Source organism: Vombatus ursinus, unplaced genomic scaffold (assembly GCF_900497805.2).
Source record: "Vombatus ursinus unplaced genomic scaffold, bare-nosed wombat genome assembly UNPS02014932.1, whole genome shotgun sequence".
Lineage (NCBI taxonomy): Eukaryota > Metazoa > Chordata > Mammalia > Diprotodontia > Vombatidae > Vombatus > Vombatus ursinus.
In genome coordinates this window covers 14,993,570-15,059,557 of record NW_020954710.1, presented here as the reverse complement: position 1 = coordinate 15,059,557, position 65,988 = coordinate 14,993,570, and the positions used below count along the sequence as shown (strand labels likewise).

The 65,988-nt window shown below is 40.3% G+C and overlaps 1 protein-coding gene across 1 annotated transcript; it reads left to right on the top strand.

Annotated features, from left to right (window-relative positions):
• Positions 1–11,764: 11,764 nt before the first annotated feature.
• LOC114029466 (coiled-coil domain-containing protein 27-like) lies at positions 11,765–55,963 on the top strand. The gene is made up of 13 exons (XM_027843912.1): positions 11,765–11,944; positions 31,956–32,163; positions 34,553–34,675; positions 39,052–39,191; positions 40,756–40,929; positions 41,105–41,173; positions 43,715–43,954; positions 46,349–46,592; positions 48,193–48,323; positions 48,520–48,597; positions 49,231–49,443; positions 54,199–54,303; positions 55,841–55,963. Exons 1-13 carry the CDS (start codon positions 11,765–11,767, stop codon positions 55,961–55,963), a joined length of 2,028 nt encoding a protein of 675 aa, XP_027699713.1.
• The last annotated feature ends 10,025 nt before the right edge of the window (positions 55,964–65,988 follow it).

Below are 65,988 nucleotides of genomic sequence, written 5' to 3'. Positions count from 1 at the left end.
CTGCATTCTGGTCCCCTCCCTTTCCCACTCTTTTGCGCTGGCTCTCCTTCACTCATTCCTGCTCCCCTCCAGTCAGATCAGTTCCCAGTAGCAACTGCAAAGCACACCTTCCTCTATTCAGCTAACACAGCTGTTCTTATCAGCTTCTTTCTTCTGTTACCTTGTTATCTTTTGCTCCCCCTGCTCAGACCAATAGCTCCTTGTGTGAAATGACATCTGTCTTTGAGTGTCTTGGCACACAAGTGCTTAATAAATATCGGTTGAGTGAGAAGACAGTTCAAATGTCTATCAGACAACACAAGTGAACCATAGACAGTTCTCTCCTAGTCATCAGAAAGCCATAGTTATCAGGGTTCCCAGCTCTCCACTTCAATATGTTTCTAATGGTCATATAGAAAACAGTGCCGATAGGTCATATAAAAAACATCATAGGTGCCTAATCAATGTTTATTGATATTGATTTATTGATGTGGAAATTAGCCAGATACCTCCACCATCTTAGCTTTCAGGAAGCATTTTCCCATCTGGGGAGCTGTTTTTACTCAGGTCCCTCAGGACTTTTATCTGAGAGGCTATTTTCTCTCACATCTCCCAGTCTCTTTGTGTTTCTACCCCTCTTCTACAAACAGAAGTTTCCAAATCCAAAAGGGGCAACATCTTAACCTTTATATGCATCATTTACTTGATGACCTTCTGTTAAGTCAATAGCTCCTTGGCTAATCTGAAACGGTCATGTAATATATAATGTGACTGGGTGACCTGTCTTATTGATGGGGTGATGAGACCTGGACTCCTAAAAGGAAAAGACCATGTCTTTGAAAGCAACACAGTCCCTGAATTTTCCCATGCATTTCAGCAGCCCAGATCACTGACCTCTGCCCAAGGCAACTGGCCCACCCCAGTTTACCTAGACCACCTAATTAGTCTACTTGATATTTCTTTCACTGTAGGAGCTTGTCCAACTCAAACTACTTACTACTCCTTAATCCCATCCAGATCCTTTCACTGTCCTTTTTGTACATAAACATCAGTCTCACTTCCCCCCACCCATGTTGAGTTGCTGGTTCACTAGAAACCCCACTCACTACTATACAATAAACCTCATCATTTGACTGGAAGAAGGTTTGAGTACTGTGAATTCATTCCAGGCAGACACTGCCCTGTCCTGACATTTACCCAAACCACATCATTATTAAAATTAAAAAATTATTATTCAAAATTAACAAGCCAATACATTTGCAAAAGAAATTTAAAACAAATTCTCCCCTGTACCAAGAATCTGAGAACACAGCCTCTGAGGTATAGAATTAAGAGACAGATTTGCTTATTCCCTCCAACAAAGGAGATCACAGCCCACCCATGCTTTCCTATCCTGTGCATCTAGGGTCCAGGTCCTCCCATAAGCACACTGTAAAGCAAACCTTCCAACCCCTATGTGTGGGGTCTGAACCTTACATTTTACCGGTGATGTATAAAAAGTTTGAGAGACATAGTTTTGGGGGTAATTAATCATTTTATTAATCATGCTAACAATAGTTAATAAAAAGGACCAATAATATTCTGGAATGCCAAAGACACCTCATGAAATGCACTCAATGCTTATATGCCCTTGGAAGAGTGGGTGTTCCTGAGGGTGGCAATGAGAAGAATGAATATTATAATGAGAGGTGGACCTATTCTAATGAAGGGCTGGGGATGTGACTTTGATCACTCAGTGCTGGACAAAGAGATTTATCTCTTATCCAAACTAACCCCTCCTAGGGCAATCAAGACAAAAGGGGTCCACCTCTGCTCAGACCTGGCTGAGTGGAACACAGTGGGCCAGAATTCACCTTAGATTAAAATCTTAGGTTCCGTAGTTGGGTGGGACAACTCCCGCTCACAATGAAAAGGGATTTGAGCAATCTCAACCATCAAAAATATCTTCAGATACTGGCTTGGCCTGGTAGAGAATGAGGATCTAGGAAGGGAAAAATTCTAGGTCTCCCCAATATTAACAATTAATTTTAAAAAAAGAGGGGGGGAGGGCAGCTAGGTGGCAGAGTAGAAAGAGCACCGGCCCTAGAGTCAGGAAGACCTGAGTTCAAATCTGGTCTCAGACCAGACACTTGACACTTACTAGCTGTGTGACTTAACCTTGCCAAAAACAAAACAAAACAAAACAAAACAATTCATTATCATTTCTCTCTTATAATTGTAGAGAATTCCCAGTGAGGACACTACTTTTGCCAGAGCAGATACAAAATCATTATGCAAATTCTAGTCTTATGGAGTTGCCTAGGTTTCCTCCTTTCTAGAATGAAGGATTCTTATCTTCTGAGAATCCTTCTAGAACTATGATCCTATGAAATGAGGTCTGTGCAGCACAGAGGTATTTGTGTCATTTTAATTAGTTAATCAACCAGAGTTTGTTTTTTTCTTTTTTTTTAAGATTCATTAATTTATTTATTTTTAGTTTTCAACATTCACTTCCACAAGATTTTGAGTTCCAAATTTTCTCCCCATCTTGTCCCTCCCCCAACCCCAAACCTCAAGACAGCATGCATTCTGAATACCCTTTTCCTTAATCTTCCCTCCCTTCTATCTCCCCCCCTTCTCTTATCTCCTTCCTCTTCTATTTTCCTGAAGGGCAGGATAGATTTCTATACCCCATTGCCTGTATATCTTATTTGAAAACAATTTTTTAACATTTGTTTTTAAAACTTTGGGTTCCAAATTTTCTCCCTTCCTCCCTCCCCACCCACCCTCATCGAGAAGGCAAGGAACTCGACACAGGTTATACTTGTATAGTCATGCAAAACACTTCCAAGGGCATCTAGGTGACACAGTGGATAGAGCACTGGCCCTGGAATCAGGAGGACCTGAGTTCACATCTGGTCTCAGACCAAATACTTGACACTTACTAGCTGTGTGACCCTGGGCAAGTCACTTAACCCCAATTGCCTCACAAAAAACAAAACACTTCCATAGTAGTCATACTGTGGAAAACTAACTATATTTCCCTTCATCCTATCCTGCCCCCCAATATTCTATTCTCTCTTTTGACCCTGTCCCTCCTCAGAAGTGTTTGCTTCTGACTACCCCCTCCCCCAATCTGCCCTCCCCTCTATCATCCCCCTGCTGTCTTATCCCCTTCCTCTGTATTTTCCTGTAGGGTAAGATATCTTTCCATACCCAACTGAATGTGTATGTTACTCTCTTCTTAAGCCAAATCCAATGAGAATAAGATTCACTCATTCCCTCTCACCTTCCCCCGTTTCCCCTCCACTGTAAAAGCCTTTTCTTGTCTATTTTATGTGAGATAATTTACCCCATTCTACCTCTCCCTTTCTCCTTCTCCCACTATAATCCTCTCTCACCCCTTAATTTTATTCTCCAGATATCACCCATTCATCTTCAACTCACCCTGTGCCCTCTATCTATCAATCTATCTATACATATATATACATATATATATATGTATATATATATACTTTTTTCCCTCCAACTACCCTAATACTGACAAAAGTCTCATGAGTTGCAAATATAATCTTTACATGTAGGAATGTAATCAGTTCAACCTTAGTAAGTCCCTAATGATTTCTCTTTCCTGTTTACCTCTTCATGCTTCTCTTGAGTCTTGTATTTGAAAGTCAAATTTTCTATTCAGCTCTGCTCTTTTCATCAAGAATGCTTGAAAGTCCTCTGTTTCACTGAATGTTTATTTTTTCCCCTGAAGGATTATACTCAATATTGCTGGGTAGGTGATTCTTGGCTGTAATCCTATCTCCTTTGCCCTCTTGAATATTATATTCTAAGCCCTCCAGTTCCTTAATGTAGAAGCTGATAAATCTTGTGTCATCTTGATTGTGTTTCCACAATACTTGAATTGTTTCTTTCGGGCTGCTTGCAATATTTTCTCCTTGACCTGGGAACTCTGGAATTTGGCTACAATATTCCTAGGAGTTTTCCTTTGGGGATCTCTTTCAGGAGGTGATTGGTGGATTCTTTCCATTTCTATTTTGCCCTCTGGTTCTAAAATATCAGGACAATTTTCCTTGATAATTTTTTGAAAGATGATTTCTCGGCTCTTTTTTTGATCATGGCTTTCAGAGAGTCCAATAATTTTTAAGTTCTCTCTCCTGGGATATATTTTCCAGGTCAGTTGCTTTTCCAATGAGATATTTCACATTGTTTTCTATTTTTCATTCTTTTGATTTTGTTTTACAATGTCTTGAGTTCTCATAAAGTCACTAGCTTCCAATTGCTCAATTCTAATTTTTAAGGAATTATTTTCTTCAGTGAGTTTTTGGACTTCCTTTTCCATTTGGCCAATTTTGCTTTTTAGGGCATTCTTCTCCTCATTGGCTTGTTGCACCTCTTTTGCCATTTAGGATAGGCTATTTTTTAAGGTGTTATTTTCTTCAGTATTTTTTTGGGTCTCCTTTAGCAAGCTGTTGACTAGTTTTTCATGATTTTCTTGCATCACTCTCATTTCTCTTCCCAGTTTTTCCTCTACTTCTCTTACTTGCTTCTCAAAATCTTTTTTGAGTTCTTTCAAGGCCTGGGACTGATTCTTATTCTTCTTGGAGGCTTTGGATGTAGGAGCTTTGACTTTGTTGTCTTCTTCTGGTTGTATGTTTTGATCTTCTTTGTCACCAAAGAAAGATTCCATGGCCTGACATTTTTTGCCCAGTTTGCTCATGATCCCAGCCAATTACTTGAGTTATAAACTCTTTGTTAAAGTAGGGGTCTGCTTCCAGTGTGGAGAAAGTACTGTCCCAAGCTTTGGGGGTTTTGTGTAGCTTTTTTCAGAGATACTTCTAGGGACCTGTAAGTTTTCAGTTCTTCCAAGGTAGTATGATCAAAGGTGAGGTGTTCACTCCCTTCCTGGCCTGTGCTCTGGTCTATGAGTGACCACAAGCACTCTTTTCTGCCTTGGAACTGTGAGGAGGATTCCCTCTCCACTGCCACTACAAGTTCCACCACACCAGCACTCCTCCTGGCCCCAGGACTGCCACCCAGAACTGTGACCCAGACCCAAGCATGAGTAAAGCAAGAGATTCCTGCCTCAGCACTGGAAAAGAGATCCCTACAATTCCCCTCTGATCAGCCACTCAATTCCCCCTCAGTCTGTGGGCCAGAAGCTCTGGAAGCAGCTGCCATCCTGGGACTGCAGCCAGGACTGGGGCTGGGACCTAGCTTCTCTCTCACTGTGGTCACAGACTTTTCCTACTGACCTTCTAAGTTGTCTTTGGTGTTTGTGGGTTGAAAAGTCTGGGAACTGCCACAACTGCCCATGATTCAGTCCTGTGATGCCTGCTCCAGGTTCACTGAGGCCTGGTCTTTGCCTGAGCGCCCACGCTGAACTGCGTTTCTCTCCCAGTACAGTGCGATAGACCTTTCTAATCAACCATCCAGGTTGTCTTGGGCTGGAAATTTTGTTTCATTCTCTCTTTTTGTGGGTTCTGCTGCTCTAGAATTTGTTTAGAGCCATTTTTATAGGGATTTGGAGGGATTTGGGGGAGAGCTCAAGCAAGTCACTGCTTTTTCTCCACCATCTTGGCTCCACCCTGGTCAACCAGAGTTTATTAAGCCTTTACTATGTACCAGGCACTATGCTCAACACTGGGGAGGATACAAAGAAAGACAAAAAAAAAAAAAAATCATGCCTGCCCTCAGGGAGCTTATATTCCTATTGAGGAGACAACATGTAAATAAATAGGTACTGTTTAACAGGGGACTGGCCAATGAGGGCCTGGTCCTTCAAGTGAACACAATAGGCTCTGCCTGGTGCCAACCCATATGGATGTTTGGGGAGTTGCCTTTGTATGTGCATGAGGACTTGAGATAGAGGGACTTTGCCTTCCACACTAGAGTATATCCATGTTCTGTGACTGTTTTCTGGCTGTGTAGTGTATGATGATAAAAAACCTTGTAATTGACTACCGAGCTAGAACTGAGTGTGCATATAAAAGGCACAAACTGGCCAAATTCAGCTTTTTTCCCCTTGCATAGTGGGAATAGAAAGGCAGACAAGCTGTGGAGAGAGTATTTTTAGACCCTTGTAGAGATTAAAATTGTCCAACCTGCAGTAAAAGAGACTGAGGCAGAACTCTGAGCCTATGGTACTTTATTAAAGGGTCTATGGTCCTCTCTATTGAAGCGGACCCCAGATCTTCCTCATGATCTGAGATGCCCCCTTCTTCTGGGACCTTGTATTTATAGAGTTTGATACCCAAATATGCAAAAGGGGCATGGTAAAATACAGAATCCCATTGGCTGACGTATCCCACAAGATAAATAAGCAAAAATTTTATGTCAGCAGGGCCACGAGTTGGGTGAAGCAAGGAATATCTTTACTGACTAGGTGGTCATGATGGATGGTCATGATCTCCTTAGGGTAGATGGGAGGAGATGGTACAAGCTATACATATGCTTCAAGAACATTTTGGGGGGGACTTTCCATACATTGACACCACCCATGCTTGGTTTGGTCATGGAATTTGAGCAAAACAAGATGGAGATACCTTTGTCAGCATTCTTATAGTTGCCCAAGTGAGCTCCATAGCTGGTAAATAACTAATGAACATTATATTAACATTTGAGGCCCATTATAGGGCCCTTCTATTAGAATCTATGTTCCTATGTAACTTATACAAAGTATGGATTAATACATTGCTTATTCATATACCTATTACTAGGTGATTGACTAGATATGTATTACTAGATGAATATATTAAAATAATTACTAACAATAATTATCCCTTATAAAATCATAATGAACTGATTAATACTGGTTAGAGTTTGAGCAGTGGTCCTCAATGAATCATTTCTCTCACCCTTATCTTCCCACATTGGCTTCCGTGTGATCTTGAACACATGGCACTGTTGGTTTTTTATATCTATAGTGTTTCCTGCTCCTAGGAGATAGACTGTCCTAGGCTATGGCCCTGTGAGCTCCAAAGGGTTGGAAGAACCGCCAGAGGCCCAGGAACTGGGATCCATACCAGAGTTAGGCACCAGCCAAGTCAAATTAACTAGTACAGCCCTGTTTGACCCACCTGGCAGTAGATTGACTTGAAAGATGCTATCCTATGTAAGAAAAGAAGTTATTCCATCCATCAGCTAGACTACATTCTGAAGTAACCTTGCTGGGGCAAATACTTTGTAGCATCTGCTTTGAATTTGAGCCTACTCCTTCCAGGAACCAAAGTGGTACTGAGGATAGTGCATCCTTGTACAGAAAGATGGGTTTAGAATTCTTTTCTTGCTATATCTTCTTAGTCACTATCCCTACATAAAAGCTAAATGATGTTAATTGCTTATTTATGATATCCAGGAGCTATCAACTGGTTAAATGGTACTGGAGAGATACTTATGGGCACTAGCAAATGATGTTGGGGATAGTCATTAATAGCAATTGATATTATGGAGAATACACAAGAATGGGGGCCCAACTAGTAGCATCTGAAGAACCCCACTGCCCATCAGAAGTATTCCTAAAAACTTGAGAAGGAGATGTAGCCAGACCAGTTCTGGGACTCAACCCAGTTGTGCGCATGTGGATTGGGAGACTAAATCCAGAATCTTGCCACCCATGCAAGTTAGGGAGGACCCTAACACCAACTGAAGCTTTGGTTCTGAGTCAGACTTATCCTAATATTTTCTCCAAAGTCATTGTCACTGTCTACATCATGTCCTCCCTGGTACAGAGCACATTCAACATCCTAGACTTGTACTATTGCTTTGCCAAATAACACTATACTAATGTGTATTTTTTCCCCACAAAAGTTTTCCTCTATTGCCTTGTCCTGACACTATCATCACAGTGTTTGTTTTTATCACTGTTTGTCAATGCTTGCACATTTAACTGCTATTTATCAGTTGTCAAAAGAAACAAAAGCCACGTATATTAACCTTAACAAGGTAACAACAAAGTTGTTCTGTGTATTCAATAAACATTTTATTCTGTTTAATGTTATCTCTGCCAATTTTGCTGTTGTCAGTGCATCTACAGAATTTTTTAAAATTGGTTTTGCCTTATTGACTTTTCATTCATTCCATACTTTTTGAATTCTTCATATTCATCCTTTCTTATAGCACAATAATATTCCATTATACTCATACATTCAACCATCCTTCAATTGCTGGGCACACAGGTTGTTTCCAGGGTTAACTGGAACAAACAGTGCTTCTAAGACTATTTTTGTCCAGCAAAGTCTTTTTTCCCCTTGTCAATAATTTCCCTCAGGCACAAACAAAGGTGTAGGATCTTTGGCTTAAAGGGCATAAGGATTTTTTTTTTCTAGGAGAGTTTTTTTATTTTTATTTTAAAATAATTAATTTATTTTTAGTTTTCAACATTCACTTCTGTAAGATTTTGAGTCTTAAATTTTCTCCCTCTTCCTTTCCTCCTCCCTCCCCAAGATGGCATGCAATCTGATATAGGCTCTACTTATACATTCATATTAAGCATATTTTCCCATTAGTCAAGATATAAAAAAGAATTAGAACTGATGGGAGGAACCACAAGAATGAAGAAATAAAACAAGGATTTTTTTTTTAATAAATCATATTTTATACTTCCATATTGCTTTCCAAAAAGAGTGAATCAACTTACAGCTCTGACAACACTATGTATTAGTGTACCTCTTTTGCCATAGTCATTTCAGCATTGAATTTCATCTCTTATTATCTTTTAAGTTGTTGTTGAGTTGTTTTAGTCATGTCTGATTTTTCATGATCCCATTTGGAGTTTTCTAATGGCAAAGACATTGGAGAAGTTTGCTATTTTCTTCTTCAGCTCATTTCGCAAATGAGGAACTGAGGCAAACAGGGTGAAGTGACTTGCCCAGGGTCACACAGTTAGTAAGTGTCTGAGGCCGGATTTGAACTCAGGAATATGAGTCTTCCTGAGTCCAGGTCTGGCACTCTATTCACTGCAACACCTAGCTGCCCCTTATCATCTTTGCTTGTCCTCAAAGAAATCATGACTGAAAAAGATGAGCTGGCCATGTAGAGAGAGTGCGGGATAATTGATGGTCAGTCAGTCTATGTGTTCCATTCATATTACTTATAATGTCCAGAGAACCTTAGCACACTGGGTGAACCATCTATGGTAAAGTTGTAGCAAGGTATTGTTGAGAGTCAATGGGATAGGCTAGGATAGATGGGCTATGGCCCACCTCATTGAGGGGAATACCTACACTGATATGTATCATCACAGATCCATTGGAATATTAGAGATATACCCAGCTTTGCCAATTTTATGGATATAAGATATCTTAGAGCTGATTTAATTTACATTGCTCTAATTAGTAGTGATTTTGAACACTTTCAACTGATTGCTGATAGTTTATGTTTCTTCCTAAAAGATCACAGGACTAGGAATCAGGAGAACCTGGATTCTATCTTGCCTTTAATAGCTATCTATTTATTCCCTCATCTATAAAATGGGCATCAAATTGGGGATCAAACAAGATGGTGTACATAAAATGGTTTGCAAACCTAAAAGTACAATAAAAATTTCAGCTATTACTATCATTAAAAACTGTCTTTTTATATCTCCATATTAGAGAATGGCATGTTTAATAATTGGAAATAAATTGTATGCCCAACAAGTGGAGAATAGCTAAACAAATAAATGTGATGACATGTAACTCAATCATGAAGAAAAATCAATATGAAGAATTCAAAGAAATATAGGGAAAAATTTGAAGTGATTCAGGAAGAACAATGTAGGACCAGAGGAATAGACACAACCCACTACATGTATACAGACAATTTGAAATGGTTACACAGCTCACATCAAAAACACCAAGAACAGGCAGCTATTCTGTGAATGTTTCTGGGCTACATTCGAACAGTGGATCCACAGAAAGTGGCTGACTACTGTCTCCCTCAGTGTTTTAGAGGTTTGTATGGGGTTGGTGGTATTCTGTTACTGTTGTACACAAGCACTGCCCCCTTTTTTGTGTTCCCCTTTGATTACTAGCTAGCCAGAGATAATTAGATTTGAGAAAGGATTATTTAAAAACATCACCCCAAATATTTAGGGCATGCAATCCCGTAAGTACATACAGACTCCAAGGAAAGTGGGTTCAAGCTTAGAAAATAAAGACCTTTTTGCCTTTTGGTGAAATCCCTTTTTGGCATGTGTCCTAAAGGTTGGTATCCTTGCAGAGTCCTGAAACTACATCTCTCACCCTCCCAAAGCTTTTGTCCTAGGTCAGCTCAAAGCTGGGTTCATAGTTTATCATTGTTATCTCTGATATTGTCAATGATAGGGAGGAGAAATGGGATACTCTTTTTCCCTCCCTCTATTCCTTGCTGATCTCTAGTTATAGGTGTAGGGGTCTGCTTTCTCAAAGTACTCCCAAAGCTTAAGTAAATGCTAGAATGTTCCTGCTGGGACCTTCTCTGGTATATGAAAGCCCAGAGGTGTGTCCGGTTCTTTCAACCACTCACTCCAATCTTACCTCTGATTTCATCCACTTCACTCTTTCCCAATTTGACTAATTAAGTTGTTTGAATCTAATTTATGCATTTGATTGACTCCATAACTTAATCAAAGAGGTTGTCTTACTTGATAAAGGTATTCAACATGAAATGTGTCCTTGGTTATGTTAATTTGGGTTGTGAGTTGTCTAAACACCTCTCCTAATCTTATCATATTTGCAGATGACAGGCCTACTAATACATTGAAAGACAGGATCAGGATCAAAAAAGGTCCCAAAGGGCCCTAATCATGGTATCAAACTCAAATAGAAACAGGCAGCTGAATTTCTACATAAGGATCCCTGTGGGTTGCTGCATAATATCTTAGAAAATCACATGTTAACATTATCTGTGTTTTATTGTATTTTTATTTATTTTGTTAAATATTTCCCAATTATATTTTAATCTGGTTAGGGCCAATCTCAGAGTGTTGTGGGTATAAACCCATAAACCTCATGTTTGACACCTCTGGGCCAGAACATTAAAGACAAATCTAATTAGGGTGATATAGCAAGGTTTATCAACCTCCTTACCCAGGCATGGGTTAGAGACACAAACCTGTCCTAGTGAAACTTAACAGGAATGAATGTAAAGTTTTCTATTTGGACTCAAAAAATCATTTATGCGAGTACAAAACAGGGGAAACAGGGATAGATAGCTGTTCATGTGAAAAATATATAGTGGCTGGCAAGTTTTTTTTTCCCCTACCACCAAAATTAATCTGCTTTCTCAAATACTTGAAGGGCAGCTATCACTCATTACAGAATTACAAAACCACAGAATGTGGAAGGGGGCCTTAGAAATAATCTCATCCAAATTGATTTTACAGAGGAAAATGAGGCTTAAGGTAACTTGCCCAAGGTCATGCAGCTAGTAAATAGCCATGGAGACGAAACAGGCTCTTTTAGGCCCTGTGCCTTTCAATGAATTGTAATTTTTATCCTACAATGCATAAACTCTTCATAATGGTGAGGTTGGCCATGCCCGGGGTTGCTATGGAAACAACTGTGATGACATCTGTCTAGGTCTTCACAAGGTCCAGCAAAAGAGGCTGTCTCCTTGCTTCTAGAGGCTGGCTTCGTAACTTAGGAAGATTTAAAAACAAGCAAACCACAGAACCCAGAACTATGCCAGGCCCCACATGAACATTTAAATCTTGAAACACTAAGTACTTTTTCTTTCCTGAGAAAGTCCTGTTGAGAAATAGAAGAGGCCAAATATTTTCTATCCCCTACGAAAGAGGGTCTCTCAGTGACAATCTTCAGGCTTTTCCTCTGGGTTTCTGATGATCCCTGGAAAGGTGAAAGACGGGCCAAGGAGACTGTGCAGGAACTCCAATGCTGTTACGAAAGGCTTCCACAACCTCTGGGACGTTGCCATCCGGAATGCAAAGACCTCATCCAGCATACCAAATCCATGCCTGCTCCCCAAACCCAGTCCTAGCTCCAGCTATTGCAAGAACAAGGTATTGGGATAAAACAGAATTTTCATAGGTGGAATCTCTAGCCACATATCCACTGCACAACTCATTTACTCATTCATTCATTCACTCAGCCACTCATTCATTCATTCATTCATTCAACAAGTGTTACAGTCTGAGAGATTTAGACCCCTCAAGAACTGTAATATAAGATGGGGTCGTCTGGAATGAATTCCAGACTCAAACATTCGTTGAGTCAAGGTGGCAAAGATTTATTGTTACGCTATACAACGGGCAGAGGTCCTTAAAGAATTCTGCCATGGTGGGCAGAGCTCCTTAGAGAACTTGCAACCTAACAGGAATGATGCTAAAGCTTCTGTAGGAAAAGTAGTGAATTATGTACCAAGTATGCTAATTAGGTGATAACATACAACTACATCATTCATTACTGGAAACAGGGTTGGGGGGAGATGGGATGGGAAAGGAGACAGTTCCTAAAGGGTATATTTTGGCCTATTGTGTCTGTAACAAGATAGTTTCAGGAGATGACATCTATAGCTTGACCTCTGGATTGTATACAGTAACTGTGGGCATAGTACATGATAGTTCTGCTGGTACAAGATAGTCCTGTTCATACAAGGGAAATGCTACAGAGGTCAGCTTGTTCTTATAACAGGGAGAGACAGTAAGCTAGTTTACCTCACTGGGCCCACTCATGAGTTATTGCCAGAGATAGGGTCTTTGGGCTGTAGGGAAACTGCCAGGGATAGTGTGTCTGAGGCCAGGGAGAAATTGGGGTCCAAACACAAGTACCCACGCACCCCATCACAAGCATGTGTCACATGCCTACTGTATGCCAGACTTATTACAAGTTGGGAATGCAAAGGGAAAAAAATGAAAAGAAACAACCCCTTCCCCCAAACCTCAAACTGTTCCTGCTCTCAAAAAGACTACATTGTGGGTGGCGGGGCAGAGAAAAACATGTGCCCAGATAAATAAATACAAAGTGTAAGCAAAGCAAGTACAAAATAATTTCCAAGGGGGAAAGCCTTTAACAACTTGCAGGATCGGGAAAGATGGGGGTGGGGGAGGGTGGGACACATTAGGCAGTAATTCTAGAAGCTGAAGATAAGGAGGAAGTGTGAAATAATCTTAAAAGGTAGCATCTCACCAGGGCCTTGTCCAAATATCACAAGGCCTTGAGGGAGCACTTGAATAAATATATGAATGTCAGAGGTTTTTCTTTTTTTCATCCCATCAGTGGTGGAAAATGTCCCATTACCCATCCCTCCTCCCCTTCTCCAGTTGTATTATTATGGAGACATGTATCTAAATTCAATGAAACCAGATCGTTGATTTAGAGTTAATTTAGTTCAATCTCTCTATTTTATAGCTGAGCCAACCTAGACCCAGAGATGTTATGTGATTTGTCCAAGACGACAAAGCTAATAAGTGGCAAAACCAGGGTTTCGATACCAATGTCCTGACTCCAAGTCTATCTATTGAACCAATAGAGACTCTCTACAGTATAAAGAAGTTTTTCCACTCATTTAAATGAGCTCTCTGCCCTTCTAACATCTTTCTGAACCAGCTCCGTTGCAAGTCCCTAGCACTCTCCATGATCCTATTTGGGGTTTGTTTGGCAGAGATACTGGAGTGGTTTGCCATTTCCTTCTCCAGCTCATTTTACAGATGAGGAAACTGAGGCAGACAGTGATGGGACTTACCCAGAGTCACACAGTTAGTGTCTAAGGCCAGATTTGACTAACGAAGATGAGTCTTCCTGATTCCAAGCCCAGTGCTCTATCTACTGTGCCACCTAGCTGCCCCAAAAGATCTCAAGATTGTGCCAAATGAAGATCTGTTGAAAGAAGTAGGAACACATAGCCTTGAGAAGATTTGGTATTGGGGGATGGTGGTGAGATGGCTGTGTTCAAGTATTTGAAGGGCTGACATGTGGAAGAAGGGATTAGTTTTATTCTGCTTGGCCCCAGATGGCAGAACTGGGAACAGCGGAGGGAAATTGCCATGAAGTTAACTTTGAATTGATGCCAGGAAAAACTTTATAATAATTTGAGAGAGTTGTCCACAAGTCAAATGGACTGCCTTGGGAAAGTAATGGGTTCCCCTTCCCTAGAGGTCTTAGAATAGAGTCTAGACACCCACTTTAGGGGTATGTTGTAGAGGGGATTTCCATTCCATCATGGATCCATCTAAAAAGTTCTCTCTGGCTCTGAGATTCAGTGATTCTAAAAAGTCACTCTAATTTTAAAGATGCACTATCATGATGGTATTACTGCAGAGACTCAAGAAAATTGTTGTATTGATGTCATTTTTGGTGTTTTGTTCCCCCTCAATTTTCCTCACACACACACACACACACACACACACACACACTCACTCACTCACTCACACACACACACTTGGACTCCTTCCTTGAAACATAGAAAAAGAACTAAGCCGAACTAACTGACACACTCACCTAGTTTGAAAGCATTCGCACCATTCTGCACCCATAGTTCTCGTCCTTTATAGAAAGAGAAAGGAATTTTGTGTTTCATTGTCCAGGACCAAGTTAGGTCTGTTCAGACCTTGGTTGCCTTTTACCATAGTTCTTGTTTACATGACTGTCTTGTATTTGTTGTCTTCCTGACTCTGTTTCCATCACTGTGCATCCATTCCTACAAGTCTTCCTCTATTTCCTTGAATTCCTCATATTTGTCATGAAAGAAATGATTCTTTTTCTATTATTCATAATCAACTATTAAACTAGGACTGAGGTTTTTTTTTTCCCTTTATTGCCTCATCCAGGAACCTGCCTTTTTAGGTCAGCCAGTCTCTTAAGGGCTGGTGATGAGATTGGCCAAAACCTTCAGGAATATTCTCCTCAATCTTGGAAGAGCTTATTTCTGATTAAAGTATAAAAAAAGCAAATCTAGGTGAATTCTGGCCCTAAAAAGCATTAGGCTTGTGCCCTTGAAACCCACTCTCCCCATTGTTCAATGTAAGTAGTCTGGGTGGCAATGGATTCTTTTGTTCAGATTGCTGGAGGCAGCTGAGTCTCATGATCAAGCCATGTTCTCAGCCTGAGAAGCTGAAGGCTTTCAGCCCACCTTCTCGTCTACCCCTCATTGATTGCTCACTGATCAGTGGTGATCTCTGCCTGTCAGGGGCATCCAGTTTTCCAAAGGTTTTTAAGCATTCAGTGATCTCCATGGTTTGTCTTTGGTTACCTAGAGAGACCACTGACCATCAATTTATTGATTATTTGCTAGCCTAATTAAAAAATTGATTATTAATTACCCAGAAACTCTGTCTCTCATTCATCACAGTCATTTTATTTTCTATAGGGGATAGAGACCTAGACTTGCTAGCTAGGCAGGAAGAGACTTAGGTCAAGTCCTACCAGTGTGTGCAATGGGCTTTAAATCAGGAAGACTCATCTTCCTGAGTTCAAATCTGGCCTCAGACACTTACTAGCTGGATGACCCTGGGCAAGTCCTTTTACTCTATTTGCCTCAGTTTCTTCATCTGTAAAATAAACTGGAGAAGGAAATGGCAAACCACTTCAGTATCTTTGCCAAGAAAACCCCAAATGGGGTCATGAAGAGTCAGACACAACTAAAATGACTGAACAACACTACAGGCAAGTCATTTGACCTCTCATTATTCTAGGGAATTCTCTAAGACTTTAAGTTTATCTGTATTAGTAGAGGGAGTTTCCTCACCCAGGAATGGGATATCAATGGGATCCCAGGTCCAGTCTCAGTCCCCGTTCCTAGCTTTGTGTTCACGTAGCACAGTTTATTCAGTCATTCCCCCACCAATGTCCCACCATCCCACTTTTGTTTCCAGCTCTTTGCAGTCACAAAATGGGCTACTTTGAAGTTTGCCATCTATGGAATTTTTCCCCCTGCTCTTGACTTCTTGGAGATATAGGCCTGGCAGTGGGGATTGTTTGGTCAGAAGGCCTGAACCATTTTGTAACTGTTCTCACACAATTCCAAATTGTTTACCAGGTTGCTTGAACAAATTCGCAACTTCAGGAGAGATTTTTATTTATTTATCTTTTTGATTTGATTTCCAAGCAACTGAATTTCTTGCTGCAGATGAATAGCAAGTGTTCTTCTACTGCTTTGTGCTTGGGAAGTGGACATTTGAATACAGGACAAGATATAATTCAACTCAGTCATTTAAAGACCAAATTCATAGGTTCAGTAATATCCCTCAAAGCACCTCCCCTCTCTACACAGCTATTTCCCTGCAAAGAACTAATCAACCAGCAAGCATTTATCAAGAGCTTACTATATGCCAGCCCACTGATCCCTCTTCTCCATCTGGTGCTTCTGGTTTTTCAGGGGGCATTCAGAGCTCTGCCGGTTATGGGAAAAAAACCTTTATCCAGATCATATGGTGGTATCATGAGATGAAGTCTCCCTGGGAACCAGAACGATCAACCTTTTTTTTTTTTAATGGAAATGATAAAGGGCTTATTTATCTAAGCCTGCTTGGAAAATCAGGTTAATAATGTTCAGAGGAATCTATATTCCAGTTATTGATGAAAAACCTCATCTGGCCAAAGGATAAGTACCATTGACAGTTGTCTTTGATCATTTGGAAGTCTGCCAAATGGAAGAGAGAGTGGGCTTGAATGAATTACTGAATGAAAAAAATTATTAAACACTTGATATGTGTCAAGCACTGTGCTAAGTACTGGGGATACAAAGAAAATAAGGGACACAGCGTCAAGGGGCTGACACTCTAATTGGGGGAGACAACACATTAAAGAAAGTTTAGCTGTAGGACAGGAAAAAACACCTAAGGGCCTCAAGAGTAAAGGGCATAGCAGACGGGTGGATGGCAAGGCCCAGAGATTCTTAGGATTATATCGGGTCATTTAACGGTACCAGGAGTCTGGAGGTTGCAGACGCAGGTCAGATGGTAAGGACTGGAGGCTCATAGGAGATAGAGACAAGGTAGGTGGTCAGGCCTGGTTCTCAAGAACCCAACCTCAAGCCTACTTAGTAGCTCAGTAAATGGATTCATTGTTTTGGACTGAGAAAATCTTAATCTTTGAGTTCTCAGATTGGGAAATTGTAGGGTCAGGATTGTTTTTCTTAATTAGTCTCTTCTATCTTACTGGAAGGGATAGAGTTGGTGCCTACCATCTCATCAAAGCCATGGGAGCAATCATACGGATGGGTTTAGGGGGCTTAGGCTGAAAGAGAGGGCAAGAAGGTAAAGTAGGAGAGGAAGGTCATCCCTATTGTGGTGGATTTTCCCATCTCCTGGTTTTGGTCATTTTTTTTTTAACTCCCAAAGACAGAATGAGGAACTATGGATGAAAGCTTCAAAGAAGGAAATTTAGTCTTGACATCAGGACAAACTTTTTGTTTTTTCATTTTCTTTTTGTAAATTAAAAAAAAATTTTTAAACATTTGTTTTTTTAAAATTTTGAGTTCTAAATTTTTTCCTTCCCTCTCTCTCTCCCTCCCCCCTCCTTGAAAAGGCAAACAAACTCATCTAGATTACACATGTGAAGTCATGTAAAACATATTTCCATATTAGCCATGTTGCAAAAGAAAACACAGACCAAAAAAAAAAATCCAAGAAAAATAAAGTTTAAAAAGTATACTTTACTCTGCATTTAGACTCCATCAGTTCCTTCTCTGGAGGTGGATGGCATTTTTCATCATAAGTTTTTAGGAATTATCTTGCATCGTTGTATTGCTCAGAATAGTTAAGTCATTCATAGTTAATCATTATGTAATATTGCAGTAACTGTATACAATGTTTGCCTGGTTCTGCTCACTTCACTTTGTATCAACTCATGTAAGTCAAGAAAAACTTTTTTTCCATTTTTTAAAAATAATATTTAGGGGCAGTTAGGTGGCACAGTAGATAGAGCTCCGGCCTTGGAGTCAGAAGGACCTGAGTTCAAATTCGGCCTCAGACACTTGACACTTACTATCTGTGTGACTCTGGGCAAGTCACTTAACCCCAATTGCCTCACCAAAAAAAAATAAATAAATAAATAATATTTTATTTTTTCCCAATTACATGTGAAAAAAAGAAACATTCATTTTTAAAAACTTGAGTTCCAAATTCTCTCCCTTCCTTTCCTCTTCCCTCCCTGAAACAATAAGTAAATTGATATAGGTTATACATGTGCAATCATGCAAAACATATAGGAAAAACTTCTCAGCAATGAGAGCAGTCCACAAATGAAATGACTGCCTCAGGAAGTCGAGAAGGTTTTCCCTCAAATAAAGGCTAGACAACTTGTTGGGGATGGATTTTTATTCAGGGTCTGAGCTGGACTCCATGGCGTCTGAGATTGCTTCCAACCCAGAGATTCTCTGATTCCAAGATTGGGTTGTGAGAAGCTTAACCTAAGGGTTTTGCCTTCAAAGGTTAAGATCAGCCACAATTTTTTGTTGTTTAATTGTTTCAGTCCTGTCCAGCTCTTCGGGACTCCATTTGGCCTTTTCTTGGTAAGATACTGGAGTGGTCTGCCACTTCCTCCTCTCGCTCATTTTACAGATGAGGAAACTGAGGCAAACCAGATTGAGTGACTTGCCCAGGGTCATACAGCTAGTAAGTGTCTGAGGCCAGATTTGAACTCAGGAAGATGAGTCTTTCTGACCCCAGGCCTCGGAGTTCTGTCCGCTGTGCCACCCCGCTGCCTTAATTTAGCCACAGTTTACCTTGGAAGATTAAGAAACCCAACCTTAAGTCTGCTTAGGAGCTCAGTAAATGGATTCATTGTTCTGGACTTAGAAAATGTTAATCTTCCAATTCCCGAATTGGGAAATTTTAGGGCCAGGATTGGTTTTCTTATTTAGCCCAGAATCACAGAATCTGAGAGTTGAGGGGTGATTTCAGAAGTCATCTATCTGGTCCTTCCCAAACCTGAGTAGGAACCCCCTTGCCAATTTCCTTGACAAGCGGCCATGCAGTCTCTGCCCGAAGACATCTAGAAACAGCATCAGATGATCAAATAGCTGGAAAGGGATCTCAGACATCAAGGGAACTTCCTCAAGCCGGAGGAAGCTTATTCAACTTTGGAGCAATTCTAATTAAGCTTTGCCTTATACTCAATCAAAATCAAAGTCAGTCTCTCTGCAATTTCCATCCACTGAGGATGAAAGATGGGATAAGCAACCCAGATGGCAGAAATAGCATGGTGCTGAATTTGGAATCAAGGAAGACCTGGGTTCAATTCTCGCAACACTTGCCTAGTTGTGCAAAGCTGGGCAAGTTACTTAACCTTGCTAAGGTCAGCTTCTTCATCTATAATAATAATACCCGCCTCACATGAGAAATGAGAAAATGTATGGGTGGTATCCAGTCTGGGTTCACTCCCCCCAACCTACATATGCTTTTATGCTTTGGGATCCCTGAGGTGCGCAGCTACTGACTACTACTGTCATGAGGGTTCCAACACTATAGATGCTGAGCCCCCGTTTGTGTGCTCCTTGTTATTAATCAGCTCATTGAACCTCATTAGCTTTTAGAAAAGGGATTCACTGAGATGTCATGTAAACAGTTGGTATAGAAGCAGATTCTCCCCTTATATACCTGTACAAGGTTCTTGACGTGGGCTTAAGCTCAAAGTACAGCATGTGCAGATAACACATGGACCTCATGGTCCCTAATCTGGGGAGTCCTTTTCTCCTTTCTTGAAGGCCTCCCCTTAGGTGGAGTTCTCTGATGGCAGGCCACCTAGGACTGGGCCAGTTTGCTCCACTGCTGGGATGGAAGGCTGCTCTGTTTGTCCAGGATACTCCACTGTTTCAGGGGCAGAGTGGAGGAGTCAGAAAAATCCCAAAGTAGTACAGCCAGGTGAGAAATGAAGAAATGTCTGAGCTGAGTTCCCTCCTTAAATGGAAGTTCTAGAGCTCATGGCTCCACATCATTGGATTTCCTGAAAACTATGATTTTAAAAAAAATCCTGAACACTGTATTTCAAAAAATCATAAATGAAAACTTCTCACATTTATTAGAATCAGATAACAAAGATAAAAAGAATTCACTGATCACTTTCTGAAAAGAACCCCAAAAGGAAAAGTCCTGGGAATATTATAGCCAAAATCCAAAGGTTTCATGTCAAAGGAAAAGTACTGCAAGCATTCAGAAAGGAGCAATTCAAGTGACAAGAATAATAGCCAAGGGGCAGCTAGGTGGTGCAGTGGATAGAACGCTGGCCCTGGAGTCAGGAGGACCTGAGTTCAAATTCAGCCTCACATACATAAAACTCACTAGCTGTGTGACCATGGGCAAGTCACTTAACCCCATTGCTTAGCAACAAAACAAAACAAACAAACATAAAGAATTATAGCCAGGATCATACACAACCTGGCAGCTTCTACAAAAGTGATAGGAGACTTGGGAATACAATGTTGCAAAAGACAGAGATATGGGCTTAGCCTGCAAAATTGAGTATAAGTCTATAGGGGGAAAAGGCCCTTTAGTAGAAGAGAGAACTTTCAAATATTTCTGATGAGAAGAGCAGAGCTGAGGAGGAACTTTGAAACACACACACACAAAGATAAATGTATTTGAGCAATTGGAAGAAGCTGAATGATGATGTAATGTATGCAAATATAGGGGCTGTCAGGTGGTGCAGAAGATGGATTGCAGGGCTTGGAGTCAGGAAGACTTCATCTTCCTGAGTTCAGATCTGGTCTCAGACCCTTATTAGTTGTGTGACCTTGGACATGTCACTTAACCCTGTGTGCCTCAGTATCCCCATTTGTAAAATGAGCTGGAGAAGGAAATGGCAAGCCACTCCAGGATCTTTGCCAAGAAAATCCCAAAAGGGGTCAGGAAGAGTTGGACACAATAAAAAGGAATAAACAACAATAATGTTAATAATGTATGCTAGTATTCTAAAAGAGGTAGAACACACAAGCGTCCCTTCAGAACCTTACTGTCTTTAAAGGGTATTAAGGGAGTTAAATGAGAAAAAAAAAATGGATGTGGAAGGGAGAAGGGTAGTGGGAAAGACTGGTTTACAAATGAGGGTTTGAATAGGGGGAGAAAATAGGGGTTGATGGGAGGAATACCTGTGTTTTTACAGGTGTATGTACATTAGTGTAGAAAGGAGGAAGGGGTTATAAGGTGCTGCTTCTCATAATGAGGATGTGGGGAAAATATACATGTCCAGTTAGAACTTAACAAGCGTAGAGAGGCCCACCAGCAATGACAGTTGTCATTGTGGGGCTCGAAGGGAGGCAGAATAAGTATCACTAGTCTCTTCTCCCCTACCCTTCTCCAAGGGAAACTTCGATTCTTGCCAGGAAGTGAAGCAGGAAACTGGAACTGGAGGTCACTCTGCTCTTCTCAGAGAGGGAGTCCTCAGCCAGGATTATATCTTCTGTTTTCTTAAGTATTGCAGGGCAGCTATGCAGGTCAGCGGGCAAAGCTCTGGACTGGACTTAGAGTCAGAAAGACTCATCTTCCTGAGTTCAAATCTGGCCTCAGACACTTACTAGCTATGTGACCCTGGGCAAGTCACTTAACCCAGTCTGTCTCAGTTTCCTCATCTGGAGAAGAAAATGGCAATCCATTCCAGTATTTCTGCCAGGAAAACCCTAAATAGGGTCACGAAGAATCGTGATTGAACAACAACAAAATTCCTTAAATATTACTGACCTAGGAGATGTGATCAGCTTCAGTCTAACTTCTGATCACTTTGTCATCATTATTGAGGGGAATGGTGACGCCAAGCTCTGCCTCCAAGACTTGACCCCTTCCCTAATACCAGTTCCATAATTAACACATAACAACAACAAAAAATTATCCAAATTGTAGCAAAACAGAAATTAGAGATTTACCAGACCATACAAAATGAAGAAAATCTCCCACAGGGAGTGAGATAACTCAGCTCAACCAAGAGACAGTACTTGGTCTTACGCAAGGGGAAATTCCCAGCAGTCTCTAGTACAACAAGCTAGCGACAAGGACATGATGGAGGCTGCTGGCTCCTCTCGTGTCTTCCCAGAATCTTTTCCTTAAAAATCTGAAGTGGTGTTGGCCTTGGCCTCAGATGTTTAGTATGTGACCCTGGGCAAGTCATTTCCCCCTGTTTGCCTCAGTTTCATCATTTGTAAAACCTCACAACCAAATGCAGAAAAGCAGAAATATTAAATGTTCCTTTTTCAGACCCTAATGAAATATAAATTACATTCAATAAAGAGCCTTGGTAGCACAGATTAAAAATTAATTGGAAACTAAATAATATACTCCTTAAGAAGAAGTGGGTCAAAGAACAAATCATAGAAACAATAATTTCATTAAAGATGATGACAACAATAAGACAACACACTAAAACTTGTGGAATGTGGCCAAAGCAATTCTTAGGGGAAAATGTATGTCTCTAAGTGCTTATATCAATAAAAAAGAGGGTGAGCAGTTCACTGAATTAAAAAAAGCTAGAAAAAGAACAAGTTTAAAATCCCCAATGAAACACAAAAGTAGGAATCCTAAAAATCAAAGGAGAGATTAATAAAATTGAAAGTTAAAAAAAATTGAACTAATAAACAAAACTTGGAGCTTGTTTTGTGAAAAAAAAATAGAATCAACCCTTGGTTAATTTGATTTTAAAAAATAAAGAAGAAAATCAAATTACCAGTATCAAAAATGAAAAGAATATACCACCAATGAAGATGAAAGTAAAGCAATTATTAGGAATTATTTTGTCTAATTATATGCTAATAAAACTGACAACCTAAGTGAAATGGATGAATGTTTACAAAAATATAAATTGCCCAGATTAATAGAAGAGGAAAGAAAATACTTAAATCTTTGAAAAAAAATTGAACAGGTTGTAAATAAACACCCTAAGAAAAAAATCCCCAGGACCAGATGGATTTATATTGAGGGGAATGGTGATCCCAAGCTCTGTCTCCAAGACTTGACCCCTTCCCTAATACCAGTTCCATAATTAACACATAACAACAAAAAAAATTATCCAAATTGTAGCAAAACAGAAATTAGAGATTTACCAGATCATACAAAATGAAGAAACTCTCCCACAGGGAGTGAGATAACTCAGCTCAACCAAGAGAGAGTCTTTGGTCTTACACAAGGGGAAATTCCCAGCAGTCTCTAGTACAGCAAGCTAGGGACCAAGCCTTGAAAAAAATAATGAATTTGAATTCTATATAAACTATTTGAAAAAACAGATAAAGAGTTCTGCCAAATTCCTTCTATGACACAAATATGGTTTTGATGCTTAAACCAGGGAGAGCAAAAACAGAGAAAGAAAACTACAGGCCAATTTCCATAATGAATATTGACACAAAATTTTTTAAATAAAATACTAGCAAGGTGATTATAATGACATATTGCAGAGATCATACATTATGATCAGGTGCGATTTATACCAGGAATGTGGGGCTGGTTCCATATTAGAAAAAAACTATAAGCATAATTGACCATATCAGTAATAAAAACAACAAAATCATATGATTATCTCAATAGATGTAGAAAAATCTTTTGACAAACTACAATTCCCATTCCTATTTAAAAAAAAAAACCAGTAGAAACCATAGGAATAAATGGAACTTCTCTTAAAACGACAAGCAGTATCTATATAAAACCAAGAGCAAGCATTATCTGTAATGGGGATGAACTTGAAGCCTTCTCAATAAAATCAAGGATAAAGACAAGGATGCCCATTATTACCACTATTGTTCAATATTGTATAGAAATGCTAGCTATAGCAATAAGGTGAGAAAAAGAAAGTGAAGGAATAAAAAGAGGCAATGAAGAAACAGAATTATCAATTACTTTTTGCAGATGACATGATGGTATATTTAGAGATCCCTAGAAAATCAACTAAATAAAAATTGAAAAATTAACAACTTTAGCAGTTGCAGGATATAAAATAAGCCTGCATAAATCATCAGCATTTCTATATATTACCACAAAACCCAGCAGGAACAGATAGAAAGAGAAATTTCATTTAATATAACTACAGACAATATAAAATATTTAAGAGTCTACCAGCCAAGACAAACCCAAGAATTATATGAACTCAATTACAAAGCACTTTGTGCACAAATAAAGACAAATCTAAACAACTGGAGAAATATTAATTGCTCATGAGTGGGTCATGCCAATATAATAAAAATTATTATTCTGTCTAAGTTAATTTGCTTACTTAGTGCCATACCAATCAAACTATCAAATAATTATTTTTTAGGTCTAAAAAAAGAAACAAAATTTATCTGGAAGAACAAAAGGTCAAGAATATCAGGGGAATCAATGAAAAAAATGTGAAAGAAGGTGGCATCACAGCATCAGATTTTAAACTATAATTCAAAGAAATAATCATCAAAGCAATCTGGTACTGGCAAAGAAATAAAGCACAGTGGATCAGGGGAAGAGATTAAGTACACAATACACAGTAGTAAATGACCAAAGTAATCTAGTGTTTGACAAACCCCCCAATACAAGCTTTTGGGGCAAGAACTTATTAATTAGCAAAAATTTCTGAGCAAATTAGAAAGCAGTTTAGCAGAAACTGAGCATAGATCAACATTTCACACTGTATACCAAGATACAGTCAAATGAGGTGCATGATTTTGATATAAATAGGTAATATCATAAGCAAATTAGGAGAGCATGGAAAATTTTACTTGTGAGATCTATGGATAAAAGAAGATTTGATAACAAAACAAGAGATAAAGAGGATTAAAGGATGTATATGATGGATGATTTTGGTTACATGAAATTTTTTTTTAAATTGCACAAATAAAATAATCGTAGCTAAAATTAAAAGGGAGGTAGGAAACTGGGAGAGAAAAAGGTCTCATTTCTCAAATATAGGAAATGGAGTCAAATTTATAAAAATAAGAGCCAATCCTCAAGGGATAAAAGGTCAAAGGACACAAACAGGCAGTTTTCAAAAGAAGAAATTAAAGCTATCTTTAATCATATGAAAAAATGCTCTAAGTCACTATTGATTAGAGAAACAGCTCTGAGGTATCACCTCACCCCTATCAAATTGGCTAACATGACAGAAAGAAATATGACAAATGTTGGCAAAGATGTGGAAAAAGCAAGGACACTAATGCACTGTTGGTGGAATTATGAACTGGTCCAATTATTTTGTTTGTTTGTTTGTTTGCTTTTGGTAAGGCAATCGGGGTTAAGTGACTTGCCCAGGGTCACACAGCTAGTAAGTGTTACGTGTCTGAGGATGGATTTGAACTCAGGTCCTCCTGACTCCAAGGCTGGTGCTCTATTCACTGCACCACCTAGCTGCCCTCTGGTCCAATTATTTTGGAGAACAATCTGGAACTATGCCCAAGCGGCTATAAAATTGTGCATAGCCTTTGACCCAGCAACACCTCTACCAGGTCTGTATCCCAAAGAGATTAAAGATCAAAAAAGGAAAAGTACCCATATATACGAAAATATTTATAGCAGCTCTTTTTTAAAGCTAGTTAAATATATTTTTCTTTTTTAAAAATTTATTTAGTATTTTATTTTCCCTAGTTACATATAAATACAATTTTTAACATTTTTGTTTATAACTTTGAGTTCCAAATTCTTTTCCTTTCTCCCTCCCCACTCCCTCATTGAGAAGGCAAGCAATTCATTATAGATTATGCATGTGTAGTCATGCGAAACATTTCCATAATAATCATGTTGTGAAAGAAAATATAGAAAAAAAAGCAACCTCAACAAAAACAAAGTTAAAAACGTGTGCTTCAATGACTGAACAAGTTGTGAAATATGAATGTAATGGAATAGTACTGTTTTATAAGAAATAATGAGTAGGCAGATTTCAGGAAAAAAAGCCTGGAAAGACATGAACTGATACTGAGTGAAGTGAGCAGAACTAGGAGAACATTGTACACAGTAACAGCAACATTGTGCAATGATTGACTTTGTTAGACTTAGCTCTTCTCAGTAATACAATGATCTAAGACCATTCCAAATGACTCATGATGGAAAGTGCTATCTGCATCCAGAGAAAGAACTATGAAGTCTGAATGCAGATTGAAGCATACTATTTCTTCTCTCTTTTTTTTTTGTTTTTTTTTTCTTTCTTGTGGTTCTCCCCTTTTGTTCTGGTTCTTCTTTCACAACATGACTAATGTGGAAATATGTTTAATCTGATTGCACATGTATAGCCTATATCAGATTGCTTGACATCCTGGGGATGAGGGAAGTGAGAGAGGGAGAAAAAAAATTGGAACTCAAAATCTTATAAAAGTGAATGTGGAAAACTATCTTTACACATAATTGGAAAAAATGAAATACTATTAAATGGGGGAAATTATGCTTCAATCTGTAGTCAGACACCATCAATTCTTTTCTGGGGATGGTTAGCATTTTTCATCATAAGTCCTTCAGAAATGTCTTGGATCATTGTATTGCTGAGAATAGCTAAGTCATTCACAGCTGACCATCTTACAAATATTGCTGTTATGTTGTACACAGTACATTTCACTTTATATTAGCTCCTGCAAATCTTTCCGGGTTTTTCTGAGAGCATCCTGCTCATCATTTCTTATAGCACCATAGTATTGCATCATAATCACATACTACAATTTATTAAACCATTCCTCAATTGGTAGACATTCTCTCAGTTTCTAATTCTTTGTCACCAGAAAAGAACTGCTATAAATTTTTTTGTACATTTTTGGGATACAGACCTAGTAGTGGCATGGCTAGGTCAAAGGGTATGCATGTTGGTTTTTTTTTTTTAAACTGGAAAAAGGAAAGTGCCATCTTTATTTTTCCTAATTAAAACTTTAAGCGTCATTTGAACACAAAAGGTATATACAGATAATAATGAAGCAGCCTCCTTCCCACAGGACAGGACAGGCATTGCTAGCCTGCCACAGGTGGAGAGGCCCCAAAGGCACTGGTCAGAGAAAGGTCACTGTTCCTGTCACTGGTCAGCTAGGTAGGCATGTTTTTATAGCCCTTTGGACATAGCTCTAAATTGCTCTACAGAACGGTTGAATCAGTTCACAACTCCACCAACAGTTCATTAAAATATCTCATTTTTCCCACATCCCCTCCAACATTTCTCACTTTCCTTTTCTGTCCTATTAGCCAATCTAATAGGTATGAGGTAGTACCTCAGAATTGTTTTAATTTGCATTTCTCCAGTCAATAGTGAGTTGGAGCATTTCTCATATACCTATGGATATCTTTGATTACTTCATCTGAACACTGTTCATATCTTTTGATCATTTATCAATTGAGAATGGTTTTTATTTTTGTAAATTTGACTCAGTTCTCTATATGTTTGAGAAATAAGGCCTTTATCAGAGAAACTTGTTTCAAAATTTTTTCACAGTTACAATTGCTAGCTGTATTTCCTTCCATCTCCCCTGCCCCTCCTTGTTTATTCTCTTTCTCCTTTCACTCTGTCCCTCTTCAAAAGTGTTTTGCTTCTGACTACCCCCTCCCCCAATCTGCCCTCCCTTCTATCACACACCCCCCTTATCCCCTTCCTCCCCTACTTTCCTGTAGGGTAAGATAGATTTCTATACTCAACTGAGTGTGTATGTTATTTCCTCTTTAGGCCAATTCTGATGACAGTAAGGTTCACTCACTCCACCTCATCCTCCCCCTCTTCCCCTCCACTATAAAATCTTTTTCTTGCCTCTTTTATGTGAGATCATTTATCCCATTCCACCTCTCCTTTTTCCTTTCTTCCAGTACATTCCTCTCTCACCCCTTAATTTTATTTTTTTAGATATGATCCCTTCATATTTAACTCACACCTGTGTCTCTGTCTATATATACTCCTTCTAACTGCCCTAATAATGACAAAGTTTTTATGAGTTACAATTATCATCTTTCCATGTAGGAATGTAAACAGTTTGACCTTATTAAGTCCCTTGTGATCTCCCTTTCCTGTTTATCTTTTTATGCTTCTCTTTGAGTCTTGTATTTTAAAGTCAAATCTATTCAGCTCTGATCTTTTCATCAAGAATGAATAGCAGTTCTTTTTGTGGTATCAAAGAATTGGAAATTTAGGAGATGCCCATCAATTGAGGGATGGCTGAAAAAGTTGTGGCATATGATTGTGATGGAATACTATTGTGCTACAAGAAATGATGAGAGCAACTAGGTGGTGCAACAGATGGAGTGATTGATCTGAAGTCAGAAAGACTCATCTTAGGGACAGCTAGGTGGCATAGTGGATAGAGCACTGGCCCTGAAGTCAGGAGAACCTGAGTTCAAATTCAGCCTCAGACACATAACACTTACTAGCTGTGCGACCCTGGGCAAGTCACTTAACCCCATTGCCTAGCTAAAAAAAACCCAAAAAACAAAAAAATGCCACAACTTTCTTAGGGGCAGCTAGGTGGCTCAGTGAATAGAGCACCGGCCCTGAAATCAGGAGCATCTGAGTTCAAATCCGGCCTCAGACCAAACATTTGACACTTACTAGCTGTGTGAACCTGGGCAAGTCACTTAACCCCAATTGCCTAAAAACAAACAGACAAACAAATACTCATCTTCCTGAATAAATTCGGCCTCAGACATTTACTAGCTGTATGATCCTGGGCAAGTCACTTAACCCTGTTTGCCTCAGTTTCCTCATCTGTAAAATGAGCTAGAGAAGGAAATAGTAAACCGCTCCATTATCTTTGCCAAAAAAAAAACCAAAAAACAAACAAAAAAAACCTCAAATAGTGTCATGAAGAATTGGACACAACTGAAAACAATTGAACAACAATGACATAAGAAATGATGAGCAGCATGGTTTCAGAAAAACCTGGGAAGACCTATATGAATTGATTCAGAATAAAGTAAGAAGAACCAGGAGGTCATTGTACATAGTAACAGCAATGTTGTAAAGATGTCAACTGTGAAAGACTTAGCTACTCAGATCAATACAGTGATGCATGACAATTCCAAAGGACTCATGATGAAAAATGTTATCTACATCCAGAGAGAAAACTGATGAACTCTTGAATGCCAATCGAAGTACACTTTTTAATCTTTGTTTTTCTTGTTTTTTTTTTTTTTGGCAACATGGCTAATGCATGATTTCATATGTATAATTTATATCATATTGTTTGCCTTCTCAATGGGTATGGGAAGTGTGGAAAGGAGGGAGATAATTTGAAATTCAAAAATTTTTAAAACAATGTTAAAAACACAAAATAATTTTTAAGAATTAATTTATTTATTTTTAGTTTTCAACATTCACTGCCATAAGCTTTTGAGTTTTAAATTTTCTCCCCCTCCCGCCCCTCCATCCTCCCCAAGATGGCATGCAATCTGATATAGGCTCTACATATAAATTCATATTAAACATATTTTCACATTAGTCATGTTGTAGAGAAGAATTAGAACCAATAGGAGGAACCACAAGAAAGAAGACACAAAACAAAACAGAAGAAAAAAAAAAGAACAAATAGTAAACTTCGATCTGCATTCAGACTCCATAGTTCTTCCTCTGGATGTGGATAGCATTTTCCATCATGAGACTTTTGGAAATATCTTAGCTCCTTGCATTGCTGAGAAGAGCTAAGTCTATCAAAGTTAGTCATCACACAACATGGTTGTTACTGTGTACAGTGTTTTCCTGGTTCTGCTCACTTCACTCAGCATCCATACAAGTCTTTCTAGGTTTTTTTTGAAGTCAGCCTGCTCATCATTTCTTATAGCACAATAGTATTCCATTGCATTCATATGCTACAACTTGTTCAGCCATTCCCCAGTTGATGGATATCCCCTCAATTTCCAATTCTTTGCCACCACAGAAAGAGCTGCTATAAATATTTTTGTACATGTGGGTCTTTTTCCCATTTTTATGACCTCTTTGGGATACAGCCCTAGAAGTGCCATTGCTGGGTCAAAGGGAAAAATAAATAATTTTTTTAAGGCAATTGGGGTTAAGTGACTTGCCCAGGGTCACACTGCCAGTAAGCGTCAAGTGTTTGGTCTGAGGCCGGATTTAAACTCAGGTCCTCCTGACTTCAGGGCCGGTCCTCTTTCTACTGCACCACCTAGCTGCCCCTAAAATAAATAATATTTTTTAAAAAAACAGTGATGCCCCCAAAATGAGGCCATTATAACTTTTTTTTTTAAATGCAAAGAAGAGAATGCTCAGAAGAAAGTACAAATGGGACAGATTTGAAAGTAATGTGTAGAATTTATTATATATATTATATAGTTTAAAGAAGTTTGAATTGGAGATTTATATTTCATATAAAATATTCTTTTTGTGTTTTTACTGTATGAAAATATTATTTTTTAGGTTTTTAAATTTGTGATTTTAAAATCAAATTCTTTAAAAAAAGAAAATGCCAAAGCTGTGACAGATTGAAAAAAATGTTTTTTTAAAGAATCGATAATGTGATATGGTCACCAAGAAAGCAAATGGCATTTTAGCCTGCCATTTAATTAAGATATGGATAGAATCCAGAATTAGGGAAATAACCCCCATTGTACTTTGCCCTGGTCTTACAAACATATGGGGTATTGCATTAAATTCTGAGCACTATATTTTTTTTATTTTTTATTAATTTATTTTAATTTATCAATAATCACATCCATATGCTTTTGAGTTTAAAATTTTTCTCCTCTTTCCTCCCCACCACCCTCCCCAAGATGGCGCACAATCTGATATAGGCTATACATTTACATTTGTATTAAACATATTTTCACATTAGTGATGTTGTTAAGTAGAAATTAAAACCAATAGGAGGAACCATCAGAAAGAGGAAACAAAACTCAACAGAAGAGAAAAAAAATAACAATTCGGCTTCCATAGTTCTTTCTTTGGGTGTGGATAGCATTTTCCATCACAAGGCCTCTGGAGATGTCTTAGATCCTTGTATTGCCAGGAAGGGTTGAGTTTATCAATATTAGTCATCACGCAACATGGCTGTTACTGTGTACAACATTCTCTTGGTTCTGCTCACTTAACTCAGCATCAGACCATACAAGTGTTTCCAGGTTTTTCTGAAGTCAGCTTGTTCATCATTTCTTTTTTTTTCTTTTTTTTTTTAGGCAATTGGGATTAAGTGACTTGCCCAGGGTCACACAGCTAGTAAGTGTTAAGTGATTGGTCTGAGGCTGGATTTGAACTCAGGTCCTCCTGACTTCAGGGCCGGTGCTCTATCCACTGCGCCACCTAGCTGCCCCCTTGTTCATCATTTCTTATAGCACAATAGTATTCCATCACATTCATATACCACAACTTGCTCAGCCATTCCCCAATTGATGGGCATCCTCTCAATTTCCAATTCTTTGCCACCACAAAAAGAGCTGCTATGAATATTTTTGTACATGTAGGTCCTTTTCCCATTTGTGTGATCTCTTTGGGATATAGCCCTAGAATCTGAGCACTATATTTAGAAAAGATATCTACAAGCTGTGCATTCAGAGAAGGGCAAACAAGATAGTGACAGGCTTAAGATCATTCATCTCAATTTCCCAAATATGTACTAAGCGTCTCCTATGTTCAAGGCAGTATGCTAGGTGTCAGGGATACAAAGATAGGAAACAGTCCTTTGTCCTTAAGGAATTTACATCCTACTTTACAACAACAATAAAGAGGTAAGTCTATAGAAAGTGTATAAACAAAACAGAATAATTTCATAAAGAATGGGAGAGATTGTTAATAACAGATGAGATCAGGGAAAGTTCTCTTAAAGGGACCTCATGCCATAGGAATATTAGCTGAAAGAAGTGAGCATATTTAGCATGGAGAAGGGAAAACTGGAGCGAAGACATAACAGTTGTCTTCAAGTATTTGAAAGGCTGTATTGGGAAAGATGGAAACTAGAAGCAGTGAGTAGATGATGGGGAGAAGCATATTTAAGCTTCATGAAAGAAAAACCTTCACAAACAACTCCAGCAAAATAGGATGGGCTGCCTTGGGAAGTAGTAGGTTAACCATCATGGGACATCTTAAAGTGAAGGCTGGAAAACCACTTATTGAGGAGGATGTAGAGAAAACAGGTTGGACAAGATGACCTCTGAGGTCTCTGCCAGCTCGCAGATTCTGTGATTTTATGCTCTGCTTCTAGTGACTGTCCTGACTTGCTTCATCTTTCAGGAGGAAGGCAGCAAGGGGAGTACAAATACCCTTGCTGGTGGAAGCCAAAGCTGGAGCAGTTCTGACAGGAGCAATGTGGCAGGCGGCAGTGCTGTCATCACCTGTGGAACTGGCTATCTTCCACTAATGCAGGATCTGCAGAAGGCCTTTCTCATGCGTGCTGAGTGCCCCAGGTTTAGCAATGTGTCAACTTCAACATCCCAGTGTGGTAAGTGCTGTGATTAAAGGGGGCTGCGGACGTGTATTTCTATCTGTGCCAAACTCACCACATTCCTTCTAGCATAGACCTTGTTCTCTCTTGAGAGTAGATTTGAGGTCAGAGTTAAGTATACTGAATAATTATAGGATCCCTTGAGGAGATGCTATCTGTATTCAACAGAAACAGAGTTGGATAAGTAGGATGGGAGGAAAGAAGGAAGGAGGGAGGAAGGGTAGGAAGGAAGGAAGGAAGGAAGGAAGGAAGGAAGGAAGGAAGGAAGGAAGGAAGAAGGAAGGGAGGGAGAGAGGAAGGAAGGAAAAAAGGTAGGGAGAAAGAAAGGAAGGAAGGAAGAAAGGAGAGAGGGAGAGAAGGAGGAAAAGAAAAGAGAGAAAGAAAGAAGGGAAGGGAGGAAGGAAGGAAGAAGGGAAGGGAGGAAGGAAAGGAGGAAGAAAGAAAGAAGGGAAGGGAGGAAGGAAGGGAGGAAGGAAGAAAGGGAGGGAGGGAGGGAGGAAGGAAGGAAGGACCAGTGCACCAGTACTTCTTCATGGAAGAAACCATTTTGGGCACTAGGGATATAAAGAGAAAAAAATTTTAAATAAATAAAAACAAGAGTTCCAACCCTCAGGTAGCTTACTTTCTACTTTCTATCTGTAGATACATAAATACAAAGTATATACAGAATAACACAAAGTCATTTCAAAGAGAGAGCTCTGGAAACTGGGAGAAATCAGGAAAAGCGTCATGTAGGAGGTAGCACAATAGGTGCTCTTTGAAGGAAGCTAGGTATCATTATCTCAACTCCCATACCCACTGATCAGGAGTATCTGAGTTCCCAGAGGTAGGCTGGTGATATCTCTCCTTCAAGGTTCTAGGGGTATCTTTGAGAGATTAGAGTTTATTCTCTCTAATGCTATTGGCTTGGACCTCTGCTGTGTATATTCCCTCTTCCCAAGATTATTAGTTGTGAATCATTTAGTTGGCAAGGCTTAAATAGTTTTTTAGAAAGGGGCATTTACCAAGGTGGCACAATATAAACAGTCAGTACAAAGCACCCCAAAAAAGTTTGTGACACACTTTCTCACAAGTACACACAGATACAGAGGAAAGTGGGCTCAAGCTCGGCAAGCCCACTTAGCAAATGATTTCAGCTCACAGTTTCTGTTTGCTGGAAGACTTTCTGATTTGTGAGGAGAGCAAATAGTTCCCCTTAAATATGGTAAAGCTATGTCCAACTCTCTTAGGCTTCTGATTCAGAAACTGCTGTCAATTGATTTGGGGACAGCACTAGACACTGACAGAAAAATGGCAGCTAACAGTAGGGCCAGGATCCTTCGAATCCTCTACAATGTAAAGGTCTTCCAGTTAAAGGCTGGTAGGAAGAGGAAAGGAGACCTGGCTAAGGCCATAGTTGAGACTTCTTCCTTCACCTCCAGGTGGTTCCTTCTCAGATTCAGCTGAACCTCCATACTCACTACAATTTGGGGGGGGGTTCCCCTTTCTCAACTCAATAGTTTATAGATGATCTCTGGAGGTATGACCAAGTTTGCCTGCTTTTTAGAACAGATTTCCAGTTTGGATTCATTTTACTTTACCTGATAGCTTTCAAAAAAATTTTGAAGTTAGTCTAAGATCTTTTGATTGACTGATTCAAATATGTTCTCAACAGAATCTCATAGGATCTTAGGGTCATAGTTTTAGAGCTTGAAAGGACCCCAGAAGTCATCTTGTCCAACCCCCTTTGAGACCCATAGTGGTCAAGTCAGTTGACCAAAGTCATTGTAGGAGACAAGGGAAAAAACCAGTACTTGGACTCACATCACCTAATTCCAAATCCAGCCCTCTTTCCACTTACTCAAGCAAGTTATATATCTGGATTGATATTCAGGTACTAATAGGATCAGATGACAGAAATTCTGAGTTCCTTTCCAACTGTGAGACCATATTTCTCCTCCTTTTATTATTTTATTTATTACTCCAGGCCTTTACATTGGCTAACCTCAGTGTCTGAAATGTTCCCTTTCTTCCCCTTTTGCTTTGTAAAATCCTTTACTTCCTTCAAGGCTAAGCTCAAGCACTACCTTCTACGTGTAGCCTTTCCTGATCTTCCTAACTGTCTGTCCCTCCAAACACCTTGTCCTGATTTTGCATTTATTTTGTAAATACTTATCTGTGTGTGTGTGTTGTCTCCCTATCAAATATAAATGCCATTTGGGCAAGGACCATCCCATGTTAGTCCTTGCATCTCCTGCACCTAACACAGTGCCTAGCACATCATAGGTGCTTAGTAAATGCTTGATTATTTAATTGATTGACTAGAAATCCAGCAAAAGGCCATATACAGTAGGTATTTAGAGTGTATTGAATCGAAATTAATTAGAAAACTTCTAAACCTTCCCAGGACCAGGTTTGATTACTGTGTCTGAACTGCCCAGTGGAACATACTTCAAGAACATCAACGACGAGAACTGGAAAATGACAGATGAAACATCATTCTTGAACATTTTAAAGACAACTGAAACCGGTAAGAAGTTGAATCAGCTCCAAGCGTGATGATAGGGTCTGTCCCTGGTATTTTCCTATATCTCTCTTCAGTTCCTGTTTGCGTGTAAATATGTATCCTGGGCTCCCTTTCACAATTCAATGAGCCTTGGCTAAGTTGTTAGCTGATTATGCTTAAGTCTCCCCATCTGCAAAGGTATTTGAATTTTAACTGGATTTTTTTCTGTGATCATTGCTTTTCTCCTTCCTCACAGACATGCCTCCATTGACTTATAGTTTTGCATGTTTGGGTCATTGATAAAACCATAGTTGAAGATGTTGTCAGCTGGTAAAAGAAGGTCAGGATTATCTGTGCATCTTAGGGATTGTATAGCCTTGCTTGTCCAAGAATGATCTGTGAATGTGACATATATTGTATCTAGCTACTCATTTTGGGATGATGTAGGGTGACATTGTAACCAAAAAAAATTGCTGAGAATTGGGCTTATAGAGATTCCTGTTTTATGCATCTCTCACTATAGAGCGAACTTGCTCTAGGGATTAAAAGATGAAAAGCGTGCTAGTTGTGTTAAGGAGCACAGTTCTCTGTACCTACTTGTAGTTTCTGCTCTGTCTGCAACATGGCAAGATTGCCTGTACCCAACAAGCTTATCATTTAAGCCAGGAGGTCTCCAAACACTGTAGCTGTGTCTTCCCTTTTGCAGCTGGCTACTCAGTCACTTACAAGAAGAGTAAAATTGTTTGTGTTAGACTACATATTGTGCATCCCTCTTGTCTTTGCTTGGGAGAACACAAAGCCCTGCTCTATTGCCCAATGTCCCCAAGTCTTATGGAAAAATCCCCGTTTGACAAAGACTTCATCTTTTCAGATGGATTTATATGAGCTTTTCTTTTTGATGGAAAATGAGGACAACATAATCCCATTATGTTCCCCATTTTTCTCTGGCTTCTAAGTCAAACTCAGTTGTTAACTGTGTATATCAGATCCCCTCAGATACCTGATGACATCTACTGCTTCTGTTTCCTTTGGGTGGAATACTGGTTGGAACAGAGTGCACTCACGACACCGAGTTACTTACCAGCTCAGAAATTACCTTTACGTGATATTGATCAAATCATCATAGAAATGTAGAGATTCAGGGGCAGCTAGGTGGCACAGTGGATAAAGCACCGGCCCTGGTGTCAGGAGAACCTGAGTTCCAATGCGGCCTCAGACACATGATACTCACTAGCTGTGTGACCCTGGGCGAGTCACTTAACCCCGATAGCCTTGGGTGGAAAAAAAAGAAATGTAGAGATTCCCAATAAGGGGATCAGAACTATTGAGTTTGGGATTAGTCCTATATGATGGACTAGGTATAACAGTTGAGATGGTTACTCATATAATCGAATACATTTCTGTAATATCATACATATACATATATAATATTATAAACATATGCACACATATTGTATATAATATATACATATACATAAACATCCATATATACATATACTTACATATATACATACATGCATATATAATATGTGATTGTATGAAACTACATTTTTCTTTGTTTAATGCCATTCACCGTTGTTTCTGAAAAGTTTTTTTAATTGTTCATAAAATGTTGACATACATGCTGTTATGTACTGTTCTTCATATATTAATTACATATGTAAGATGTATTATTGATGTATTGGCACATGCATGATTTCACAAATATGGCTTCAGACACTTACCAGCTGTGTGACACTGGGTAAGTCACCTAACTTCTATTTGGTTCAGTTTCCTCTTCTGGAAAATGGGGATAATAATAGCACCTGCCTCCCAGGGTTGTTGTGAGAATCAAATGACATGATAATTGTAAACCACTTAGCACAGCACCTATACATGGTAAAGCACTATATAAACATCAGATATTTTTTGTTACTATTGGGTCTCTTTAGAGAATAGTTTGCAATACGTGTCACTGCCTGGGCCAGACCACTTCTCTGCCTAGCTGGCCCTTCCAGCTCTCCTGCTGGGCAAAGTCATTTCTTTGCTGCTCTCGGGCCACCGAAACAGTGAGAAACTCATTTATTACACAGGCACCCTGGCAGGGTGCTGAAAAAAGTGATATACTCTTTAAATGATCAGCAGTTGCCTTAAGCAAGAGAAATGTCAATCTCTGCTCTGTTCCGGGGTTTGCAGCACTTTCTCTTTTTTTCAATCTATATGTAGTGACTCAGTATCTAGAATGCTGAGCCTGAATTAAGGAGGGCCTGAGTTCAAAGCCAGCCTCAGACACTTGACACTTACTAGCTGTGTGACCCTAGGCAAGTCACTTAACCTTGATTTGCTTCAGTTTCCTCAACCATAAATGGGGGATAATAATAGTACATACCTCCTAAGGTTGTTGAGGATCAAATGAGATAATAATTATAAAGCACTTTGCCCAGTGCCTGGCACATAATAGGTGCTGTATAAATGTGAGTTATCATTATCATCATCATCATCATCATCATTAGTGATGGGGTCTTTCCCCATCCAGATCTTCAAATAGAAAGGAATTCTGTTTTGTTCAATCTACCCTCGGCAAAGCCAATTGTCTTCTTTTTTAAAAAAAAATTAATTTATTTTTAGTTCTTAACATTCACTTCCATAAGCTTTTGAGTTTTAAATTTTCCCCCCTTCCCTCCTCACCTCCCTCCCCAAGATGGCGTGCAATCTGATATAGGCTCTACATATATATATATTTTTATTAAACATGTTTTCACATTAGTCAAGAAGAATTAGAACAAATGGGAGGAACCATGAGAAAGAGGAAATAAAACAAACAAAAAAAAGAGAGAAGGCAAATAGTCTGCTTTGATCTGCATTCAGACTCCATAGTTCTTTCTCTGGATGTGGATGGCATTTTCCATCATGAGTCTTTTGCAGTTGTCTTGGGTCCTTGTATTGCTGAGAAGTCAGTCTATCAAAGTCAGTCATCACACAATGTGGCTGCTATTGTGTACAATGTTCCCCTGGTTCTGCTCCCTCCACTTTGTATCAGTTCATGTGAGTCTTTCTAGGGTTTTCTGAAGTCCTCCTGCTCATCATTTCTTATAGCACAATAGTATTCCATCACATTCATATACCGCGACTTGTTCAGCCATTCCCCAATTGATGGGCATCCCCTCAATTTCCAATTCTTTGCCACCACAGAAAGAACAACTAGAAATATTTTTGTACATATGGAGTCAATTGTCTTCTCACAGCAACGGAAGTGCAAAATTTTTCTTCCCCCCTCTATTTCTCCTCCTTCATACCTGAGGGGATAGTAGAGAGCAATACACTTTTGATGGGTTTCCAATTTCTCAGACTGTAGATGGCTCTGTTGTTGTTGTTCAGTCATTTTCCAGTTGTGTCTGATTCTTCCTGACCCCATTTGGGGTTTTCTTGGCAAAGATACTGGAGCGGTTTGTCATTTCCTTCTCCAGTTCATTTTACAGTTGCGGAACTGAGGCAAACAGGGTAAAGTAACTTGCCCAGGGTCACACAGCTAACTGAGGCTGGATTTGAATTTGGGAAGATGAGTCTTCCTGACTCCAGATCGGGCATTCTACCCACTGTACCATCTAGCTGCCCTGAAACATGGTGCTAGAGAACGGTAAACTCAGCCTATTCTCCATACATAAAGCAGCAGGATTCGCCACTCTTATCTTGAACCAATCAGCTCTTGGCAAAACAATGCCTCTTTTCCAATCTATATGGGTCCCAACAGAATAGCTGCCAAGTCACCCTGCCAACTGAGTTCCTATCAGTTTCTGTCTTGTCTTCTAAAGGAAATTCTCCTTTACTATTAATGCCTTTTGTTAACGACCCCTCCTTGTATTCAGCTTCCTTGTATTTCTTTCCTTTCCCTTTTTTTTTGTATTTCTTCTGTCTATATTTTCTAAGGCAGGATTTCTTAACATGGGATCTGTGAACTTTTTTTTTCCCCCCAAAATTTTTTTTACTCTTTTTCAATACTGGTTTCTTTTGTGATCTTCTGTGATTTTGAGATCCCTTGTGATTTTATGTGATGCATTTAAAATTACTATTCTTTGAAGGTATCCATAAGCTTCACCAGACTGCCAAAGGGGACACACAAAAGAGATTACAAACTCCATCCTAATGCCTAAAACACAGCCCTATCATCAGTAGTGACCCTCAGTAACATGATAAGTGTCCATCCATATCCGTCCTTATATAATTTTCCCACTGCCCTCGAAGAAATTTGTTTGTTTTCTTTTTTAATTTTTAGTTTCTCAGTTCTAACCTTTAAAACTCTGAAAACAGTCCCATGCAAATAAACTGATGGAACACAATTCCCTACACCAATCTAAGGTAGATTAGAAATCCTTAATGTGCTAGAAGAAATGGGAGCAATGACGCTCTTCTTTTCTTTTTAGGCAGAAAGCTCACATTTAGCAAGAGTGCCTGTGAATTCCAAAGCGTAAGCGAAAGCTACGAGGATCTCAGTTCCCAGAAAGTAATGAAGAGCCCCCAAAGCTGGAAGCTTCCTTGGTATGCTACTGTGATTCAGGAGAAGGTAAGCTGGTCCAAGGCTCTGATTTCCATGGAGCATTCTTCACGGAGGAGGCCTGTACCCCAGGGCCCTTGGGAGGAAGGGCCTGTGTAAACTGTAAAGCGCTATAAATATAGGTGCCATTATCATTACAAACTGTAAAGTGCTATAGATACAGGCCATTTTTACTGTTAAGCAAAAAGCATTTATTTAGCTGCTACAATGGGTCAAAAATTGTGCTAGGCTCTGGGGAGACAAAGACAGAAATGAAACTATTCTTGCTCTCAAGGAAGGCATTCCATTCCATTGGAAGAAACAACATTGAAGACATCTATGTACTCATTATCTTTCCCCCTAAACCCATCCATCTTTTGAACTTGTCTATTACTGTTGAGAACGCCACCATTATCCCTGCAGCAACCTAGGTCTGCAACCTCAACCCCTTACACTCCCCTTCCCCCACATATCTAATCAATTACCAAATGTTATCATTTTTTTCTCTGCCTTTTTGCTTGGACATATCCCTTTCTCTCCACTCACACAGTGACCACTGTAGTCCAGGCACTCATCACCTTTCGCCTGGACTGTTTCATGGCCTTCTAATTGGTCTCCTAGGCTCAAGCCTCTTCTAGCTCTATCCCACCCTCCATAGAGCTGCCAAAGTGATTCTCCTAAAGCATAGATCTGATGGCGTGAGCCCCTCCCCATTTCCCATGTTACCTTTAGAATCCAATATAAACTTGGGTATCTAAAACTCTTCACAACCTGGCCCTTTACTATTTTTCCGATCTTCTTAGTAATTACTCCCCCCCTCCACTTCATTTCTCTATTCTCAGTTTCCTCAGCTATAAAATGGGGAGAAAGTACTTACTTAGCACAGTGGCTGGTGCATAGGAGGGACTTAATGAATATTTTTTTCCCTTTCTTTTATGGAGATGAAATCTTAAAAACTATTTGGGGGATGCTTTTGGAAGTCAAAGATCAGCTCTATGGTGGGTCTCCAATATCTCTAAGGCCAAGTTTAAAAAAAAATCACAAGACTTGGTAAATGATTGGTTATGTGTACAGGATGAGAGGGTCAAGGAGTATTCTGAGTTTGGAAATCTGGGTGACTGGAAGGAGAATGGTGCCCTCGACAGAAATTGGGAAGCTTTAAGAGGGGGAATCGGTTTCAGGAGAAGATCATGAGTTTTGTTTTGGACTTGTTGGGTTTGAGCTGTCTACTGGGCATCCAATTTGAAATGCCATGGTGGCAGTTGGCAAAGTGGGACTCCAGCTCAGAAGACAGTGGGTCTTGCTCCTTGGGCCTCAGAGGGAAATTTGAGAAGCAAGGAGTAGAAGTGTAATGATATCAGGAATGAATTCCACACGTTGGGAGCCACCCCCAAGTGGAAGGGACTGCTAGAAAGGTGGGAGATGTCCCCTCCTTGAAGGTCTCCAAGAAGAGTCTGGATGACCCTATGGGGGCAGGTTTGTTGTAGAGACGGTGCCTTCTCTGGTAGGGCAGTGCTCCGTGGCCACTGAGGTTCCTTTTGGAGATTCTGTGACGAGTTCCCATTTACCAAGGATGGTGTGGTTCTCTTGCCAGGATAGGCACTTGGTCATGATGAAGGATGAGGTCAGGCGGCTTACGGCCTTAGAGGAGGCTTGCCTGAAGAAAGATAATGAGCTCGCCCAACTCAAAGAAGAAGTGAAAGACCTACAGAAACGGCTGCAATTCCTGAGTGAAGTCCGGGGAGTAGAAGTGAGCCTCAGGGGAAAGGTGAGTGGGCCCCAGGAGGAGACGGCCCACACTGGAAGGGGAGATGAGAGAAAATCACAGGGCTGCACGGTCTTTGCAAATGACCCCTTTGGTGTACTGCTGACTCCACAGGCCAGCTGGCAGAGCTGTGTTGGTCTTCTGGAAGCTGACCCTCTCCCACCTTTGCTTTTCTTAGGTCTCAGGCAAGAGCAGAGAAGTCAGTGGTGTGGTGGGCAAAATGCAGGACCTGGAGCAGGACCAGAAGGTACATCCTCCCTTTGATCATATTTGTCCCATCTTGGGGCTTTTCTGGGACTCTAAGCACATCATTTAACCCCTGAGGACCCCCAGGCAACTATTGGGGTTGCTGATCTAACTTAATTGAAGGGGTTTTTTTTTTTTGTTTTGTTTTTTTTGTTTGTTTTGTTTTACTTTTTGGCGGGGCAATCGGGGTTAAGTGACTTGCCCAGGGGCACACAGCTAGTTAAGTGTCTGAAGGGGTTTTCTTGCTGAGACCTCCCTACATAGCTCCTGTTTCTTCCCCACCTCTTATCAATCAGTAAACATTTATTAAGCACCTACTACACGCTGGGCACTGTGCTGAGTGCTGGGAATACAAAAAGAGGCAAAAGATAGCCCCTGTCCTCACAGAGCAATCATACCCCAACGCAGAATTGCTGTGAGGAAAGCGCTTTGTAAGCCTTGAAACACTACAGATATATGACCTGTTGTAAGCGCTAATGAGGGACAGCATGGCATGGTGTGGGTAGAATGTGGTAACGAGAGTCAGAATGTCTAGGTTCAAATCCTAGCCTGTCTTCTATGACCATGGGGAAATTCCTCAAACCTCTCTGAACTTCAAGCATTTGCCCTGGTATCTGTCTTCTAAATTCTGAATGGGGTGTAATATGCCTTTTGTGATTTCCCACAGTTGTTCAATTGGAGAAATCACAAATCCTTCCAGTGGTTGCATTTTATTACATGGGCATTAATAGTGATGATCATATTAACATTAATTTAACATAACAGTCATAATTAACATTATTGTCATAATGTATAATCATCATAATATAGTGTTATAATCTACTATTTTCTTTAGGATTTTTGCATCCATAGTCAATAATGAAATTGGTCTATCATTTTCTTTCTTCGTTTTCACTCTTCCTGGTTTAGGTATCAGTATCATATTTGTTTCAAAAAAGAGTTTGGTAGGACTCTTTCTTTGCCTATTATTTCAGAAAATTTACTTAATATTGCAATTAGTTGGTCTTTAAATGTTTGATAGAATTCACTTGTAAATCCTTCCAGTCCTGGTGCTTTTTTTCTTAAGAAGTTCATTTATGGCTTGTTCGATTTCTTTTTTCTAAAACAGGTCTATTTAGATATTCTATTTTTTCTTCTGCTAATCTAGGCAGCTTACATTTTTGTAATTATTCTTCTATTTCACTTAAATTGTTCAATTTATTGGCATATAACTGGGCAAAATAACTCCTTGTAATTGCTTTGACTTCATCTTCGTTAGTGATATAATCACCCTTTACACTTTTAGGGCTAGTGATTTGGTTTTCTTCTCTCTCTTTTTTAATCATATTAACCCATGGGCATATTAACAAGCAAGGGCAAAATCAATAGAAAAGGTAGGTAGAAGGCTGGACTCAGGGTAGGTAGCTTGCAGGGGTAAAGCCCTTCTCTTTGAGTGCAAGATTCTGCCTTTGTGAAGTGAAGGGATTGAATCAGGTGATCTCTGAAGTCCCTTCAGTTGTATAAAGCCATCATCCTCTGAGACAGTTTTCATTACCCAATCTACTGGCAAAGCGTCCCGCAGACTTTCGTCCATCTCCTTGGAGAAATAGAATCAGAATCACAGAAGGTCAGAGCCGGGAGAGACCTTAGATACCAAAGGAAGGCATTGTTCTGAAAACCTCTGAGGTCCCTTTTAGCCATGCTCTGATGATCTAGTCCAATCCCTTCGTGCTAGAGTTGGGGAAACTGAGGCCAGAAAAGGCTAGAACTTACTTAGGCCCTCCTAGACCAGCCCTTTTTACCTGATACCTTGCTGCCTCTGAAGCAGATGAGTTGACAGATAGACTTTTTCTTACAGACTGCTGTTTCTTCAACCTGACCACCTTTCTGCCCATGGACTTAGCTTTACACTCAGGGCAGAGCCCAGGCAATTGGAGAATAACTCAAAACCATGTTTTCCACCCATCTATGGGGCAGGCCAGGAAGCAACACCCAGAACATGTTTAATTTCCTTGCTCACCACTGGGACTGTTAGATAGGTGTGAAATGTCAAGGCATTCTGGGTAATAACATGCAAAAATAAGCAAATCCAATGTGGGTCCCCCTTAGTTCTCCAAATGAGTATGCTCATTACCAAAGGGCTGCTTGCTGTGACAGAGAGGAGGAGAGGACATCAGGGGCCACACCCCATGCTGGGCCTGCCTCATTTATTTAGAAGCCAGTCATCCTGGGCTGTGAGCTGGGACTAAAAGCTGAAAAGTTTGTGGTGTGGATGAAGGCTGACCTCTGTGTGTGTCCCCCTACTCCAGAAGTTCTAAACCTGGGGTCCAGGAACTTTTAAAATATATATTTTTTGATAATTGGATTTCAATATAATCATAATCCCACATATTTTATTTTATGCATTAAAAAAAATTCCCTAAGGAGGTGTCCCTAGTCTTCACTATATTGCCAAGGGGATCCAGGACACAGAAAAAGACAAAGAACTCCTGCCCTAAAGAAAAGTCATCCTCCAGATCCTTACCCACTTTTCACTTTGGACCCAACTGAATTCATCCCCTAGCCAGAAGATACCCTGATGGTTCCAGAGACCAAGCCAAGTATGGAAACCAGCGCTCTTTCCACCACAACTTACGAGGACACTGAAATCCAAGAAGACAGCATCATGTCGGAGGCAAGGGACGAAGGTTCCAAAGCAAGCATGGGCATTTACGTGCCCCTCCCACCCTGTGAGATAAGGCGGATCAGTGTCTCAGGGAGTACTGCCAAAGATGAAGAGGAGTTACTGAGATCTGCACAAGAGGTAAGATGTGGCCAGAGGGCGGAGAAGGGCTTCTGATGGGGTTGGCTGCCTCACCACATGAGTCTAGCCAATGGGGCATTTCTCAGCCCCTTCTCACCCAGCAATACTCCTCTCCAAAGTGTCATCCTTTGATAAGCCAGAGCAAGGCCAAGGGCTGGGTGAATGGAGTTTTTTGCTAGGATGCCAAATTCCAAGACAGGTACTATTGTATTGTTGCCATTTTACAGATGAGGAAACTGAGGGCAAAAGAGGTTCAGTGACTTACCCAGGGTCACACAGCTAGTGACTGTCTAAGGCTGGACTTGAACTCAGGTCTTTCTGACTCCAGGCCCAGTACTCTATCTACTGAACAGCCCCTTATAACATCTCTTTGGTTTCCATTGCCAGAGATGGCTTTTTTAACCCTGGCCAATGGTCATACAGATCTGTGCTCTTGGAAGTATGGATGGGCTCAGGGTAAACCCATCCTGCTAAAGAGAGAGGGGAGAAAAACAAGAAATAACAAGGCATGTCTTTCAGGGGCTAGGTCTGTAGCATCATCTTCTGAAAAGAATATGCATATTACTATGCCCATTATGTGCTGATTCAGTGTTTTGCTGAGTTGTCCTATGCTTGGCAAAGTTTAAGGTGAAATGCACAGAGTGCAGCATTCACAGTCAAAAAGGCCTGGATTCAAATCTTGCTTCTGATAATTACTAGCTATGTGACCCTCAGTATTGCCCTTGACTTCTCTGAGATAGTTTCTTCTTCTATAAAATGGGGACAAGCACAGAATTTCAGAGTTGACTGGCATCTCAGCAGCTGTCTAATCCAACCCCTACCCTACCACTAGAATGTCCACAACCAATGGTCAGCTAACCTTTGCTCGAAGTCAATGCCCACTCCACTTTTGGATAGTTCTGATTGTTCGGAAGTTGCTTTTTTTTTTAAAAAAAACCCATTACCAATTGTTGTCAAGAGGTTCCAGTGAGACAATGCCTGGAAAATACTTTGCAATAACATATAAATGTCAGTTATTACTGTCATAATGTCACGAGTCTTTTGGTGGGGTTGGGAGGGGCGTTTCCTTGACTCTATTTGTAACATTTTTAGTCTTGCAGCAATAGAAAGAATTAAGCCTCATAAGGAGCTCTCTAAAGCATTTCATGCTTGGGTCAGGTCCATCCACAAGAGATCTTATTAAAGCCACTCCATTCTGAATGTTTAGAGTGCTTCTGAGTGTGAAACCTGGACAAAAACCAACTTACCCCTTCCTAAGGCCTCACAACAGGTTACAGATTTCTGCCTCACTGATCAGACTCCTTATTCATTTCATCCCTCCATCCATCGATCCATCCATCCACAAACATTTATGCAGCATTTCCTTCATGCCTAGCACTGTGCTTGGTAATGTTTGAGATACAGAGTTTGTATAAAACACGTTACCTTCTCCTTCATGGATCTCATTGACACCGATGGATATATGAGATAAAATGATAATTGTGGAGGCACATCACATATAGTAGGTGCTTTAAAAATGTATGCTAGATTAGAGTGCAAAACAAAATGTCGTGTGACGTCAAAGGAGCACCTTTTGTTCTTAATGTCTCTTAATGAGATCTGAAGTAGTACATTTGGTTCTGGGCACCTTTTTTTTGTTTTTTAGGCAATTGGGGTTAATTGACTTGCCCAGGGTCACACAGCTAGTAAGTGTCAAGTGTTTGGTCTGAGGTTGGATTTGAACTTAGGTCCTCCTGATTTCAGGGCCAGTGCTTTATCTACTGCACCACCTAACTGCCCCCGTATTTTTCAAAGACATGGACAAGATGGAAAGCACCTAGAGACAGGCAACTAACTCAGTGAAAAGTCTCAAGTTTATACCACAGGAGGCTTGGCTGAAGAAACTGGGGATGTTTAGCTGAGAGACGTGAAGACTGAGTGTGAGACCTGGAGACTTGATAGCTGTGTTCAAATTTTTGAATGACCGTCTTGTAAAAAAAGGATTAGCTGTGTTCAACTTGGCCCCAGAGAGGAGAACTAGGAACAAGGTGTGGGAGTTGAAAAAAAAGGCTAATTTAATTTTGGGGTCTGGAAAAACTTCTTCACAATGAAAGACTCTCAAATAGGAATGGGTTGATTTGGAAGGTAACAGACTCCCTTTTCATTTGAGGTCTAGAAAGAATTTGGGGATGACTGCCTGGCAGAGATGCCATCAGAAGGGAATTCTTGTACAGATAGACATTCAATTGACTGAGATCCATTCCCACTCCTGAAATTCTGAGTGGTGCTCTATGGCAAAATCATTCCCCACTCTTTGGCTTCCAAGAGGATGAAAAACATGGAGAAATAATGACAGCTAATGAGAGATTGAAAATAGCGACCCTCCTCCCTGGCCTCACCCCCTTCTCTTCTCAGGTTCCTCAATTTATTGGAAAAATCCGAAAGCTGCCTCACCTCCCTGAGGAGTGTGACAGTGAAATGGAAGCCCAAATCATTGAGGAAGATGAGAAGGTGTCAGAAGAGGATATAGAAGTAATCGAGTATTTAGACAGGGAAGTAAAGGAAGAACTCTTGACCAGGATTAATGAGTATGAGCAGGTGAACATAGAGCTCCAAGCTGAGCTGGAAATCACAAGGAATGAGTATTCGATCATCGCAGGTATGATGCCATGTTGGGTTGCCAAGCCTAAATGGGCAGAAGACTCACTTTGAGTGCTCTGGGAAGTGGGGTACAGAGGATGGAGGGTGGGTGGCCCCTTTGACTGTCACTTTCTGGACACCTTGCTCACAGGGGCTGAGACAATCGAAACAGGTAGCAAGCAGGTTTGTTCAGAGGGAAGGGAGGAAGGGCACGCATGCTAGGCCAGTAGAGGCACTTCTAGAATTTGATCAGGACTTCCTAAAGGAAGGTAGAGGTGGACAGATGGTATGAAGAGATAGAGAGGAAAACGATGCCCCAGGATGGAAGTCTATGGTGTCTTATTGGGTAAGGGTGGGCCAGCTGGCATTGGTATCTCAGAGAGCACACAATGAACCTTTCTGCTCCTTGCCTTTCCTCTTCCTCCTTCTGTTCTTCATCTTCTCTCCCTCCCTCTTTGTCTTCTGTTTTTCCTTCTCTTTTTTCTCTTCTTCTTTCTCTTTGATTTCCCTTCTTTTTTTCTCTCTTTATTCCACTCTTCTCCTCCTCTCCATTTTCTCCTTCTTGCTAGTCTTCTTTCCTTCTTCTCTTTTTCTTCATTTCCTCTTTCTTCTCTCCTTCTTCCTGCTCTTCATTCTACTACTACTTTCTTCTCTCTCTCCTCTCCCTTCTAACCCTCATTTTCTCTTCTCATTTTCTTTCTTGTCCCACTTTTCTTCTTCCTATTTTTCTTTCTCTTCTTTCTCCCTTCCCTTTTTCTTTTTCCTTTCCTCTCTTATTCTTCTCTTTCTCTTTATTCTTTCCCTTTTCCCCTTTCTCCCTCTTTATACTCTTTTTTCTTTCCTTCTTACTATTCTTCCTTTCACTTTCTTTTTTCCCTCTCTATTTCTTCCTCCTCTCCATTTTCTCCCTCCTGCTACTCTTCCTTTTCTCTTTCCATGCTCTCCTAATGCTTTTTTTCTTCTTTTCTCTTTCTTTTTACTGTCCTCCTTCCCTCTTCACCGTTTCCCTGTTCTTCTTTCTTTTGTCTCCCTCTTGCTCCTTTGTTTTCTTTCCTTTTCCTCCTAACCTTTTTCTTTTCTCAATTTCTTTCTTCTTCCCCTTCATCTTTTTTCTTTCCCTCTCCATTCTCTTTTTCTCTCTCTCCTCTTTCTTCATTTCTCCTCTTCCTCCTTCCTCTTCTCTTTTCATCCTCTTCCTCTTTTTCTTATCTTCTCTCTTTTCATCTTCTCCCTTCCATTTCCTTCCTTTTCCTCATTCCCTCCCTCTTGTTAGTTACTCTTTCTTCTCTCTCTCTTTCCTTTCCCTCTCAACTGTCTTCTGCCTCTTTTTTTGTCCTTTTCTTTCTTCTTGTCCTCTTTTTTCTTCCTCTTCTTTCTGTCCCCTTCTCTCTCTTCATTTTCTCCCTCTCCCTTCTCCTTTTCTTCCTTCTCCCACTCTCTCTTCCTCCTCTTCCTCTTCCTGTTTTCCTCTTCATCTTTCCTTCCTCTCTTCTCCCTTTTTCCTTTTCATCCTCAACCTCTCCTTTATTTTCTTTGCCTTGTTCTCTTCTTATTCCTCTTTATTTTTTTTTCTTCTGGCTACTCTTTCTTCTCCTTCTCTTTTACTTTTACTCTTTCAGGAACTATTTTGTCATTACAAAGACAAGTGGATTTCCAGGAATCCCAACTGCAAAAAACTACACTGGAAAAAGAAACCCTGCAAAAGGAACTCCAAGAAAGGAAAGCTCAGCTTCAAGCCATGTCGGACAAGGTTGTAGCCCCCTTCGGACCAGCATGACCCTCAGTCTTAGGGCCCAGGAAGCTGCTTCCTACTCATTCTATTACCCAATAAGCACATGTCTACTGAGTTCCCATTGGGTTCAGCACCGTACCAGACCTGCTCCTGGGTCTTAGGACCCCAGGGAAGCAGCTGCCACACTGAACATCCTCCTTCCTTTGTCTTTTAGTTTGCCAGCCTCCGAGAAGAAAGAAAACATGAAGAAATGATGGGCATCATTGAGAAAGACAATCTTAACCTCAGACAGGTCTGAGTATTGTTAGATTGAAAATATCATTGTCATTCTTGCCATAGGCTAAATCCTGTTACAACCAACACAATTGAAGGCTAAAAATCTCTCTATGACAAAAGAATTCCCAAGCACCAATCGCTGGTGCACTTGTTTTAAGTAATTATGGCTAACATTTCTATAGCACTTTATAGTTTATAAAGTGCTTTATATACATTCTCTCATTCAGCCCTCACAAAAGTCCTGGGATGTAGCCAGGTTTCGTTATCCTCATTTTAGAGATGAGGAAATTGAGGCACAGAGAGATTTGCCCAAGATCATACGGCTTATAAGTATCAGAGGTGAAATTTGAATCCAAGTTTCCTAGATCCCAAAACCAGCACTCTATCCACCAGGTGATTCGTTATCACAAAAACCTAGCACAATTTAAAAGAAAAAAAAAGGAGAATATAGACAGTCTCGGAATTCACTGTAGCAGGATTTGACTGGTAGCCAAAACATACGAATGCTAGTAGGGACTGGCCAGCAATGTGGGAGACATTGAATTTGATCTGTTTTAAGCTACTTAGACTTGACCTCACCCCCCCCCAAGCTTGTCTTTAGACTAGGGGTTTGGTCTGTCCTCCATTTATCTCTTAGTTCTTCCCCTAGCATGTAGCTGAGCTGGAGTTTGAACTAAGGAAGAAGGAAGAGGTCATCTCGGAGTATGACAGCAAGATCAATCACCTGGAGGCCCAGGTGAATGTAGATCAAAACCACATGCGACGGCAGGAGCAGATCCAGGAGGACCTCCAGAACCGCTATGAGGAAATGAAGCTCTCTGAGCAGGAGTACCGAGTGCTCCTGGAGATTTGCCAAGCCAGGGTAAAAGCTATTTGCTCCTGCCCAGGACCTCCCTTACACATAGGGAGATGGGGCGGGGCGGGGTCTGGGATCCCTGGAGCTCCTTGAGCACTAGCTTGCAAGCAAAGTCAGATGACTATGAGAATCAGTGAGCCAGTCAATCAAGAAGCATTTATTAAGCACCTACTATGTGCCAGGCCGTGAGCTACATGCTGGGAGATGCAAAGAAAGACAAAAGACGGTCCCCACTCTCAAGGAGCTCATAGCCGAATGGGAGAGACAACAGATAAACATCTATATATACAGACCAAATATATACAGGAGAAACTGGAGATAATCAACATTGACACGAAGAGGGGTTGGGAAAGACTTCTTGGAGAAGGTGGGATTTTAGCTGTGTCTTGAGGAAGCCAGGGAGGCTGTGGGATGGAGATGAGCTGGGAGAGAATTCCAGGCAGGGACACAACCCCTGAAAATGCCCAGTCAGAAGATAGAGTGCCTTAGGAGAAGGAGTGGTGTGACTGGAAGGAGTAAGGTGTAAAAGTACTCTCATAGTCTGTTTCCTCTCTTCCTATTGGCAAGCTTCTGAACAAAGCTAGAGGAGGTCATGTAATGGGTCGCCCAGTTCCATTACAAATTTATGTCATTTGATTTCAGCTGGTCCTCATTGCAGCGAAGCAATGCTCTTACATTTCCCTAATTGATTCTCTATGCCCTTCCCACAGTAGATGTTCTGTTTCTCTATTTGAAGCTCCCACATGGTCCTTTCTCCCTCTTCTCAGTACTGCTGAAGACGCTACCTCATATTTTCTGGAGAAAATAGAAGTCATTCCATGTATTCCTCCTTTTCTCCTTCTTTACATCTCAAAACTCTTTGACACCATTCTCTTATTTCTCCCTCTACCCTAGTCTCTAATGATCCTTCTCCTCTAAGACCGTCTCCTTGTCCCATGTACCCTTCATCCCACACCCTCCCATCTTCTCCAGAAGATCAGCCCCATAATCCTCCACTTCTCTAATGTTCAACTCTCTCCTATCAGTTCCTTCCCTATTTGCTGCAAGCATGCTGACATCCTCTCGAGCCTTAAAAAACCCTCACCAAGGGCAGCTAGGTGGTGCAGTGGATAAAGCACTGGCCCTGAAGTCAGGAGGACCTGAGTTCAAATCCGGCCTCAGACCAAACACTTGACGCTTACTAGCTATGTGACCCTGGGCAAGTCACTTAACCCCAATTGCCTAAAAATTAAAAAAAACACCCCCACCTGACTCTCTCATTTCTTCAAACTGTCATCCTATAGCTCATTTCCCTTTCACAGCTAAACTCCTAGAAAGAGTTACCTACTCTCCTGGCCTCTGATTCCTCTCTTCTCACTCATTTCCCAAACCTTTACAAAATCTTTTGGACCTCATCACTCACCTGAAGCATCTCTCTGCAAAGTTCCCGGTGGTCTATCTCTTAATTGCCAAATCTAACAGCCCTTTCTCAATTCTCATCATTTGGTACAGTTGGCTACCCTCTTCTCCAAGAGAGTTTTCGGGACACTCCTCTTTCCTGGTTCTCCTCCTATATGTCTGATGGTTCCCTCTCAGCCTCTTTTGCTTATTTGTCATCCATCTCATGCCCACTAACTGTGAGGGTGCCACAAATCTCTTTCCTGAAGCCATTTCTCTTCTCTTTCTCTTGTCAACCTCATAAACTCTTATGAGTTTGTCATCTCGATGAAGATGATTCTCATATATCCAGCCCTACTCTTTCTCTCCTGAGCTCTGGTCCCAGATCATCATCTGTCTATGGGGCATTTCAAAGTAATTGTTCTGTAAGTATTTCAAACTTGACATGTCAAAAGCAGAACTCATTATCTTTCTTCTCCAAACCTACCCCTCTTCAAAATATCTCTATTTCTGTCTGGAGTCCTAATACTATCCTTTTAGTCACTCACATTTGCAATCTCAGAATTGTCCTCAACTCTGTATTCTTATTCTCCTAATATGCGCAATCAGGATGACTGAAATCAGCTTCCAACTGGTCTGCCTGCTTTAAGTCATTCTCCAACACATCTAAAGTGTTTTTCCTGAAACATGGGTCTGAACACGTCACTCCCTTAATCAATAAACTCTCATGGCTCCCTACGACCTCCAGAGTCAAGTGCAAACTCCTTTGTTTGGCATTTAAAACCCTTTGGAGCCTGACCCTTGCCTTTCTATCACACAGTTCTCCTTTCATGGTACATAACAGTCCACCCAAACCCCCATCCTCCTGGTTGCTCCTCATAGACTTCACTTTTTACCCCTGTGTCTTTGCCCTCTCTCTCCCCTCTGCCCAGAATTCACTCTATTTTCATCTTTACCACTTAAAATCGCTAGTTTCCTTCAAAGCTTAGGTCAGGCATCACTTCCTAAATGAAGACTTTCCTGATCCCCACCCCACCCCCAGCTACTGATGCCCCTCCAATTATCTTGAATTTATGTATGTATCAATATACACATATTGTCTCTTACGCAAATTACATTATAGTCATTTTGTGTGTGTGCGTATATGTGTGTGTGTGTGTGTGTGTGTTGTTTTTCCCTGAAGGAATGTAAGCTCCCTGAGGTCAGGGACCAGTTTATTTTTGTCTTTTTATCCCCAAGGTTCTTGTGTGTAGTAGGTGCATAAAAATGCTTGTGAATTGAATTGGATGGGCAATGGCTGTAGGAAGAAGGGCATGGAATGGGGGAGGGGATCCCTGACTTGGACATGATGGGAGACCCTCTTACAGATGTATCATCTGAAGAAGTTAGCAGCATGACCAATTCAATGTGACCCCCATGCCCAAATTGCTTCCTCTGGCTGGTTCCAGCAGCATCCTTAATCATTATACCTTTTATGGATTAGAAAGATGCATGCAATTCATACCTATAGTCAACCAAAATGAATTCTCAAGATCCATGGATACTTGGACTTGTTGTCTCTGGCAGGCTGTCCAAAATACTAAGTCATATATGTATGATATGCAGGCCTTCCAGAGAAAGACAATCAGGATGGAAAGGGAACTTAAAATCATTCCTAATGAGGCTTGGTCCAAGGATGGAGGGAAGGTTGGTCAGGGGAGGAGAAGACCTAGGGGAGATGTCACAGCTTTCTTCAAGTATTTCAAATGGAAAAAGGATTAGATTTGTTCTATTTGACCCCACAGAGAAGAAGCAGGAACAATGGGTCCCAAGTCCTAACGACAAATTGAGGCTCGATATCAGGAAAAACTTCGCAATACTTACAGCCATCTCAAAGTGGAAAGGGCTGTCTTGAGAGTTGGCTAGCTCACTGTCCCAAGAGGTCTCTGAATAAAAGAAGGAAACAAGTATTTTTAAGTGCCTACTATTGTCAGGCTCTCTGTTAAGCAATTTATTTTACTTCATTTAATTATCACTTTATTTAATATTATCTTATTTGATCCTCACAACAATGCCTGGGAAGTAGGTGCTATTATTGTCTTCATTTTACAGTTGGGGATACTGAGGCAGGCTGGGATTAAGCGACTTGCCCAGCTAGTTAAGTCTCTGAGGTCACATTTGAACTTCATTGTGCCTCTAGACTAGATGACCCTTTTCCAGGTTTTAATGTAGAGGGTGAACAGGTTGGGCTGTATGGCCTCTGAGGTCTCTTCCAACCCTGAGATTCTATGGTCTTGTGAATCTGCATGTATGCAGATACACATAAAATAAAATAATCTATTTTATTGTAAATGTAGTCATTCAAACAATGTTCCAATGGTCCTGTGATCTCATTCCCGCGGAGATGCCCTCCACCAGAGCAGATCGCAGCTCGTTCATGCTTGCCCATCCATCTCTCCATAGTCATCCTTGACTTCCCATAAGTTTGCACAAGATGTCCACCCAAGACACTGGGGACCTTCCACAAATACAAGCAAACAAATCAACAGCTCGTGGAAACAAACCATAAAATCAGAGTCATTGGCATTTGCATTTTTAAAAAGAAGGAAAAGAAAATAGAAGAGATAAAGTTCAGCAACATAATGGCAATAATCACTTTTGTGCCTCTCCTCTTTCCCCATCTGTTATTTATCAAGTTTTCTTGACATTTTTAATGTTTTTTTTTAATTATTATTTTTGCAACATCATAGGTGCAGGTAATCCCTCCAATTTGGCCCTTTTTCCTTTGTATCTTTCCATATTTATTCCTCTTCATAATTAAAAAGGCATTTTTAAAAATCCATTTTGTTTCCAAACCTGTGATTTTGTCAATGTAGAGAATTCCTGATGGAGAAAGTCCCGTCACCAACGCAGGTCAGGATTCCAGCTACATTTAAAGTCTTTGAGTCATACCTGGGAAACAGAGGTCGAGTAACGTGGCTAGGATCACACAGCCATTATGTATCAGGAAGCAGGATTTTGAACACCTATCTCCCTAATTCCAAGGCCAGCCCTTGTCTCCTATGAAACTATTCCTCTTACTCTTGGGTTGGCTTATTTTCATCAATACTTTAGCCAGAAATTGATTCTTTTCAAATTGACTTTGATTTCAAAAGGCGATCAGGAGTTGAAACCATCAGTCAGCGTTGCTCATTAGGGAGGACAAAGGGATCCTTGAACTTGTGATTTTCATTCAAGGAGACCTCTTTCTGAAGTTGCTGCCCTGGGGGGAACACTTTCCCGAAAGGCTCTTTTAGGCACAGGATTGCTTTGTGGTGTAAAATGTAGTACATACATCTTTCTCCATTCACAAACATTCTACTGTAACCTTTAACCCTCTGATTCTGGTGCCCTTTTTGTCCACAGCTGGAAAGGCTAAGAAGTAAAATCATGCAGGCTGCATTCAGTATGGCAGAAATCAACCCTCCGTCTTCAGAAATTACAGACACTGACATCATAGAAGCCTTGCAGGTATGTCCCTGATTTTTCCACTTGCTTTCTTGCTTATAGGTATAACTTCTCCTCCTATTGTAACTAAGAAGTTTTTGCTCTTGGGCCAAATGGTGAAAAGTATAACTTCAGTTGAGGGAGTGAGATGGAGTGGATGGGAAATAGACTCTAGCTTACCACTGGCTTGTAATAGGGAAGGGAGGGGAGGAAGGGGGAGAAAACAACCTAGGAGAGAAGCTCATTCAGTGGTAGCTTCCTATTTTAACTCATTCTTGTTAACTAAGCTTGTTGTCAACACCACTTAAATTCAGTGCTCTGGGGAAAGCTCTGACTGCCACACCTTAGTTACAACCCAGGTTTCCTCTCACAGAACAGGCTAGACCAGTTTGAAGACAATTGAGCCTAAGGGTATTTTCAGCTCCAAAGCCATCTCTTTGAGGGACATGACCTGTTCTAGAGAGATGCCAAATTTAGCAGAGCAGACTACACTAGATGGTAAATACCTCTAGGGCATCAAATAAAAATGAGAAATCTTGTTCATCAAGTTCACTCTCTACCATCATCCCAATATGTATATATATAGAATATATATGGATTTAGATTATATAACCTGGAGGAAAAGAGCTGTGGGTAGTGATGGCTAGATGGAAGGTAAATGATCTTCTTGACTGGGAATTAATCCCTTGTTTGCAATCCTCAGGGACAGCACAAGGGAAAGCAGACTTGTATTGCTGTGCAATAGATTTGGTTTTGACTTTAGGACTTCTCAAAGTTGAAGGATCATGGGAAGGACCTGGAAACAGAGGTGTAACTAGGATGGAATGACCATGACTTTGTACCAGGGCACCAAATTTTAGAGGATACTGACAGTGCTTATAATCCTTCAGTAACATAGAAACAATTGAGTTAGCAAGAATGCCAACTAGTTAGCAAGAATGAAGAGTTAAAATGGGAAGTTACCCAATGGAAGGCTTTCTCCCTCAACTCTGCCTCTTTCCTACTATGATTGTACCCCAACTGGGGCCTTGCCATTCTGGGCCTTGCCTTGCTTCCCCAAAACAAAAAGGTTTCCCCAGCCACGTGGTATCATAGAAAGGATTCCTGCTCAGACACAGATTGGTCCAGGAAATCTAGATGGTATCATCATATGATACCAGATATCATATCATGATGGTATGTTATCAGATAGCTCTTCCAACTAGATGATCTTGGACATCTCTTCCAACTCTGAGATTCTGGGTGAAATCCTGGACTGGTTCACCAAGGGAGATAGCCACATTCGTTCTCTGGACATTTCAGAGGATGAGGAACTAGGTTCCATCTGGTTGGTATCATTTAAGGGAGTCCTGTGCAAAGGAGGAGTATAAAAGACAGCGATTGTGAGCTCCTTGAGGTCAGGAACTATCTTTTTTTTTTTTTTTTTTTTGCCTCTTTTTGCCAGCACTTAGCACCATGCCTGGTACATAGTAGGCTCTTAATCGGTGTTTCTTGATTGATTGATTATTGATTGAGAAGTTTGTTAAAGTCATTTTCCTCTTTGGATGTGTTTCATTTATAGAGAATCATTAGTGAGCGACTGGACTTTTATCAGCAGCTGAAACAGAAAGGGGTGAAAGTGCCCCCACTCCACCAGAATGAGGTGGTGTCTCCTGTCCCCAAGAGCAGGAAGAGCGGCAAGTAACGTCTATTCTAGGAAAATTTCTCAGGATTTGTTCAGCCAAGCTAAAACAGAAGCTATTTTCTAGAAGTTGTATCCTGTCCTGGTGTCTGTGTTTTCTGACTCCAATTTCAGACCCCTGGCTGGGATGGACCCAGAAGAATGCCTAGGACGTTCAAAAGCTCTTCCTCATTCCTACAGCAGCATTAACATCTCCCCCCCCCACTTCTTCCAGGGTCCCTCCCAGCAGATGTCTTGTCATGTTTCCCTCTCTCCCTCCCCATCTTTGCTTCTCTCTTCCTACCACCCCCCTAGGCTGCTCTTTCCACTCTTCCCCATCCTTCTCTAACCCAGACCTCTGCTCTTTTCCTTTCTCGTTCCACATTGGTTACCCAATTCAGCTTGAGCCCCTCCCCCCATCCTTTTATTTCTCCTCTGGCTCTGACCCTAGAGTCACTTATAACATATAGCTATCATTCCTCACAGAAACCCTAGAAGGTAGGTAGGACAAGGGCTATTCTTTAGCCACTGCTCCTTCTCTCATATTACATTGCTGCCCAAGGTGAAGTAATTTAGGGTTTTTGTAAGGAATAATAACAACTAGCACATTAAATCTTAAAAATAGTTTACAGTTGCCTTCTCCCAACAACCCTGTGAGGTTGGTGTTATTGCTATCCTCAGGAAATTAAGACTGAGAGAGGGTAAGTCATTTGCCCAGGACACACAACTAAAACGTTATCTGAGGCAAGATTTGAACTCAGGTCTTCCTGACTCCAGGTTCTGTACTCTATTCACTGTGACACCTAGGGAAGAACTTTATGAATTTTAAAGAGTTGTAGAAACATTAGCTAAATGACTACTAATTCAAGGAATACCACAGTCTGCCAGGATTGTCATTGGGGAGTCACTCAAGAGAAGTTCGATGTGGGTGTGAGTCAACTGTGACACTTTGTTAACCAAGAATTGTAAAAGAGTGGCGGTGTCAAGGATGGCACAAGAGAGATGTGGAACCACAAAAAAAGGTTAAATATGTGGTAAGAATGACAGGCAGGCTGTGTTGTGTGCTCATTGAAATACGTACAATGTCAAGAAATCTAAAGATTAGCCTCCAAAAAAGTGAGTGGAATGCATGTGGATGATATATAAAGGAAGACATGAACATGAGCCATACAGAATGATACAGATTGTGATTTATATCATTGGATGGTACATTGACATTGAGTACATCATAGAGTCACCAAAATAAGGATGGAAGAATAATGTCTTCAGTTATTATTTTCTTTTTCGTAAGGCAATCTGGGTTAAGTGACTTGCCCAGGGTCACACAGCTAGTAAATGTCAAGTGTCTGAGGTCAGATTTGAACTCAGGTCCTCCTGACTCCAAGGCTGGAGTTCTAACCACTGTGCCACCTAGCTGTCCCTTCAGTTATTATTTTCAAATGGTTTATTTTTCTGAGGGACTTGTAAAGATTCCTGCTTGCTTTCAATTTAAAATTTGTTATTGTCTTTTGCTTTTATATTGCTTTCATTTCTAAATGTGTCCTTCCTCTTGGCCCTTTCCAGAGAACCATCCCTTATGGCAAAGGTAGCACTCTCTTGGCATTTCTGGGGGCCAAGAACATAGCAATCGACCTGCTGACTCTAGAAGGTCTGGAGTGCTCCACCTCATCCACTAAGGGACCCCTGGTTCTGGAGTCAGTCGTGGGGAAGCTTGTCCTCTAAATTAAAGAGTAGAACTTTTTCTCAAATTCTCTAACTTGTTATGCCCCAAACCTGGAATCTTGGGGGAAAATCACTTAAAGCTTAAGTTAGGCTTATGTTTGTGGTCCTCCACAAAGGGAACTGAAAGTTTCTCAATGTGCAATATAAATCAGATACAGGACAGCTACTTATTTTCTCCCACCACAAAAAACAAAAACAAAAACGCTTAGATCACAAAAGATATATACATGCACTTCGACAAAGACTTAAAATGTGGACCGTAAATCCATCACTCTTATTAATGCTCTTCGAGGAAGCTGAAACTTAAAACATCAAAACACAAGACATTCAATGGGACTATTGAACAGGTATTTCCTCCTTCACCTTGGCTCTGTTCTCTGTGAACAAAGCCCTCAAAGTCCATGTCTTCTGGCAAGCCAGACTAGGGTTAGGCCTCATCCTCCTGCCAGTGGTCATTTCCCCCTCCTAGAAGCCTTGTAGTAGCTGCTGGATACACCTCCTTCAGTGTAGCTAATGTCAACTAAGGGATCCAGGATCCCTTGACCTCTTGAACTCATGAGGTTACCACTTAGGCTGGAAATGTGTGTCTCATGATCACTATTTGGTCACCTATGTTTAAGGAAAGAAACACAAAGCAGAAGAATGAGTCAGGATTCTGACCCAGGTTCACTTAGATTAGCATGTGTTCTTAGTGCTATGTGAGGGCAGCTGCCATAGATGCCAGAGGAAGGAGGAGGTGACAGGAAGTCTCAGAAAGAAAGTCTGATTCTACATGCTCTGGAGAGGAGAAAGAAGGGAGCAAGAATGGAATTTTCTTTCCCTTTAAAGTTTATGGTTATCCCTTGCTCAGTATCTGACAGAGACAGCTTTTGCCTCCTTCCTGCATAACCAGAAGTGGGTGAGGGAACCCAACTCAGCTGAACATATGCTCCAAGGAGGTGTGCTCTAGCCAGAGTAGTAGATAGGGGTGATTCGATTGTGAGACATGGGAGACACCAGCACAGGACTGCCCAGCGTGGCGTACCTGCATCAAAGAAGGCTGTGCTCTATAATCAAAGCAGAATTGCCATAGCTCAAAGGAAATGTGAGCTGTGCAAATTTAGAGCCATCTCCACTCCAAATGTTCATATGCCCTACTTGTGCCTGACCTGTGGTGGAGCTTGTATTGGTCTGACCAGCCAGAGTAGGACATGCCATGCCTTGACCCTGACATGATGATGTCATTTTAATCCTCTTGAAAACAAAGGACAACAACCAAGATAAGGGTGTGTATGGTTCACCCTATTACACTAGGAATTTTTAAAAGCAGTTCAGCAAAACTAACTGACACATCAACCAGGACTGATGGTGAATGAAATGCTCCAATAGTCCCCTACCTCTGCAGGTAGAGAGTTGAGTTTTTTCTTCTCATCTTTGGGGATTAGCTTGTTCATTCTAAATGTACAATGTTGGTTCATAGAGTTTGTTGTTGTCCTTTCCATTTACATTGTTTCAGTCACTGTTTATATTGTCTTTCTGGTTCTGTAATCCCCTCAGTACCAGTTCCTCTGTCTTTCTAGGCTTTCTGAGTCCTTCATGTTCATAATTTATTACAGCACATTAATATTACATTATGTTCACAGTTTTTTAAACTATTACCCACTTATTGGGTATCTACTTTTTTTTTGCTACTATAAAGAGTGCTTCTATAAATATTTTAGTGGATATGGGAACTTTGTTACTCTTTTTGACTTCTTTGGGATATATACCTACCAGTGGGATCTCTTGGTCAGAGGCGAATGGTCATTTTAATCACTTTCTTAGCAGAGTTCCAAATTTCTTTTCAGAATGGTTGAACCAGTTCACAACTCTACTTCCTATTAGCGTGTCAGCCTTCCCAAATCCTCCATCTTTTGCCACCTTTGCCAATATGTTGGGGGGTGAGGATAATGGGGAGAGGAAACATCAGAGTCTATTTGATGTGTATTTCTCTTATTATTAGTGACTTGGAGAAATCTCGAATATAGCTGCTAATAGTCTGTCATTCTTTTTTGGGGGAACTATTTATACATAATCCATCGCTTCCTTCAAAATTTTGCCTAAACAACACCAATGTGAAAATTTTCCTGATTTCTCCTAGCTGCTAGTGCCTTCCCTTCCTCACCAAAATTATCTTATCTTTATATATTTTGTGTTCTCCTATTTATGTAAATGTTGTTCCCCTGATAGAATGTAAGCTTCTTGAGGGCAGGGACATTTTCATTTTTGTCATTGTATACGTAGTGCCTAACACATAGCAGGTGCTTAATAAATGCTTGCTGACTGATTGATTAAAGATCTCCTTTGATCACTTTTCTCATTACCTAATATTTTAAAGGTTCTTGAATTGTTCTATAGGGAAAGATACTATGAAAAGAATAGTTGAATCTTGGAATTTTATAACTAAATGAGGCCATCTTGAAATTCTCTAATTCAATTCCATCACTCTGAAGATGCAAAGAAGGTATGAGATTCACATACCATCTTTATTTATCCAGTCAAATTAGCCTGATTCATGTTTTCCATGTATGACATTTCATCTCCTGCCTTCTTTCATTCCTTTCTTTGCACATTTGTAGAATGTGCTCCTTTCATTTCTGTTCCTCATCCCTAACTTCCCTCTCAAGGCTCACTTCAAGTACCATCTTCTACAAGAGTCCTTTTCTGATTCCTCCTATTTTTAATGCTCCCCACATTATCTACAAAATTATTTGTTTAATTTCTATATATTTTATTTTCTTATCTATATGCAGGTTCTGTGCATCCTCCCTCTCTCTTTACGCCCCCCCCCAGGGGGCAAGGACTATTTCATTTTTGTCTTCATATCTATAGTGCTTAGCACATAGTAGGTGCTTAATAAATACTTATTGAAATGAATTACATTTATTCTATCCATCCCACTGTGCTTTTTTTGTCTGAAGGCAGGTGGTCTGTTAGGAATCATTCACACTTCATTTCTGCTTATGTGGGCACCTTGGCTAGAGACTCACATCTCCATTGACTCCCCCTTCTGATTACCTCTCTGCCTTATACCATGGCTACAAACTGTTCCTGCAGATCCAGCCACCTGTCTCACAGATGTTCCCTTTAGGTCATGAGAAAGATCAGAAAAGAGAATGTCCATGGCTCAATAGAACATATTCCTACCAAGCAGAAAGCAACTGAAATGCCATTTGTTCAATCATTCATTCATTCATTCATTCACTTATTCATTCAATAAATTTCTCAAGAACCTACTATGATAATAACTCACACTTCTTTAGTAAGTACTCTAAGGTTTACTTCTAATATATCTGCCATTTAGTTTCTTTGTCTTCCTTTGAGACAGTTCCAATCCTTCTGTACCTCTTCCTCCTACAGGAAGCTTTTCCAGGTCCCTCTTCTGCTAGTACCTTCCCTCTCTGCCTTCCATTTATCCTCTGTATCTTGTATGTGCCTAGCTATTTACTTGTTTTCCATATTCGATTGTAAGCTTCTTGAGGGTAGGGACTGTTTTTGCCTTCTATCCCCAACACTGAGCATAGCAGCTGGTACATAGAAAGTGATTAACAAATATCTGTTGACTATGAGATAAGTAGTGAAAATGTCGTTTTCCCTATTTTTGAGGAAATAGGCTCAGAGAGGTTGGATAACTTGCCCACAGTCACACAACTAGCATATACAAGGCACCATACATATCTGCTCTATCTGCATTAGAAACCTAATGGTTTTATCCATAACTCAAGTCTCTATGGCAACAGCTTTGCTATTCCCAGGGAGGAGTGCTTAGGTCCCTTCATCTCCTACAGAAATGTCACCACTGTTCTGGATCTGATTTTTACTGATTTTCACCAGTAAGGAAAAACTCTTTGCTGGAATGGATGGGATCCTTGACTAATCCATCTTAGCTTCTGTGATAAGAAAGCAGAGGTAAGCTAGATAGCCTGATCTGCAGCCTTGATTGGGTGAAAGCATGTATCAGAGGGTTCAGAGGAAGCAGAAGTAAGATACCATGTCCTAAACTTCTACAAGGGAAGTCAGTCCAGGAGAGAAAGAAATCTTTCGAAAAGGAGTCCCAAAGACATCAAGGTATACAATTCTGATGAGGAGGAAAGAGGAGCTGTCCAAAAAGATCAGTGTGGATGCATAGGGAACTCACCAATGTAGATTTTTAAAAGACATGCATGATCAGTCGGTGGGTCAGTCAATAAACATTTATTAAGCACCTACTATCTGCTAAGCTCTATGCCAAGCCCTGAGGATATTAAAAAAAAAAAAGGTAAAAGTCAGTCCCTGCCCTCAAAGAGCTCACAATCTAATCAGGAAGACAATATGCAAGTAACCATATCCAAACAAGCTAGACACAGGATAAAATGGAAATTTGGTGTAGAAGATAGAAGCAAGAGCAGGTAATGGAGGATGAATACAAATGAGTTGGCATAGTCCTGTAACAATAGTGTTCAGGAATGCTAAAGCTCAGAATGAATTGGGGGCTGGTGGGGAGAGCAAAAGATAACAAGGAAAAAGTGGGGTTTTATTGTTTTTAGCTCTTTGGGGTGATAGTGGGAATATCAAAGAAAGTCTTGAGCTAGACTAACTCTTTCCTTTTTTGACAGGATTACTAAACTGGTAGATCACCAGAATACTGCAACTATAATTTATGTAAATTTTACCTAAGTACATGGTAAAGCATCCTGGGGTGGTATTGTGGAAAAGATTGTCATATATAAAAAATTTGAGAGACTTGGTTTCTGGGTAATTAATCATTTTATTAGCCATGCCAACAGATAATTTAATAAAAGAGGTCAGTGGCACTCTCGAATGCCAAAAACTGAATGCCAAAGACATCTCATGGAACCCACTCAACACTTATATGTCCTTGGAACAGTATTCCTGAGGGTGGCAATTGACTCTGATTGGTTAATAAGTAATGAGAGAATGAGTATTATAATGAGAGGTAGACCTATTCTAATGAGGGGCTGGGGGACCTCACTGATTAAGTCACTCATGGACAAAGAGAGACCATTTCAAGCCAGATCACCACCAGCCTCAGGCAAGCTAGCCAGTTTGTGTGGAACACAATGGTCTGGAATTCACCTTATATTAAATTCTTTGTAAGGTTCTCTAGTTGGGTGGGGTAACAATTCCAAGATTTCATCTCGTCATCCACCCTGCCCTTTAGAGAACTAAACTTTGACCCAATCTCCAAATGAGAAAGGGAAAAAAATCCTGGATCTCCCCAATATTAACAATTGGTTATTTAATAATCACTTCTCTCGAGATGGAGACATGTTGGGTAGATTCATAGTTGGTTGATTGTCCAGACCTAAAGAGTATCAATTAATGTTTTAATGTCAGCTTTGAAAAAGATCTAAAGTGGTATTCTCCAGGGGTGTTTGAAGGAGGTCTCCAATAGAGTTCCCTAGGGATCTACATTTGGTCCTGTGTGGTTTTTTCACCTTTAATTAGTGACTTGGAAAAAACTAAATATGGTAATGCTTATCAGGTTTGCAAAATACATAAAACTCAAAGGGATAGCTAGCACATTGAGTAATGAAATTTTCAAAAATCTCAACAAACTAGCCCATTGAATTGAATCACATAAGAGGGAATATAAGATGTATTAACTTACAGTCATACCCTTGGATTCAGAAAATCAATTTCATAAACATAATATGGGGAAAATGTGGCTAAGCAGCAGTTTAAAAAAGATCTGGGATCTAAGTGGGCTACCAGCTCAATGTGTGTCAGTATTATAATATGGCAGCCAAGATAGATAATGTGGCCACAGGGTGCATGAGAAGGTAGCAGAGCAACCAGTCACACTATAGTCTGTCCTGTTCAGACTATATTTCTAGAGTATTTCATTTGGTTCCAGTCATCCTTTTTTCTTTTTTAGGTAGGACATTGGTAAGATTGAGGAAACCTGTAGAAAACAATTAAGCGGACATGATCACTCTCTAAACATTTGAAGGGTTGTCACTTGGAAGAGGGATTAGTTGTATTCTGCTCGGTCACAGAAGACCACTGGTTGGTAAAAAACAAACAAACAAAAAACCCAAAACAATAATTGGCAATTCCCCCCTCCCCCCGAAAAAAGCCAGTTTAGGTTAGTGCAAAGAAAAGCATCCTAATAATTAGAATTGTCCAAAAGTGGATTGGGATGGCCAAGGAGAGAGAGAGACACAGACAGAGACAGAGAGAGTGAGAAAGATGGAGAGAGACAGGGAGAGAGAAAAAGAGAGAGAAGAGAGTTGGAGAGAGAGAATGAGAAAGATGGAGAGAAAGATGGAGAATTAGAGATAGGGAGAGAGTGAGAGAAAATGCAAAAGAAAGAAGATGGAGAAACAGGGAGAGAAAATGAGAGAGATGGAGAAAGAATGAGAGAGAAAGGAAAAGAACATTTGTTGTAGATTCACTGCATTTTGGTCACTATGCTAAGTGCTGGGGTTACCCATACAAGCGAACAAAACCATCACTGCCCCCCAGGGATCTTAAATTCTATTGGGGAAGACAGTACACAAAGAGGAACTCGAAAAGGGGGATGGAGCGCATGCCTTTTTGGGAACTGAATGACCACCTGTTGAGTATCTTGTGGGTGAGATTTTCTGTCAAAGGCGTATTTGACTTTGGTGATGGCCAAGTTCCTTCTGACTCCAAGATTCTGTCATACGTTATCTTCTCTGCCAGGCCACCATCGATCTTACAAAATTAATAAATAAAAGAGTTTGTGCTTCTGCTTAGTTAAATGTTGCTATATTAAGCCCATGAAATGCTGCCAGAGGACATGGAGAACCCTTCCAGCTCTGAGATTCTGTGATTCTGAGGAACAGGCATTAAGGGCAGAGTGTTTCCTCCCTGGCTTCAGCTCAGTGCTCTTAGGAAATTATCCACTCTCACTACCACACTTTCACACATTTTCTCTTTTCTTAGTTTCCCCCCCATCAGTCTTTCCTTCATTAAGATGACTGCATTGTCAGCATAGGCAACACACACACACACACACACACACACACAATATACACAGGTACACATAATGTACGCATGCATAAAGACGAATGCATACACACACCAAACACAGAAGACACATATGTAGGAGGGTAGTTGGTCTTTGATCAACTGATATTGTCACAGAAAGCAAAGATAAGAGATTAAATGAAGTATTAAATGTTGCTTGTGTCCACTTAAAAAATATTTGTGTAATTAAATTTGAAGGGAAGCTTGGGATTGGAAGCCCGAAAATTGGTCAGTCCTGAAGGTGACTGATGCAGTTTGAGAACTCCAGAGAGTCCAAACTCAGAAAGGCTTTGTGGCATGTGACCCCTCCACTCATATCAGAGGGCTATGTTGTAGGTGGGTGGGATAGGGAAAGGCTTTCTTTCTCCACCTCCCTCATAGGTCATACTGGGTAGATGCTAGATTGATTCATAATTAGTTGACTATCTACTCCCAGAGAGTATCTACTAATGATTTAATATCAATTTTGAAAGAGGTCTAAAGTGGAGTTCCCACATTGAAATGGAACTCAATCAATAGGAGACACTATCCAGAAGAATTCTCTATTCATTCATGGTCATAAAGGCAAATGCTCAAACAGCAAGTATTTTTTTTTTTTAATTTTTAAGGAAACCTGGTGGGGGTGGAGGTGGGGGAAGGAGAAAAAAAGAACAAAGTAAAAAGTGCACAGAAGAGAACAAAAGAAAACTTACAAGGAAGCAAAGAAAAGATGGACAGCTCTCAACACAATGTGTAGCATTTATCACATAGGCTTTCTTGAAGTGGAAATTTATTGCTATATATTTTAAATCTTTTGTGTTCTGCTGTGCACGTGATGTTTTCTTTTTCCTTTATTTTGTCATCAAGTTTCAATATTTAAGTTTAAAATATGTTTCTTTTTCTTTTCTTATTGTGTATTTGAGTTTTAGAAAAATAAAAAATAAGATAAAAAAAAAGAATCCTGACCCCCTAGGATCAGAGCAGTGTCAACTATAGATTGAAGGGACCACTAGTGACAGTAGTCATGACTTGATCTGGAGAGAGGAGTAGATTCTTGAAACCCCGTTGCACCCTGGGGTGTACAACGAAAGGACACTCTCTACCTCTGCAGCCCCGTTCTCAGTGAGTTCTTTCAGGAGCCCTAGGATCGTAGAACTAAGACTGGAAAAGACACAAGACATACAACAGCACACGCAGATGCATACAACTACAGATATATAGAGGAAAGACCCATAAACCCAACACATCCCGAGACAAACACTCATTGGCATGCACATAGGTATAATACACACAGACACAACAAACAAAGACACAAACACAGACACTGATAGGTT

Coding starts and splice junctions, on each gene's coding strand:
- LOC114029466 (XM_027843912.1), top strand. CDS start 11,765: ATGATCCCTGGAAAGGTGAAAGACGGGCCAAGGAGACTGTGCAGGAAC. Junction 41,174..43,714: donor ACCTGGAGCAGGACCAGAAG/GTACATCCTCCC, acceptor TTCATCCCCTAG/CCAGAAGATACCCTGATGGT. Junction 46,593..48,192: donor TGAGTATTCGATCATCGCAG/GTATGATGCCAT, acceptor TTACTCTTTCAG/GAACTATTTTGTCATTACAA.